Raw genomic sequence first — 72,089 nt, 5'->3', positions numbered from 1 at the left:
TCATTGGGTCAAGGATTGGTCTTAAAGTACAAGATTTTATCTTATGTAACAATCTTGTTTGGTTTTTACATGGCTTGGAATATTGGAGCCAATGATGTGGCAAATGCCATGGGAACTTCTGTTGGTTCGGGGGCACTGAGTCTCCGGCAAGCCGTAGTCACTGCGGGGATTCTTGAATTTTTAGGGGCACTGTTAATGGGAACACATGTTACCAGTACAATGCAGAAGGGTATTCTTGTGGCTAATGTTTTCCAAGGAAAAGATACTTTACTCTTTGCTGGTCTGCTTTCTTCTCTGGCTGCTGCAGGGACATGGTTGCAGGTGCATTTAGAACTATGACATTATCAGTGTTATTTACCCTCTATTATAGATTACCAATGAAGTTTTTATGTAAACTTACTTAAAATTGCCTTTTATAGGTGACATGATTGCTTATATTGTTCACATACCGTAAGTACATAGAACTTAAACTAGTAAGTGACATAAGTGTGGGAAGGTTAGTGAAGTCCGAAAGTCCCTGCAGATCAAAGCACTAGGTGATTTCTTTCCATTTGCCTAAGCTTTGATGAACTAATTTACCTGAAACCTGCGCCGGTGGGAGGCAACTGAAGTGCTGGATTGAACACTACTGCTATTAAAAACTAAAAATATGAATTAGTGACATAAATTGGAAGGAATGGAGTAATAATTTAATAAATTTAGCTTGTGAGAAATTCTAGTAGTTTTGGATGTTCCTGATTTCTACAAGGTAGTCCTGTACTAGGTTCTGTTTCTGAATATTTCAATGAGACAAGGAGTTAAGAACTAGGATTCTGTAAGCAAACATTGGAAACCACTGAAATACCTGACCTTTAGAAAAGTCTTGAGTTTCTTGTTACTGGATAAAGCTAACAACTTAGGCCACCATTCGTTTAGCCGTTACCTCAATAGTAACACTAGGAAACCTTGTCAAGGAAATCACTCCCTTGGACTGGATGTGCTTAGATTATCCAAAAAGAAACTAGGGACAAACTTAATACACGTGACATAAGTTAATTTTATATTCTTACGGGAACGGCATAAGTAATTACTTAACAAAGTCTTGTGTTTTGACTATCAATATAGGTCATTAGCTTAGACTGGCAAATAATAAACAACATTTCAAGCCATGCCAATCATTTCGTAGATTACTGAACTTAAAAAAGTCATGTAAGCTGTCTTGGTTGTTTTGACCTGTTTCTTTCTTGATTGATAAATTGCACATGGAGGAAGTCGCTCTGAGAAGCTATTGAATTGATAAATTCTTGAAGGTACACAAATGGAACTTCAGTTCAAACTGCATGGAATACACAGACTACCCTAACATAAACTACCTGACGGAATAACTTTTCCGACTGTAAGTCGTTTGGTAGGATGTATAAAAATAGTTGCGAATAGGGTGTAATAGTAATGATGGGATTAATTACGCTGGTATTATTTTTTTTATCGACTTTTTGGTTTGTTGTATTAAATAACATGAATTCCATAACTTTTAAATAATACTGAATAGGGTGTATTAGAATAGGAATAGTACTGGTATTGTTAATGTCATGATTTACTATGTATAAGAATAGTACTGAATAGAGTGTATAACTAATACAAGTATTAGTTATACATAAGTTGAAAACACTACCATACAAGGGATTAAACAATACAAAAGCTAATACCAGTATTATTTTCTCTAATACCTCCTACCAAACGACCCCTAATTGCTAAAAACGGCTAATAAGTCTTAGCTAGCACCTCTGCCTTTGCCTCATATTTGTTAGAATATTTGCTTTTGCACTGCAGTAACTTTGTTTTACTATTTTTGAATAAACTTTGTTTTCCTGTTAGAAATATATTCTGCAGAGATATTCTAGTCTAGCTTGGTTAGTTAAAGATATACTCTGTAGAGATATTTTAGGCTAGTTTATGATTATCTTTTTATTATTTTTTCCTATAAATGAAGAGCTAAACATAGCTAAATAATAATTCACTTTGACTGCATTGCAGTATATTTTTCTCTCATTATTTTTTCTCTGTTATTTCCTACGTTTCTTTGTTAAAAACCCAACAATTGGTATCTAGAGCCATTTTCTTGAGGGACCTGTGAGTGAGATGGATGCTGAAAATAGCTTTTCTCAAATAGCTCCTCCCGTTTTTTATAGTGAAAATTATCATCTATGGGCAATAAGAATGGAGACTTATATTGATGCTTTAGATCTTTGGGAGGCTGTGGAAGAGGATTATGATGTTCTTCTGCTGCCAAATAATTCCACCCTGGCCCAGGTCAAAAGCCAAAAAGAAAAAAAAATCAGAAAATCAAAGGCGAAAGCAACTTTGTTTGCTGGTGTGTCTGCAACAATTTTCACAAGAGTTATGGCTCTCAAAACAGCTAAAGAAATTTGGGATTATCTGAAGGAAGAATACACAGGAGATGAAAGAATACGAGGCATGAAAGTGTTAAGTTTAATAAGGGAATTCGAATTGCAAAAGATGAAGGAATCTGAGACAGTCAGACCGACTTCTTGGCATTGTTAACAAGGTAAGGTTGCTTGGTACTAAATTTAAAGATTCAAGAATCGTTGAAAAAATTCTTGTTACGGTGCCTGAAAGATACGAAGTATCCATAACTACCTTGGAAAACACAAAAGATCTGTCCAAGATTACTTTGGCAGAATTGCTAAATAAATTGCAAGCACAAGAGCAAATGAGGCTTATGAGGCAAGATGGTATGGCTGAAGGAGCTTTGATAGCCAACCACAAGACTCAAAGCAAGGGTGATAATTCAAAGAAAAATTACCCACCTTGCCAGCATTGGGGCAAAAAAGGTCATCCTCCATTTAAATGTTGGAAAAGGCCAGATGCACAGTGCAAGATCTGCAACCAACTTGGTCATGAAGCAGTGATTTGCAAAAACAAATCTCCAAAATATGAAACAGATGCACAAGTCGCCAATGAAAAAGAAGAAGACCACTTGTTTGTGGCAACATATTTTTCAACCAAGAAATCTGATTTTTGGATGATTGACAGTGGTTGTACAAACCACATGACATATGACAGAAATATTTTTAAAGAGTTTATGTCAATGGAAAATAAGAAAGTCAGAATCAGGAATGGTGATTGTATTCCTGCAAAAGGAAAAGGAACTATTGCAATCAAAACAGGCTCAGGTACAAAAATAATTTCAGATGTTCTTTACGTGCCTGATATTGATCAACATTCGTTAAGTGTTGGCCAGCTAGTGGAAAAAGGATTTAAATTATTATTCGCTGACAAGTACTGTCGAATCTCTGATGCCACTAAGCAGGAGATTTTACGAGTTAAAATGAGGGGTAAAAACTTCTCATTTAATCCAGCAAAAGATGAACACATGCCAGAAAACTGCAAGACCAAAGATGAATTGGCAGATTTGTTCATGATTTCAATTCCTGCCAAGTCTAGAGTTTGCAGTTCCAAAACCAAGGAGTGTTAGAATATTTGCTTTTGGACTGCAGTAACTATGTTTTACTGTTTTTGAATAAACTTTGTTTTACTGTTAGTAATTAGTTAGTTAGAATATATTCTGCAGAGATATTCTAGTCTAGCTTGGTTAGTTAAAGATATATTCTGCAGAGATATTTTAAGCTAGTTTATGATTATATTTTTATTGTTTTTTCCTATAAATGAAGAGCTAAACATAGCTAAATAATATAATTCCCTTTGACTGCATTGCAGTATATTTTTCTCTCATTATTTTTTCTCTGTTATTTCCTACGTTTCTTTGTTAAAAAACCAACAATATTTCATTCAGATGAATCTCCACTATTGACAGCTGAAACAGTGCTGTACATTTAGCAATTCGCCAAGTACTCTCGTATGAAGTTTCTGGTAAACCCCTTGCTTTTCTTGCTCAGGTTGCATCATATTATGGTTGGCCAGTATCCACTACGCATTGTATAGTAGGATCCATGGTTGGTTTTGGTCTTGTTTATGGAGGAACTGGTGCAGTCTTTTGGAGTTCACTAGCAAGGGTAACTTCCTCATGGGTGATCTCACCTTTACTGGGAGCAGTGGTGTCCTTTCTCGTCTACAAATGCATCCGGAGGGTATGTGTGCATACTCTTCCTCGGGCTCTACTTTCTTAATGCAACTCACAATTCCTAATGCTGGTGTTTTTTCCTATTTTTAGTTTGTGTACAGTGCTCGGAACCCAGGACAAGCCGCTGCAGCAGCTGCACCAATTGCTGTCTTTCTTGGTGTCACCGGAATTTCTTTCGTTGCTCTCCCTCTAAGCAAGACTTTAACTATAGCTCTTGGCCAGGCTATAACCTGTGGTGCTATTGGTGCTTTTGTAGTTGACAGGATCATCCGGGGTCAACTTGGTCACCTCCTTGCTAAAGCCAGTTCAAAAGAACCAGAACCAGAAACGACCGACGCTAAAAACATTGGTTTCCTTTCAGATATTGCAGGTCCTAAAGGAACACAACTGAAAATAGTTTATGGTGTTTTTGGGTACATGCAAGTGTTATCAGCCTGCTTCATGTCATTTGCTCATGGTGGAAACGATGTCTCCAATGCAATAGGACCATTGGCTGCAGCGTTAGCCATTCTTCAAGGTGGGCTAAGCGGAGCCGATATTGTTATTCCAAATGATGTTCTAGCATGGGGAGGGTTTGGAATTGTGGCAGGGCTAACAATGTGGGGATACAGAGTGATTGCAACTATTGGAAAGAAGATAACAGAATTAACACCTACCAGAGGATTTGCAGCTGAGTTTGCAGCCGCATCTGTCGTTTTGTGCGCGTCAAAGCTAGGCCTACCAATCTCAGGAACACATACCCTTGTGGGAGCAGTCATGGGTGTTGGTTTTGCTCGAGGACTGAACAGTGTAAGAGCAGAGACAGTGAAAGAGATTGTCACTTCCTGGCTAGTGACAATTCCAGCTGGTGCCATCTTTGCTGTTGTTTACACATGGATATTCACTAAGCTTTTGGCATACATACTCTGAGTGTAAATTAACAGACAACACAGCACAAACTTCCCCGTGTATGTGATTAATTAGAAAATCAGATAGATGAACTTTCTGTCGTGATTTGGGAACTGCAATTTTTGATCCATGAGCGAGAGTAACAGTCCATTCAGTTTGGACGAAGAACAAGAGATCTGTTTTGTTGTCCATTTTGCAATTTGCTTCCCTATTAAATTTGCTTCTTAAACTATTGTTTCGGTTGGCCTTGGCTCAAAATGTGGATTTCTACAACATAGAATTACTGCCAAAAACTCTGAAACCACACTAAAAGTTTCAATCAAGCTGTATCAGCAACCAACCAAAACTTGGCACATGGGCGTAGCAGCAAAAATATACAGAATTATAAGGTTCCTCTAAACTATGAATATAAAAAGACATTAAAGACTAGAAATTGACTTATTATTCCATGTCAGGTTGCTGATCTTAGACATTAAAGTTTGAAACTATTATTCACCTGCCGGGACCAGTGGGTCAACACCCCAGTGGCCAATTAACAAGAGATTAAAAGTTAAGATTTTGCAGATACTGGAAGGCACAAGTAATATGGTCTGAGATAAAGGATAAAGGGAGGCAGATGACAGGGAGCACAAGAAAATGAGGAGACAAAGTAATGTCTGAAAGTGTGTCTGCGTTCTTTATGCAGGCAAAGAGATTAGTCTAACTTTGACCAAATGGTTAAAATCTAACTCTCCAAAGTTGATCACACTGCAAGCATAATGTAAACAGGAAAAAATATGCCACAACTATAGACGACAAAGATACTTTTGTTTCTTGGAAAGTCAGACCTATGTCTGTTTATGTGGTGTACAAGTACATAACAGTATATTACATTATACAGTATTTCTCCTTCCTTGTCTTTCCAGCTTCTTTTCAGCACGTAACATTTGTAACCAACACAAATAATGACTAAGTCTAGCAAAATTGAGAGATAGCAACTGAAAAGAGCAGGCAATCAAAACTGATATGAAAAAACAATTATCTCCTTAGATGAAGATAGAACTTTGCAGTTAAACAACATGAAAAAATTGACATACCAGATTCTTTGGTACTAGTTAAAGTGGTTTGGGAATCAGATGAGAGGATACTCATGGCGAAATCTCCTCTATTGAATTTAGATTAGGTTCCCATCTCGAAGCCCTCCATGGTTTTGGTGTGGGGATAGGAGGTACAAATGGCTTGTTCTCCTGCTGCCTTTTCTTCCATAACCAACCGGACCATCTCTCTTTGGAGGCATAAAAGTCCTTTGCAAAAGATACAGAGTTCTCTAAGCAATCTCCGTTTACATCCACAACTTCTTCGCGGTCCAACTTAGGCTCCTCGGTTTCAGTGGGATGTTTTGCTTTGCGCTTCAGTTTCTCTACCGTACTAGATGGGATTACAAAGTACTTTTGCCCTGGCAATAGAATATCATCTGCAGCGAGAAGAGATTCATGGGGACGATTGAAAAAATCCGGCAGAGCTACGTGCCTTCCTGGATAATTCTTTAATAACTGAGCTGCAGAAATGGCACATTCGTACATATCTACCTTCCCACCAGGATGAACTATCCGCACAGTGATATCCTTAAGTTGTAAACTCAGGCTAAAAGAATCAGTTTCCTTCAACTTTTTCCTTTTCCCAGATTCTCTGTCGGTGTTCCGGCCTCGTCCTGACTTGTTACCACAAAGCTTCAGCATTTCCAGCAAATAGAAAGCCACAAAAATTACGAGCATCATGGATCAGAAACAGAAAAAATAGGAGCGTTGTTGTAGTCAGATATCTCTATATAAACAAGGTCTCCAGCATAATAAACATATTTTGTTTCTCTAGGCCAGCCATGATGAACTTAACATTATCTCAAATGAATCAAGTGATAACTCCAAAGGCCAAATAGAAAATTATATCCTCCAACAATAAAATCTCTTTGTATTCTCCTCAACCGGCAAAACCAAAGCTTTCCATGACACAAGAAGCAGCAAAAGCATCCAAGTTTTTGTTGTTTCAAAAATATACAAATTTTGTTTTGTGCCACGCCTGCAAACACATGCTTGTGCTCATATCGTATTCCCAGAGCCCTGATGGCACTTGACGTTCTAGCTTTTTCCTTCTCCCACTAATCCAGTTGTTATGAATAATAAAACAACCCTTCACCAAGCAGGCTTCCTTCACATTTCTTTCTTGCCAAAGATCTTTATATGCGCCATTCGGAAAGAGGTCTCTGTCAAGGAATTGAACGGTCAGGTTCGTTTGAGGTTCTAAGCATCTGCTGTCATCTATGCGATTGTATCCACCTTCCCCGCACAATGTATCATAGAAGCTTGGTTGCTCAGAAAGATTTGAGTTTGCTGCATGCTTCACAACCTTCTCAAGAGCAGCAATAGTCATAGCATCCGAATAAGCATAATAGAACCCAGAATTCAGACGTCGAGGTAAGTTTATAGGTCCTGTAGTTGAGCCGTGCATATTTGTGCACAAAATAATGAGACAATTAGCTTAAATCAAGGCTGTTAACAGTTTATCATCTAACAGCACGAGCATGTGATTAGAAGATATCTTCCTCCTGAAGATGAATCCCACCAATTAACTACCCCCTCCGTCCCAATTTATGTAGCACTTTTCGCTTCCTGAGAATCAATTTGACTAATCTTTGAAGCTAAATAGGACTAGATCAACTCAATATTTTAAAATTAAAATTTAGATTTTCAGAAACTATACTAAAAGTACTATAAGTTGCAATTCTTCTCATGTCAATATGTTGAAAAATACATTTTAAACTGTTGGTCAAAGTTCGTACAGTTTAAATCTCGAAAAGTAATAAGTGTCACATAAAGCAGGACAAAGGGAGTAGTTTTTTGCACTCCCAATTTTGTCTTTCAATAATGTCCTTCAAAGGGAAATACATAAATACCTGTCAACTTGTATTCATCTGATTGTGCCACAAGAACTGCAGGGCCAAACGAGCTAAGCAAGGGGAGTGGATTCTTGAACCAATAAATGTCAACATCGCTCATTAATACATTGTAACCTAGCTTCAGTATCTGCAGAACCAGTCTGGACTTAACTTTGGTTACTTTCTGAAAGCACTCAGTTCCAAAATGACAGTTGTCAAAGCTGATATTGGTTTCAAGATTGGCATACTTGTAGACGGCTAGGCCCTAGAAAATACATGTTCATCTTAGTTATTTAGTAAGTGGTAACAGAAGGGAGGGAGGTGAAATATTAACACTCTCTGTATGGTGTCGGACATATAATTTCCAACAGAAATTTAGTTATTCATAATAAATGGCGGCAGTCGGAAAGATAAATGAGCGAGCTACTACTGAGCTGCAGTAATGGTTCAACCTATTAGCGTGGAGAATATTAGCTAATAAACAAAAAAATTACCTGCAAGATGGAGAAATCATATATATCATCGTCAAGAGCACAGACCAAAAAATTAGAGATTTGGAGATGGTTCAGCCTGCAGACCCAACTCATTAGCATGTCCTTGTAATTATACCCAACAACTGCTAGCACAACTGTCTTATTTTTGTCTGCACGAAGGGACAGTAGTGTTTCTAAAGATAATGGAAGCGAAATCGGGATCAACACATTCAAGTGGTCCTTCACAGAGCAATCTTTAGCTCGCTCAGTTGATCTGATAGTATCAATGCATTCCAAAATATTTTTCTCTCTTGTTGACTTGAACAATACTTCGTTTCTTAAACTCAATGATCCTTTGTATCTCAAAGGGTAAACAACCAATTGTGCGGAATTTATGAAGAGATAGTGTCCTCCACACTGGAGAAGTCTAAATATGTTAGAGAAGTTCTGTTCATGGAAATATAATGATCCATAAAGCATTGCCAGATTGGAGTTCCCTGCAACTTCCCAAAACCTTTTTCCAGTAGCCAGGTCAAGAAAATCTTCACTTGCACGATCGAAATCCTGGTCAAGGTCATTAAGGTAGAAATTTGAAATGGCCCAACTAGCATCAAAGACAAATCTGAAATCAGATAGCAGAGCTTCATTTATAAGCCAGCGGTTATGAAGCCCCTTCCCATATATAAAAGCGGGGAGGACTCCTTTATGCAAAGGAAGATCTCCATTGTTCCACGCTATTAGCATTTTTCCTTCACAAAAGTTCCATTTCCATTCTTGTGAAAGGACATCCTGCAATTACAGGAACAGCATACTCAAATTAAGAAGTTTCCTCAGGACTGATCCTGTCCAAATCATTTGTAAGACCATACCTTTAGGTTCTTCACTCGGCTTCCATCATCTCGGAGCCAATGTTTTCCATCTGCATCCAAGTGAAATGGGAAGTGGGGAACACTTTTCAATGAAGAAAAAAGGAGCCAATCATGATCAAGTCTATGAGCATGTCTGATAGTTTTAATGAAGTCTGGTAAGATTATGGTGTTTGGATCAATCACAACAGAAACATCTGAAGATGATGCTTTTGACCTTGCAACCATGGAATGAAAAAATGGTGTGCCAAGGAACCTAAAAATAAAAATTATAGTAACAACTCAAAATTTCCATATCAATTTAAAGCCTAAAACTGACAAAAATAATGTAAGTTTACATACAACCCAAAAATCAGCTTTTCAGGTAAGTGATCATCATATTGATCCTCTTCTCAAACTCTTTCATTAGGGTATTAAGCTCTTAAGTTACTGTTAGATGCAAGATACATTCTTTTATATATATACTAAGAGCTTACATACCAACTTGGACCATTTGTTATAAAAGTAACTTAACTAACTACTGGTGACTATTTTACATTTCTCTGTAAATGCCCAATGTTTGTATTATCTATAAACGTATCCAACCATTAGAGATATAATTATCAGTTCAAATCCAAGCTTTATATAGAAGTCCAACTTTTGGCAGCAAGAAATTCCAGTATCAGCATAGTACCAGAGATTATATGCAGCCTCTTAGCAGAAAAATGCAAATACTGCAAACAGTAACACCCGCTTTCCTCTTACTACCTCACTAACCGGAAGCACTTCGCTTCCCTTTTTATGCAGGATTGACTGTTCAAAGATTAAAAGTTAAAACTGTGAAGTTCGTTGACAACCAAAAAAAAAACAATTAATTTCAGGTAAACAAAAACTTTTGTCTCATTAAACTAACTAAACTTTACGGACAATAATAGTAAAGACAACTATTTTTTCTCCTATTAAAGTAACTGAACTTTATCTGTTATAACAGTCAAGTCACTGAACGTCCCACTATAGCAACGAAGCATATCCATCAAGGTGATTTAACTATTATGATTAATGCAGTTTTGTGACTTCATAGTACTAAAAAATAATAGGACAGTGAAAATACCAAAATTACTTGCAAAGAAGAGATTAACTAAGAAACAAAAGTAAAATTCGTACGTGAAATCGATGTTTGGCTCAACTGATACCCGGGGACTTAATAATCCAGCAAAGGAGAAAACTGAAGGATCATGACTGAAAAGAACAACACTAATATCTGGTGATAAGCCAAGCCAAGATTGAATAGCAACAGCCTGCCTTTCCCCAACAGTACCCATAAAAGGCCTTGGTGCTGTAAATATAGTAATAGTGGGACCATTCAATTCACCATTGAAAAGTATGGTCTTTTTTATCTGACCTTTAAAAGAAGATGTCAATGGCATAATTTGAGTAGCATAAAAGGAGACACCAATTAAGATAAACCCCCATAGCCAAATCAACCACAACCCAGGTTTCTTTGCCTGTGAATCCACCAAATGAGAGGAAAAAAATCAATAGTGATTTGAGAATTAAAGAACACAATTGCATAGTAAATGCATAAAGTTAAAAGCTTTATTGAAGTGGAAAAAACAATCAATAATGATTGATGCTAAAGAACGTACTCCCTCCGTCCCAATTTATATGCCACCTTTCGGATTTTGAGATTCAAAACAAAGTCTTTCTTTGACAAATATTTTAAATTGTCAATTATTGTGACATATATAATTTTATTTCAAAAACTAAAGATTTCACGCCTGAATTCAAGGTCAAAATTAAATTGTTTGACTCTCGAAATTCAAACTGTACTATAGTAAAATGCAGAATGCTGAGAGCTTTGTTGCAAATGGAGAAAAAGAATTCAATCTTGAAAAAGTTGAAAACTTTGTTGAAGTGGGAAAAAAAATCCATCTAGAATGACAATAAACAAGACAGTAATAATACAGTAAAAGCAGAGAGCTGAGAATTTTGCTGAAATGGAGAAAGAAATCAATCTTGATTGATAACAAAGAACAAAGTAGCATAGCAAATACATAAAGCTGAAAGCTTTGTTGAAGAGGAAAAAATTCCATCTTGATTGACAATAAACAGCATAGTAGCATAGTAAAAGCAGAGAGCTGAAAATTTTGCTAAAATGGATAAAGAAATAAATAGTGATTGATAACAAAAGAACATAATGAATGCATAAAGATGAAAGGTTTGATGAAATGGACCTTGTTGTTGTAGAGAAATGGGAAGAGAATAGTAGACTGAAAGAAGTTCATTGTTGTTAGTGAAAAGAATGAGGGGTTGGAGATTTCATGATCTTGTTTTTATGCAGCTTTAACTGATAAAAGAAGTGAAAAAGTGAGGAGTTGGGACAGTGGCAGCAGTAGCAACGCCGTGAGAAAAGCATTTTAGTGGAGAAGAAGCTAAAAACATGTGAGGTATTTGCGTTAGGCAGGCAACCGTAGGTTTTAAGGGTCAACGAATGTCACCATTTTCTTCACTATTTTAATGCTGAGTGCAATTGGAACTGCCAATCCGCCATTATGGAACATTTGTATTATACTCACTCCCTTCACTTTACTTGTCTAATGCACTAAAAATAAGTTCATATTGTAAAATGAAGCTAAAAGAGTCACAATATTAATGGATGAAAATCATAGAAATAGAATGACAAAAGAGGAAAATTTTTTATTATTCTTCCAAAATGTTTTTACAAGTATATCTCATATGAAAATTTATGTCTCTATTTATAGTGATACATATGTATTTAATATATGAAATGGTGGAAGAAAATGGGAGAGTCATTAACATGGTGGAAGAAAAAGGAAGAACCATTAACATGGTGGAAGGAGCATTATATTTGAGAAATGGACATTCATAATTTCATAACACTCCCCCTTGGATGTCCATAGATGATGTGCATCGTTAAAAACCTTATTGGGAAAAACCCTGTGGGAAAAAGCCTCAATTAAGGAAATAGAGTACACATATCTAGTAATACGCTTTGAGAGTTGCCTCATTAAAAACCTTACCAAGAAAACCCAATGGGACAAAACTTGATTAAGGGAAAAAGAGTACAACGCGTATTTTCACTCCCCTGACGAAGATCAAGATTCAGATGTCGGAGTCTTCGCATTCCAATCTTAAATATCATCTTCTCAAGAGTTGAAGTTGGCAAAGATTTGGTGAACAAATCTGCGAGATTGTCACTTGAACGAATCTGTTGTACATCAATATCACCATTCTTCTGGAGATCATGTGTGAAAAATAACTTTGGTGAAATGTGTTTCGTTCTATCTCCTTTTATAAATCCTCCCTTTAATTGAGCTATGCATGCAGCATTATCTTCATATAATACTGTGGGTATTTTTGTATCACACTTCAAGCCACATCTTTCTCTGATGAAATGTATCACTGATCTCAACCACACACATTCTCTACTTGCTTCATGAATAGCTATTATCTCAGCATGATTCGAAGAAGTAGCAACAATGGACTGCTTTGTGGATCGCCATGATATAGCAGTACCTCCGCATGTAAACAAATAGCCTGTTTGAGATCGAGCTTTATGTGGATCAGATAAATAACCTGCATCTGCATAACCAACAAGATCTGTACTACCTTTGTTAGTATAAAACAGACTCATATCGCTAGTTCCCTTCAGATATCGCAATATATGCTTAACTCCGTTCCAATGTCTTCGTGTAGGAGAAGAGCTATATCTTGCTAGCAAATTAACAGAGAACGCTATGTCAGGTCTTGTAGCGTTAGCAAGATACATAAGTGCACCAATTGCACTAAGATATGGTACTTCAGGACCAAGAAGCTCTTCATTTTCTTCTTGAGGTCGGAACGGATCTTTGCTCACTTCAAGTGATCGAACAACCATTGGAGTACTTAAAGGATGCGCATTGTCCATGTAAAATCGTTTTAAAACCTTTTCGGTATAAGCAGATTGATGGATAAGGATCCCATCTGTCAAATGTTCAATCTGCAAACCAAGACAAAGTTTTGCTTTTCCCAGATCTTTCATCTCAAATTCTTTCTTTAAATATTCAATCGCCTTTTGGAGCTCTTCTGGAGTTCCAATTAGGTTTATGTCATCAACATAAACAGCGATTATAACGAACTCTGATTTTGCTTTCTTAATAAAAACACATGGACAAATGACATCATTTATATAACCTTCTTTTACCAAGTACTCACTGAGGCGATTGTACCACATGCGCCCTGATTGTTTTAGACCATACAATGATCTTTGTAATCTGATTGAATACATCTCCCGAGACTTTGAGTTAATTGCTTCAGGCATTTTAAATCCTTCAGGAATTTTCATATAGACTTCATTATCAAGTGATCCATAAAGGTAAGTTGTAACCACATCCATCAGATGTATTTCAAGGTTTTCATGTACAGCTAAACTGATGAGATATCGAAATGTTATGCCATCCATAACGGGTGAATATGTTTCTTCATAGTCGATACCGGGTCGTTGAGAGAATCCTTGTGCAACAAGGCGTGCCTTGTATCTCACAATTTCATTTCTCTCATTCCTTTTTCGCACAAAAACCCATTTATGGCCAATTGGTTTTACACCATTAGGCGTTTGGACTACAGGTCCAAAAACCTCACGTTTGGCAAGTGAATTCAATTCTGATTGAACTGCCTCTTGCCATTTTGGCCAATCATATCTTCGTCGACATTCTTCGACAGATTGAGGTTCCTGATCGTCAATGTCTTTCATAATATTTAGTGCAACATTATATGCAAAAACATTATCCACCATAATCTTCGATCGATTCAAATTTATCCCATCACTAGAAGAACTCAATGATAGTTCTTTATTTACTTGAGTCTCGGGTTCCCTAATATCTTCAGGAGTATCGGGATTAGTCAGATCTTGAATATCTTCATGATATTCTTTCGTAGTGTCATTTTGATCATTTTTCGTGTTTCTTTTTCTAGGATTTTTATCCTTAGAGCCCAATGGCCTACCACGCTTCAGGCGTGTATGAGATTCAGAGGCTATGACACTAGTAGATTGTCCCTTTGGGACATCAATTCGGATAGGCACATTCTCTGCAGGGATATGTGACTTAGTTATCTTTTTCAAATCAGTAAATGCGTCTGGCATTTGATTTGCTATTTTTTGCAAGTGAATGATCTTCTGGATCTCCTGTTCACATATGGGGGCACGTGGATCAAAATGAGATAGTGATGGAACTTTCCACGCAATTTCTCTTTTAATTTCTTTTTTCTCTCCCCCTAATTGTGGGAAATTTGTTTCATCAAATCGACAATCTGCAAATCGGGCAGTAAATAAATCTCCCGTCAATGGCTCAAGATAGCGAATAATAGAGGGTGATTCAAACCCAACATATATACCTAACCTTCTTTGGGGGCCCATCTTAGTACGATGTGGTGGTGCTACAGGCACATATACAGCACAACCAAAGATTCGGAGATGAGCAATATTTGGTTCATGACCAAATACTAATTGTGATGGGGAGTATTTATTATAATGAGTCGGTCTGAGACGAATAAGAGATGCTGCATGTAAGATAGCATGTCCCCAGACGGTAGTGGGCAACCGTGTTTTCATAAGCAGTGGTCTTGCTATCAATTGTAGTCTTTTAATAAATGACTCAGCAAGGCCATTTTGGGTATGAACATGTGCTACAGGATGTTCAACTTTTATCCCAACTGATAAACAATAATCATCAAAAGATTGAGACGTAAATTCTCCGGCATTATCGAGGCGTATAGACTTAATGGGATGATCTGGACACTGTGCCCTTAAGCATATTATCTGTGCTAATAATTTCGCAAACGCCAAGTTGCGAAAAGATAGGAGGCACACATGAGACCATCTTGAAGATGCGTCTATTAGGACCATAAAATATCTAAATGACCCACAAGGTGGATGAATAGGTCCACATATATCCCCATGTATACGTTCTAGAAAAGCAAGAGATTCAATGTCAACTTTCATTTGTGATGGCTTAGCTATCAATTTACCCTGATAACAAGCAGCACATGAAAATTGACCACTTTCAAGAATCTTCAGGTTCTTAAGTGGATGCCCATTTGAATTTTCAATAATTCGTCTCATCATTATTGATCCAGGGTGACCTATTCGGTCATGCCAAAGCAAAAAAGTACTTGAATCATTAAACTTCTGGTTTACGATCGAGTGTGCTTCAATTGTACTATTTTTTGCATAATACAGTCCAGAAGACAAAGTTGGCAATTTCTCCAAAACATATTTCTGGCCGGAGACATTCTTTGTAATAGCAATATATTCATCATTTATTTCGTTTAATGTCTCAGCGTGATACCCATTACGGCGGATATCTTTGAAACTTAACAAGTTTCTTGGGAATTTAGAAGAGAATAATGCATCTTCTATAACAAGTTTCGTCCCCTTAGGCAGAAATATAGTAGCTCTTCCGGAGCCTTCAATCAATTTCGAATTGCCAGAAATTGTATTAATATTTCCCCTTTTTCTACGCAAGTTAGAAAAATATTTCTCATCTTTGAATATGGCATGCGTTGTTCCACTATCAATCACACAAATATCTTCATGATTGGTCATTGATCCAAATAAAATTTGAGGAATTTCCATAGATTCTTCAAAAATGAAATAATAAATAAAGTGAACATCGAAGTAGATATTATGATTAGACAAAGTATTACACACATTTTATTATATAAATATGAAAACATAACCACATACAAATGACACTTATAAAATATCTAAGTTTTCACAGATCCATCACCGATCAAATGATCTATTTTCCCTTCAGGGAGTTTAAAGAAATCTGCCACATCTAGATGCATGGGCTCAACATTATCTTCAGAAATAAAATTTGCTTCAGCATCTTTTTCTGCCTTTTTGAGAGAGGCTTGATACAGATCAACTAGGTGCTTTGGCGTACGACAGGTACGTGACCAGTGCCCCTTTCCTCCACATCGGTAGCATTTATTTTCTGAGTTTTTCTTTTGCACAGCTTTATGCTTTTCATCTTTCTTTTTACACTGCTGGTGGTGAAAGATACTATTTGGTGCAAAACGAGAATCATGATTAAAATTTCTTCCTCGACCACGACCATGACCACGACTGGGGCCACAATCTCTTCCACGCCTAGAATGGCGAAAATTTGCCTCATTCACTTCAGGGAATGGGGCAGTACCAGTGGGTCGGCTTTCATGATTTTTCATTAATAATTCATTATGTTGTTCAGCCACTAGAAGATGTGCGATTAGATCAGAATATTTCTTGAACTTCATTTTTCGGTATTGCTGCTGCAGGAGCATACTCGAGGCAGGAAAAGTGAAGAATGTTTTCTCCAGCATATCATGATCAGTGATATTTTCACCACATAATTTCAACTGAGAAATAATTTTAAACATGGCAGAATTATATGCTTTAATAGATTTAAAATCTTGTAGCCTTAAATGGAGCCAATCAAAACGTGCTTGTGGAAGTATGACCATCTTCAGGTGGTCATATCTATTTTTTAAATTATTCCACAGAGTAAGAGGATCTTTAACAGTGAGATATTCCATTTTCAAGTCCTCATCAAGGTGATGGCGAAGGAATATCATTGCCTTGGCACGGTCTTGGTTTGATGCCTCATTTTTATCTTTGATGGTGTCTGCCAGACCCATCGCATTAAGGTGAATTTCGGCGTCAAGAATCCAAGACATATAGGTATTGCCGGATATATCTAAAGCTACAAATTCACGTTTGGTAAGATTTGCCATTAGTAAAGAAAAATAGAAAATCAATACCTTCGAGGCTTTCAAGTATTTTCTCGGAACGGCAGAGTCTCGTGCTGATAACGTATTGTAAAATGAAGCTAAAAGAGTCACAATATTAATGGATGAAAACCATACAAATAGAATGACAAAAGAGGAGAGATTTTTACTATTCTTCCAAAATGTTTTTACAAGTGTATCTCATATGAAAATTTATGCCTTTATTTATAGTGATACATATGTATTTAATATATGAAATGGTGGAAGAAAATGAGAGAGCCATTAACATGGTGGAAGAAAAAGGAAGAACCATTAACATGGTGGAAGGAGCATTATATTTGAGAAATGAACATTCATAATTTCATAACAGTTCACTTTTACTTGTATTAGTTGATCACTTATTAGTTTAATGCTGACACAAAATAAATATAGATATTTCCCTTATATATGGCATACAAACATCATATGAGAGAAGATTGCCTGGTTGACATGCAATTGATCAAACTCTACATACCAACTGAAAAAATAGTCGGTTTTTTCAACAAGAATCCTAAACACATTCAACTATATCCTAGACCTTTTCATCCGAATGCAAGTAAATAATTATCCTTAAAGCAAATTATAGAACATGCGATAATATAATTAGCTTTATAAAATTGAAGGGAAAAAAATGCTAATGCATAGTACACTAGAAAAAATAACATATTAACCAAAAATGCTTTTTTCCCCCTTTCTCTAACTTGAGATGACCAAAATAAAATACAAATTCTAAAATTATTAATATTGTTCCTTAGTTGATCCACACTTGACCAAGTTTTTCTTTGCGTTTCCTTCTTGACAGGCATTTACACTTTACAAGGTGATTTATCAGCCATCCTTACATAAAATAGCAACCCTAGGAAACAATCCAACTAAATAGCTGACACTTCTACATTATAAGCATGTCCACAAGTTAGCATAGATCCCTTCTCACTTTCACTTTCCCAGACACAATGCTCTTCTTCAGTACATAATGCCTAATATTCCATTTTTTTAACTCAATGAAACAATATAGTAATATAAGCTTGCATAATAATGGGGATCCAGGACTCCCCAACTTCCAAAGAATATTAATACCAAATGGAAAAAGGTCACATGGATGTTCAAGTGTTGGTTCACCTCCTCTTCAGACACCTCAACCTCCAAATACAATTTACAGCTAACAAAATTATCAACCTCAACAATATAATTAATAAGCTGTCGCAAATGTCAACAACGGACGAGCTGATAACAGATACAGACACTATAAACCTCTCATATCATTAATCCTCTGCATAAGGGTATCACAGCTTTGCTCCTGGCAGCCACAATCTGGAACCAAGGATTTTAATACGTCAACTTGCATATCTATTGTCATACTTAACAGCCCAAGGCAGTAAAGAGGATTTCAAACAGGTCAACTGGTGCAGCATCCACACTCTACTTAACAGCCAAAGGCCATGGACAATAAGAGTATCCGAGGTTATTGGCCTTCATTACTCTGTCTTGACTCCACGTACTCGTTTGCTCATCTTTTCCTACGAACAGGAGACCTTGATCTTGATCTTGACCTTGACCTCCTTCCCCTGCCATTACATGGACCAGCTTATAAACAAGATAAAATTCCTGAAGTGCTTTTATTAGATTAATTCACCTGTATGTTATTAGCTATGCTGATGGATGATTAAGTAGAAAATATCAAGAGAAATTTAAGAACACCCAACAAGATACCTGATACTTTCACTAGCAGCGTAAGGAGAATGCCTGCGCTGAGAGTGCTTGCTATGAGGAGACCGCGAAATATGTCTAAAAATCAAAAGATTACATGCTAAACCAGTAAGTGGTGACAAAAAGATACAATATTTTGGACACATATTCTCAGCCTTGTATACAGTCAGACTCAGACTACAGAAGACTTTGACCTCTGTATGGCTGCATTGTTATTAATAAGTTATAATATATAGCTAATGATGATTGTCAAAGGATTCTGAGGTGGAATTGCCTCAATCTTGAAAAGGGCTCAGAATACATAAATTCCACATATTCAAACAGTGGTGTCAGTTTGTAGTTTTTTCCTCTTGATGGGAGTACTACTTCCTGGTTCAAAATCCCGTAATAATACTGCTTAAGAAGAATTTATCAAACATGTTACCAGTCTAAAAAAAAAGAATTTATCAAACAATAAAGTAGTCACATCATTAAGCTACTTCTTATCATTAAAAAATTGAATCAAAAAGTCATTAATCAATAGCAGCTTTAAGTAAGCATCTTTACCAATCCCTTTATAAGTAATGGTACTTGGGGTGTGCTTCGTTTAGAGGAAAACATTCTAGAAAATGTTTTTCAATTTTCCCATGTTTGGTTTGGCTTAAGTGGTTAGAAAAATATTTTTCTTATACACTCATTTTCCTCCAATTTCAGGAAAATGACTTCTCTACCAAGATGGAAAACATTATCTGGAACTCTCTAATTGACGGGTCTGACCCTCCCCATCCTACCCCCAACCCAACCCCACTTCGCCCATCCCCAGCCCCCTTGTACCAAAACCACTTATTTTCTAGGAAAATATTTCCCAAAAAAAAAAAACCAAAGACACCCTTAAAATAAAGTTTGTCACGGATATGAAACTATAATAAAACTATAAGAGAAGCCACTTATCCACAAAGTGGCCTTAGATGGTTGAGTATTACAAGATTCAAGACTAATAGATTTCAGGAATTTCATTACACATTTTCTTTTGACAAGGCAAATAATTTTATTGATGTTTGACAAACCCCGTGACAGGGAATTTCATTTACACTTAAAATCGACTTACTGAAGCGACGACTCTACTCTTTCAGCAAACAATTTTAAAACAACTATAATTGCAGAATTTGGACCGGTTTGAAAATAGAATTGCATAATCCTTTTTAAGCATGTGAGAAAGAAAACTGGCTTAGTAACCTTGTGAGGGAATACGTTATGGAAACATTAAAGCTTTACCTAAATATTCCATGTGAAAAGGAAAACCTCTAAATTCAACAGAAAGTCATCCCATCTCAAAGATTTGGGTAATTCATTCAACAACAACATACTCAGTGTAATCCCATCCCACAACTGGGGTCAAGGGAGGGTGGTGTGTACGCAAACCTTACCCCTACCTTGTGAAGGTAGAGAGGTCGTTTCCTGATTTGGGTAATTCATTCAAAGGGCTAAAATCAGCATGAAGGGTATTCAACAAAGAAATTTGTCCAACTCCTATAATTTTTCTTGAGATGACACATCACCCCTTCAAAAACCACCTTAAAGAAAAGATATCACAGAAGACATGAGCACAACAATTTGGAATCACAAGCGATTACCCTAATTATGGATTTTCTTTTGAAGTACAATAAATAGGAGTTCCCTATCAAGCATTTTGGTTTTTATACGGCATATGCATCGAAACTATAAGACTAATAATCATGTCCACAGGGACCACTCACTACGGCATAAGCAATGACACTAGCAAAAAGCAGGTGACAACAGAGTACACAATTTAAGCCTGAGTAATTAATTTATTGATCACTAGAATACATGGTATTAGTACTTCTTTTATAAGTTAAATAATATGAAAAACATCAAGGGAGTACTCATCCAACAAGGGCACGCATCTTTAAGTGGGAGAATAACCTATCGAGCCTCCAACTCCACAGAACGCTCGGATGTTAAATCAGATAGATGACACTTACAACACTTGCAAAGATATATGGAGATGCACTTACAAATTAGTGATGCTAAATTGATTGTACAAAGCTATCAAACCAGATAATAACACCATGATGAAACTAACAGGAATACATCTTAGGAGTCAGTGGCAGTGATACATTGTTCATTATTTTCTTCTAACATTATCTTTACTACAAGTCCAAGCTATCGGCTATTTCAATGCACTCAGAAGGGGAACCAGGACTAGTCTGTTGTATGCTTAGATGTTTAACCCACAAGTACCAGGATGTAACGAGTAAACTCTCATCATGCCTTTCGCTGCCAGCCTCCTAAACATATTTAATTACTATTGACTCAACTGCAGAGTCTTTTCCATCGAATGCGTTGTTTTCATTTGTCCACACATCCATGGATGTTATTCATCAAATAATTGATCGCATTAGTTTTATATTCACAAGCGATCTTTAAAGTAAAGTCTTTACTAGATTCAGTTAAGTTCTCATCTCGATCAAAAAATTCTAATCCGTCCATTTCATTTTTTAGGATGCTCCTCTTTTTTGTTCTGGAATCTTTTCGGGAAAGAAAGATATTTTACTATAACTGGAAACTCTAACTTTAGCATGTTTAAAACCACAAGTTCCAACGATACTTCTAGTATGTTCCAAAAGTCTTTCTTTCTTAAGATCCATGTCTAGTCAAATACTGCCATATAAAATAAAATGGAGGGAGTAATATGTTTAGAACCAAAGCAGTAACGCCTAAGGGAAATTGCTTTGACGTTCCCAAAATAATTACTCTCTTGTTGGAAATATAGTAATATTTTCACTCAGCAGCAAGTTGCCTGCTTGATCTTTTTCTGATGTTAGCTTGTTCCCACAATATCTCTAAAGACTCATATACCTTGTTGAACGGAAGATGAGACAGTCAGAAATGTTTGCATGTAGTAGGAACTACCCCATCCCCTCACATTACTAACCTGAATTAAGTAGTGAACAGTTAATTAAAAATAAATAAATTTTAAGAAAAAAGATGTCATTTCCCAGGGAAGCGGAAGACCGTGACCAACAAACAGTGAAATGATTAGTGAATAAAACATATGATCTTGATATTTGAGTTAATGGAAACAATCAGAATATCCAGGCTCTTCAAAAGATACCTTTTCCTTGACCTGAGTGGTGATGGTGATCTGTGTCTATTTGGTTGCACCTTCCTGCAATCCACAAGAAAAAAATGAGCAATTATGTGAGGGTCAAATTGTGCAGCGCAAATTGGAGAAAATAAAAATAAACCTTCTAGAATCATCTGAAGATTCATCACTGGGATTGTTGGCACGGCTTGAGTTGTCCTTGCTGTCTCTACCCCTGCTATCAATAGACGATGAACGATGTCTTTTACGTCTGCTGGAGCCCCTTTCATCTTTTCGTCTAGATTTTTCTCTTTTCTCATCCCTCGTTCTCTCTCTTTTTCTACCATTATCTGTGATAACACCAGTTCTGATGTCTCTCTCTGTCTCCTTTCTTTCTTCCTTGACATTAGAGGGCGAGAGCCTTTTCCTTGAGTCAGATTCCTTGGCTTTTTCCCCTGATTTACGGCTTTTCTCCTTCACAATATCTTTTGAACCATCTAGATCATCCACTTTTCCCTTTTTAGCATGTGTTTCCTCATGATTCCCACGGTTTCCTTCTTCTATCTCAGTTCTTCTGTCCTTTGAGCTTGTAATGTGCATACCATTATCATTTGTGCCAGAACCCTTTCTAACTTCATGTTTCCCGCTCTTATCCGACTTATCTCTTCTGTCTTCACTTCTGGAATTATCTATCTTAGTCTTTTTGGAGTCAAGAGTCTGGGATGACTTTTCAGTTTTCACAACATCCTTCGCACCTGGCATCTTATCCTCCGGAACATTGGATTCAGTCTTAGAGAAGCCTCCATCATCTCCATCATCTTCACGTTCAGAATATCTAGTTGACCTGTCATCAGTTCCAACATCAGGGCTCATTTTGTGAGGTTCTTTCCCCAGGTTTGCAGGAGATCTATCATGCTCCTCAGATTCTTCATGTGATTTTCCATTGTCATGCTCTTTGGGCTTTTGCTTATCAGAACTCGGGCTTTCATTGTCATCCTCATCATCTGATGCATAATTAGCAAGGCCTAATAGATCCCCAGGAGAAGTGGAAATAGACTTTTCACTGGCATTAGCAGAATCAGCATCCTTAAGTTTGACTGGTATCAGAACCTTGGCAGAGACCTTGGGAGTTGTAACAGCTTGAACAGATGCTAACACCTTCTGACTAGCACCACCAGTTTTTTGCTCAACTTAAGGGAGGAAAAAGACCAACTTAGTCAATGAAAGGGAAAAAGAAGAAATTTAAAGAGGAGAGGATTTGAAAAAGGAAGACACCAACCATCAACAGTGAGATCCTCTTCGCTAAGAACCCTTGTCGCAATCTCATTAAATAGCTCGTCAGTAACCTGTAAAAACAGCATCCAGTCAATACATCTGCAAAAACAAAATAAGGAAATCGATCACATATTAACCATCAATAACCTTTAAAAGAACTTCAGTTAGGACATGCTTTATTTCCTGATTCATCGCTGCAGTTCGTGCTGCTTCCACCTCAACCTGAATCGACAATAAAAAATAAGCCTAAACATTGTATGGCGTGAATAAGATAATAATCAAAGACAACCCAAGAAGAATAACTCAAGAAAATTAAAAAAGGGAAAGCTTCAACACTATATATTCATTGGAACAGTATAGTCCAAAAAAGGGTATATTAAACCAAGTAAACAGATTTCCTCCAAGAAACAAATTCAACAAAAAAACATCATCTTCTGTCAAATGAGTAATTAAGGAAAAGTAAAAAACCTCATCATCATCCTCTTCCTCGGTTGACCTTGAAGAATCTATGCTTTTGCTATCAGCCTGGTCACCTTTCCGATAAGATTTATCGACACCTTCATCTTCAATGGATTGCGAATCCTCCTTTGGAAGGTCTGGAGCTGAAGTTGTGATGACAGCTTTCTTCTTTATTATTTCCTCTCTAAGCCAGTTTGGAACAGCAGCCTAAAAAATACGACACAAATAATACAGATGAATCATGACTCTATAGTTTACAAACTGAAAGCCCGTAGAACAAGTATACAAACCTTCTTAGGGCGATCAGCAATCCCATATGCATCAGCAGGAAAAGCTGCTGAAGGATGCAGGGTGGCACCGGCACCAACACCAAAGTGGGCACCAACTGACGGAACAGTTGCATGGAAGCTTGAAGTCTGTGCCCTTCCAAAGAGTGGTGCAGTGTGTTCAGGGGCTGGAGAAGCTCCAACAACAGAAGGATCAACCTGAGATATAAAAATGACAATAGGGAAGCTCTATCATGGCTTCTAGATCATCGTGTTTAAGTTAACCTTGGAGTTAAAACTAAAACCTGGGACCCAACTGGAGGTACTGGAGGAAGAGGAGGATACGCAGCAGCACCAGGAGCAGAAGAAGAAGGCCATGTATAATTGGAAGGCATTGCTGAAACAGGATCTGCACCCCCCACAGAGCCCCCTGAATCAGCACGGACATAATAGGGCTGGGAATGCTGGTCATGCTCATGATTAAAACGAAGTGCAAAATCCAAAGGTCGATCACTAAGATCAGGACCCATCACGTAATGACACTCTTCCGTCTCTGCAGCTTTATTGGGTGCTGACATTAGGTGTGCGTAATGCTGCTGAGCAGAGCTGGCAGGCAAAGGTGAAGAACCATAGAAAGCCTCATTTTGATTCCCAGCCTCTTCTTTACCTGACAATAGAATGGGCATTCAGAAACTAAGACTTGCAAATCGACAAACAATTTTACTCTGTAAACTTCTACTATTGTATTTGCAACCACAAAGACTAAGGTAACATTTCCTGAACTTCAGAAATGTAGAGGATTCTCAACTCCGTGATATGTTAAGAAACATGACAAACAAACTGCTACAAGAACCGGCCTACTAACTCCTATGAAAATGGTGGTCCGATCGTGCAAGAGGTGTCAAACAGTTTTAAGACATTAAAAGAGAAGTCTCACCACTGTGAGGTAAAGTTCTATATCTCATGCATAAACTGTACATTAGAACTACATAATAATGTATTGTTTTCAACAGAACCTTAATCTTTCGACTAATTATTATTTTATGCTTGCACTATTTCCCTAGTATAGTTGATCAGGCAAAGGTCTTTAGCTACACATGCAACGAAAGTGTTGAAGGTGAAACAATCATATATAGGCAAAGAACACTTCAAAAAGAGCCTCTGTCAGCAGCATCAAACTTATACTGCTCGAGAATCTGGTCCTGGGTTTTTTGCTTATTCAATAACTTTATGGATACAACGCTGACATCTCCTACAGAACCTTTCTAGACATGAAGGCAGAACAAAACAAATAGTTTGAGGGAAAGAAGAATAATAAATGAATGATTTTTAATTACAATCTTTCACAATTTGAAATATTTGATATTTTAGTTTAAGAAAAAGGTGGGTAATTGGTATAGGTACCAACGCCGTGCTAACCAGGACAAAAGATAAAGAGTGCAAATGGACAAAAAGAATTGAATTTGTAAAACCCTCTAAAAAACTGTGTCTTCAAGGGCAAGAGCTGCTGGGTTTTTTTTTTTTTTTTTTTTTTTTTTTGCAAACAGAAATATACTTTGCCATTCTAATTTGCATTTTTCATGTGCCCCATAATATTTGTAGTCCTTCATAAGTTATATGTTTCCTACAACTTTCAATTCCTTTTAGACTTAATCTCAGCTTATCACTCAGATAATTGTCAGGCTACTTAGATAACACTAATGCAATATATGAGAACCAAATCTTCAAATAAATTGAATCCTCTCCACCAGCTTTTTTAAATAACTGAGAAATCCCAAGGACCAGTGGGGCACGGTTCAACACTAGGTGGATAATGGGCCCGCCTCTTCTTCTGCTATCATTCCTTATCTGTGGCACCGTAAGAAACCGTGAGGTGTGCCTAACCCACACATTACGCATTGTGGTCACTAGACCAAAAAGCCTTGCGGCCAAATCAACCCTCCTCTTCCAATTTAATCTCAATAGAGAAGATATGGAAGAGGAAACAATTACTGGACAAAAAAGTTCTGCCAATTCCATGTCACGATTCAAATCCATTGGTTCACTATTAGCAAGAAGGGCAGAAAACTAAACAGAGGCCCATTCAAGGAATGTACAATCAAGCAGGTCTAATTGACAAGTACAAGCATATCATTGAAATCCACTGCCTACTCTAGCTGAATAGAATAAAGGAAATTGCTTAAAAGTCTATTTGATCATTGAAATCCATTCTGCCTACTCTAGCTGAATAGAATAAAGGAAATTGCTTAAAAGTCACTTTATTTTTTGATAAGGTTATTGCCTAAATGTTTATCCAATAGCTTGATTAACATCAATCCAAGTGGACTTCAAAATAGTATCTAATTTTCAACTGTTCCTCTTTTTTTTTTTGTAATCCTTGGGAAAAAATTATCAGAAACTAGAGTATTCCTGAAAAACAAAACACAAAGTTAGCAGGACGGCCAACGGAAAGAATGTGCCAGCACGATGGAGCCATATTCCATGAAATCAAAATACAATAGCATCAATTATCTAAAGCGAATTCCGTCACACTGAGGCTTTATATAAGACAAGGAACCATCAAGGATGAAATTCTACTTTATGTTTTAAGGGGCTCGAGGTAATACAACTTGCCAAACAAGTAACTAGAAGCCACAAGCAGGACAAAGTTATATAGACGCTCCTGTACACGAACAATTTCAACAGCGCAGTAACTTCAGATGTAATATTGATATATTAATTAATTTTTTTACCTGCAATAGAAGAATAACTAGAAGGTACCTCCTGCTGATGGACCAATGGACTTATGGATGAATTTCCTTGCTGAGGGAATGAAGCAACTGAATCTCCAGTGAAATTTTCATCTCTAGCAGTGTAAGGTAGAACATAAGGAGATTGCCCAGAGCTGAAGAATGAGAGCTCCTGCGAATAGCCAAACGATGCCCTCTGAGAAGGTGCCACACGAGTAATGGCGTGTTGATTACTTGATGGCAGAACTGGTGGTTGTTGCATGTCTTGGAGATGTTGATCAGCAGATTGAGTGTATTGTTCATAGTAATGACTCTGCTGGTCCAGCCTGCTATCATGTGTAAATTGCGAGTGCTGGTGCTGATGGTCACTAGCAGCCTTGGAAGCAGCCCATGCTCGGGCTTTTGCAGCCCAATCTTCATTGCTATTTGCTACTAATTAATAGTAGATTTAATCTTTAGGGAACAGAAGTACCAGAGGGGAACAGAAAGGCAAAGAGCAAACCATCTTTCTATGTTATTAACCAAAGGCAGGAAGGAGTCCTCCATGATGAGAAAAGCTAGAAGGAAATATGCAAGTGTACATCACAAGAAACTAATTACTGCTGCTACAGAGTCAGAATTTGGCCAGAGCTAAAGAGAAATAAAAGCCTAAAGGTACAGGAAGGGCCCTACGGAGGGAGGCAATCCTAGAGTTCTAATGTAAAAGAGAGCCCCTAAATTCTACTGCAGTACATAAACCTCTTCCCATAAATAATGAACTAGGTTTTCATATTTAAGCTTCTAAGATCTAATGACAGTTTTTAACAAGAATCTGACCTTCTAAGACCTCTTTTTTTTTTTTTGATGACATGGGAACCCGCAGCCGCTACCCTTCGGGTGCACACAAGGTAAACCCAACTCCTGTGCAATAGCTCGCAAACCACACAGGAGAGATAACCCGCACTAGGCAAGCCCTGTGCGATGAGCTCGACCCAGAAGGCAAATCCCCTGCTGTTGTAGGCAGGGGGTTTCGAACCTGAGACCTTCATTATGAAAGCCCCATGCTCAGCCAACTGAGCCACCCTTGCAGATAGACCTTCTAAGACCTAACAACCTTGTTTTTTAATAAGGTAAGGTTATCACCTAATAACCTTGTTTTTCTAATAAGGTAAGGCTATTACCTAATAACCTTGTTAAGAGATTAATACCTTCTTCAGCAAACCTCCTCAATCAACAGCTAAGATTTTATCTTTTTGACTCAAGAAAAGACAGCATTGATCAGTTCCACATGACATGACAGACACTTGTAGAGACCATTGCAGAGAACTACATAAAACTTGGAGTATGCAAAATGAAACCCTTCTAAACATTCCAGAATTCTAACAAACAAAAGAAGTCCAATTATTTTCCGGTAACATTTAAGCATGTCTGAGTTGCCACAAAAGAACAACAAGCAGAAGCAGTAGAGAAAAGTTAAAGACCAACAAATTTTAGGAACTGGCCTCAACTCTGAGAACTAGTATAATTAAGAAAGAAGACACAGCTTGCATCAGATTCTAAACAATTTTCAACCCTAAATGGGTTTCAGTAAACTTGCAGATGCATCCCAGCATATTGAATTGCTAAACAAGCATAGACTCTAATCGTTACTATATTTCCAAACCTGAGTTTCCCCAACTTTGCTGTTGACCCCAGTTCATGTTGCCCCAGTCCTGTAAGGACATGAAAATCTTACACTCATTAGTCAAACATATCATAACAAATCCATCAGCAGAAAGGAAGCAGTATAATGCACCAACATCAATAATGACTACTACACCTCAATCCCAAATTTTTTGTGTTGCCTATATCAATCCTCGATATCCATATTGGACTCATTCCAATATGTGTAACAGGGGATACTCTATGTCTTCTATTATCACACAAATCTCCAAACAAAATAAAAAGATTCCTTACAAAAAAAATATGAAGTAGATTTGGGTCGTTGAATCGTCCAATAAGGCATTTTGATAGAATTGGGTGTTCTTGTACTCCGCTTAGTGACTAACTTTGATTCTATTAGAGGCAACCATAGCTCTGTGCACCGCTACCAGACCATTGAAGGATTCTCGCAGCTTATGCATAAGACTTAATTTGTTGATTAGAACAGTTAAATCTTGGATTGAAGAAATTTCCCAGTAAGGGCAGGATGGTATATCACTCCATCTCTTATTGTATCCATTCTCCGGAATAAATATATTTGATTTCCTACTTATATTTTCACAAATCTGTTTTAGTTGTTGGAATTTTAGAATACTTATGTTTGAATCATCCTTCCCATCTCCTACAAAGATTCCCATTCCAGTGATGAAAATGCTTGTTTCATATCCTCTTCTGCCGATGAATCTTCAACTACACTCGATAATCATGCACGACTTGTCGTAAGTCATAATCTTCACTAACATCAAGTAAATAAGAACATGAAAAAATACCTTGCCAGCCATGGCTAGATAGATGAGAAAAAGAACATCAAGAAATAGGCTTCATAGTTTAGGACGTTAGACTCGAGAGAAGAGATACTTTTCTCTCCACATATTCCATGACTTTTTTTTTAATGGTAATGAATTTTCCATGACATTTTTTTTTCTTTCGATAATCAAGGAACCCCACAGTCACAGGACACACTCTTCAAAACTCAATGGATAAAGGGCCCGTCCTTTACCCTTCTCCACTTAAAATAATAGGCTTTTGTCTGAGCCAAAGTTCGTACTAGTGACGTGCACCAAGACCTAATATAAGAGTACCAGCATCATAAAACCTTAATCTCAACTACTTAGTCTACTTCTAATGTGCTTTGCTCTTTGTTGAGACTACATGAATACTGAGAGCTTATAGGCAATAGTGAACACTTACTCCCATATAACATTACCATTCCTTATTCTTTTTCTCTCTCTCTCATACTAGTTACCAAGAATAGCTTAACTTTTCACTAGTTTAACAAACTATCAGCACTAGCACACAGTTTTTTTTACAATAGTTGCAGCAACTAGCATCATTGATCAAAGCTATTACTTAAATCCACAAACCAAAAGAATAAGAAAAATAATCCAAGGATGTAAAACAAATGGCCTTTGCATATGAGTTAATAGTTATGACATACATTATAACTCTTCTTAGACTAATAGAAAAATAAAACAGAACAATAAGGAAGCTTCATTGTAATCTGTAATGAATACTTTTATTAATCTAGCTTCAGAAACTGCATAACCAATGAACTTATCCCTCATTTTAGTTTTCATATCATCCAAACATTTGCAAAATGTACCATTTTCCACCTAGTACTACAATCAGATTTCAAGTTTCATGCCCTGACAGTAAATGTTTGCACAATCCCAATTGGATCTAAATATCTACATGAAGGAAGGGTTGGTAACCTGAAAAAAGAGGGTAATTATCATGTTGGAGACTTGGAGTAGGTCAAATTACAATAAGCTTGTAAAAAGAGAATTTACAACATCCGATGGCTAAAACTTGGAAGTCATACAAAACTGGACCATTTTAGAAGCAGAGTAAGCAAAATAAATGGTGAAAATAGTTGTTACCTGTTTTTGAAAAACAATGGTGAAAATGCTATCAACAAAAAAGGGGTTTAAAAGACGGAATTTTTGCAAAAATATACAACCCAGCGTAATATATTACACCTACATAGCCATATTTTCAGTTTACATTCGCATAACCAGCCTTTTTTTTTTTTGCAACAGTGCTTATACACATGGTATAAACATTATACAAACATTATACACTTACAGTAAACAATGTGTCCAGTCTGTGTAATAGTTTATAAGAGACGTTTAAGGAAAAACTGAGCTAAACCGGGTAATTAAGGAAAAACTAGGCTAAACCAGGTACATATTCTTTCCCGGTAGACATAGAGCATAATATTGCGGAAAGAAACACGAACAAACAGCAAGAAAAGAAGGGTACAGGGTAGAGCTACTATAAAAAGAAAAGGTAAAGGATAAAATAGGATTATTAGATAATAAGTAGAGATAAAATGGGAAAAAGAAACAAGGTCACAAAATGGGAGTTTCTAACGATCAACTACAATAAAATGAAAGTAGGAATGAAAACAAACATTGTATCTAAACTGACAACAGAATAAGTAACATCCATCCAAAGAAAGTGGTAGAAGCAAATAAAATGAAGAGAGTATATCATCACCTGATTTCCATGAGGGCGAGGGGGAAGAGGAGGAGGTGGATATTGGGGCTGGGGCTGGGCCTGTTGTTGAATATGATGATGAGGTGGTGGATAAGCCCCATTAGGAGGAGGTGGTCCAGGATATGGAGGAGGGGGCGGACCCCACTGCTGCTGCGGCTGAGGGTGAGGGGGTGGGTGGTATTGGAATTGGCTCGAGTAGGACCATGAAGCAGGTGATGGCACCGGAGGTCGTGGATAGTGGGGATCCCCCATCGACGGTGGCGGTGGTAACGGCGGTTGTTGAGGTGGTGGCGGTTGCCTATTGTACGGATGCGCTTGTTGTTGGAACTCCATACTCCTTTTCTTTTCTTTTTTTTAGGGTTTTGAGAGTTCGGTTGAGGGTTTAAGACGCTGATTGGTGTTCCGGTGGCCGGTCGAAAAAGAGAGATAAAATACAAGTATTTGGTGGAGAGGGGTGGTTTTAGGTGGAAGAACAAGCAGGGAGAGACTGCACCCTTGATGTTTTTCTTTTGCCAATATTATACTATCATCTATATGGGTAAAATAATAATAATATTACTACTTCCATCTCAATTTATAGCCTGTTTTGCCAAGTTTATTTTTTCCCCAAAAGTACTTATTTTTTCAATAAGTGCTTATTTAAAAAAAAAAGTGAAGTGTTTGACTAAGCTTTTAGGAGAAAATAAGTGTTTTTGGGAGTAGCAGAAGCAGTTTTTCAGAAGCTAAAAAAAATAGTTTTTGCCCAAAAGCACTTTTTTGAAAAGTACTTTTGAGAAAAATACACATAGAAGCACTTTTTAAAAGCTTGGTCAAACACTAGTTACTGCTCAAAAGTACTTTTTAAATTAATTGGTCAAACACAAACTGCTTTTAGTCAAAAGTACTTTTTTGAAAAGTACTTTTGGAAAAAGTACTTTTGAAAATAAGCTGTTTTAGAAGCTTGGCCAAACAGGCTATTAGTGTGTTAGTAAATATTTATAGTAATAATAATATTATTACTTTCATCCCAATTTAAGTGTCTTAGTTTGACTAGATATAAAGTTTTTAAGAAACAAAGAAACACTTTTGAATGTTATGATCCTAAATTAAAATTTTGTATAATGTATTAAAATATATTTTAAATCTGTAGTTATAACTTGTCATGTTGGAGGTTGGAATTGTCAACTTAATAATATAAAAAGAGACACTCTCTTGAGAAGGACTAAAAAGAAAAATAAGACACTTAAATTGAGATGAAATTTTAATATTGTACAAAATATATAAATAGACACTTCAAATTAACATTCATAATCTTATAGATACTTTAATTATCTTTGTCATCAAGAATGGAGAGGAGAGGTCTTAGAAAAAGTGGAAACCAAGAAAGTTGTTTACATGGTGTTAATGTGAAGCTTAGACGGGGAGGACAAAAGAAGGAATAGGGAGAGTATAGGACGACTAAGAAGGAAGCGAAGTTAGCGCAGCGACTAAAAACAACAGTAGTTGAGCATCTGTATAGAGAGCTCGAGTGCATACGGGGGATACAAAATTGTATAGGCTCGCCAAGGTAAGAGAGAGGAGGGCCCATGACCAGAACCAAGTGAAGCGCATCAAGCATGAGAATAAATAAGCTTGGTAGAAGAGGCACACATTACACGGAGATGATAGACGTATTTACATAAGTTCTCAAACGAAGAAGGGGATAGAGATCGTGTTAGGGGAGTTAGAACATTCCAAGAGTCGTAGATATTTTGGGTACTGTACATGCATAATGTCTACAGAGGTTAGGGGGGCTATTCGTAAGACAGAGAGGGAAGAGCGACCGGACTAGACGAGATGCCAGTGGAGTTTTGAAAAAATGCAGGTGAGACAAGTACGGAGTGGCTGATTGGGTTGTTTAATGTCATTTTTTAGACGGCTAAAATGTCAGTAGAATTGAGGTGGAGTTCAATGATTCTGTTGTACAAGATCAAGGGTTATATTTAGAATTGCAACAACTATAGAGATATCAAGCTACTAACCTATACTATAAAAGTTTGGGAGAGGGTGGTAGAGATGAGGATGAGAAGGTGTGTATCTATCTCCAAAAACAAGTCTGGATTTATGCCAAGGCAATCAAATACAGAAGTCATTCATCTCGTAAGGAAGCTGTTGGAGCAGTATAGAAACAGAAGAGAAATTTTCACATAGTGTTCATTGACTTAGAAAAGACATATGATAAAGTCCCTAGGAAGGTACTTGGAGATGTTTGGAGTCTAGAGGTGTACATATGGTTTACATTAAGGAAATTATTGACACGTATGATGGAGCTAAGATCCAGATTAGAACAGTGAGAGATGACTCAGAACACTTTTCGATCATGATGGGGTTGTACCAGGGATCAGCCCTTAGCCCGTTCCTATTTGCTTAATCGTTCATATTTGCTTGAGTGATGGACGGATTCACATCTCAAATTCAAGGGAAGGTGTTGTGGTGTATGTTATTCGTAGACGACATAGTTTTAGTTGACGATACGCGCGGTAGAGTTAACGATAGGACGGAAGTTTGGAGATAGGTCCTGGAGTCTAAAGATTTCAAGTTATGCAAAACTAAGACAAAGTACCTAGGAGCGCAAGCTCAGTGACGTAACACATGGTGGGGGGCGGGGGGAGAGAAAGTGAAGATCAATGCATGAGTCATATCCAAGAGAGGAAGTTTTAAGTATCTTGAGTCCATAATTCAAGAAAACGGAGAATTGATAATGATGTAGCACATCGTATTAGAGCGGGGTGGGTGAAATGGATGCTCGCATCCGGTGTACTGTGCAATTAAGAATGTGTCACCGACAAGCGCCTAGTGCATAGATAATTTCAACTCGTACTCTTCAAATTCTAGTATAGTTTGTGACATCGTCCCACAGATGATGATCTTGTGAGGTGTCGGATTATGACGGTAATAAAAAATGAAAATAATGAACTCATACCTACTAGAACAATTACTGGATGGAGAGTTTGTATTGATTATAGACGCCTGAATGATGCCACCAGGAGAGACCATTTTCCTTTACCATTTATTGATCAAATGTTGAATGGGTAGCAGGATATGGTTTTTACTGTTTTCTTGATGGATATTCAGGTTATAACTAGATACCAATAGCACCAGAAGACCAAGATAGACAACTTTCACATGTCCCAATGGAACATATGCCTATAGAAGAATGCCATTTGATTTGTGTAATGCACCTGCCACATTTCAACGTTGTATGTCAGCAATTTTCTCAAACATGACCGAATTTTTTTTAGAGATTTTTATGGATGATTTCACTCTTTTTGAAAAATCATTTGAAGATTATCTATACCATTTGACCTTAGTTTTAAGAGATGTGAAGAGGCAAACTTGATTTTTAATTGGGAGAAATATCATTTTATGGTTACAGAAGGAATTGTCCTAGGACATAAAATCACTACTAAAGGGATAGAAGTTGATAAAGCTAAAATTTGATGTTATAGCAAGATTACCCCCTCCCACAACAGTTAAAAGCATTAGAAGTTTTTTAGGACATGCATGTTTTACAGACAGTTCATAAAAGACTTTTCAAAGATTTCAAAACCGCTGACTAACTTTTTAAGACGTTAAGTTTGAAATTTCAGGTGATTGTTTGGAGGCATTTGAAACCCTTAAGGAAAGATTGTCAACAGCCCCTATAGTTGTGTCCCCTTATTGGAACCAACCGTTTGAGATCATGTGTGATGCTAGTGATCGATATAGCTATAGGAGCTGTTTTAGGCCTGAAAAAATATTAGATTTTTCATCCCATTTACTATGCTAGTAGAACATTAAATGAGGCTCGGTTGAATTATGCAACTACAGAAAGAGAATTACTGGCAGTAGTATTTGCATTTAACAAGTTTCGTTCCTATTTAATAGGGAGCAAGGTTACTGTTTTTACTGACCATGCATCTTTAAAATACCTCTTAGCAAAGAAAGATGCTCGATGTTGATTGTTAAGATGAATTTTACTTCCGCAAGAATTTGACCTTAAAATAAAAGACAAGAAAAGAACTGAAAATCAAGTAGCTGACCATTTGTTTAGATTAGAGAACCCTCCTCTTGAGTTTATTGAGATAAAGGAAGAATTTCCCGATGAGCATATTTTTTTCTGTTGTAACACAACCACCCTGGTTTGCAAATATCGCAAATTACTTGGTTGGAAAGTGGACACCTCAAGATCTCACTTATCAGCAAAGAAGAAAGCTTATGTCTGATGCTAAATATTACCTATGGGATGAACCTTACCTACTTAAAAATTGTGCAGATAATATCATTAGATGCTACGTATCTGAGGAAGATATGAAGAACATACTTTACCACTGTCATGGGGAGCAATTGGTGGACATTATGCAGCCAACCGAATGCCTTTAAAGTTTTGGAAGCTGGATTCTTCTGATTTAAAGATGCTTGGGCATATGTTGCACATTGTGATAAATGTTAGAGAACAGGCAATATCACTAAGAGAGATGAGATGCCACTACAATCAATACAGGTGTGTGAAATATTTGATGTTTGGGGAATAGATTTTATGGGTCCTTTTCCTTCTTCTCACTCTTATACATATATCCTTGTGGCTATGGATTATGTATCAAGGAGGGTTGGAGCAATTCCTATCATAAAAAATGATGCTCGTACCGTGTGTGATTTTCTTAGAAAAAAATATTTTTACTAGATTCGGCACACCATGAGTCATCATTAGTGATAAAGGGACTCATTTCATCAATAAGCAATTTTCTTTGTTACTGTCAAAATAGGGTGTGACTCATAAAACAGGAACACCATATCATGCTCAAACTAGAGGGAAAGTTGAGTTATCCAACCTCAAATTAAAAAGAATACTTGAAAAGATGGTTGGAATCTCAAGAAAAGACTGGGCTTTAAAATTAGATGATGCTCTATGGGCATACCAAACGGTTTTTAAAATGTCAATCGGAACATCTCCATATTGATTAGTCTTTGAAAAAGCTTGTCATTTGCCTGTTCAATTAGAACACAAAGCTTTTTGGGCATTAAGAGCAGCAAATTATGAATTAAACTCTGCTGGAAAAAATAGATTTCTCCAAATTAATGGATGAATAAATGAGGTTGGGAGCCTATGAAAAAACAAGAATTTTTAAAGAAAAAATTAAAGAAGGCATGACAATTTGATTCAACCAAAGAGTTTTAAAATTGGAGACTTGGTACTTCTTTATAATAGCAGGCTTAGGCTATTTCTAGGAAAACAAAAATCCAGGTGGACAGGTCCCTACAATGTTACAAATGTCACTTCATATGGAGCTATTAAAATTCAACAGATCAGTGGCCGAAACAAGTTTAAGGTAAATGGTCACATGTTGAAATTATTTTTTGGAGGACAATTCGAGGAACAACCATCGGTGACTCTGATTAAATAATGAATCAAGAAGTCAATAAGTCAAGCTTATGACATTAAATTAAACTCCTATTTTCAACCTTAGCCATTGAGGGTAAAGCAATGGAACCTCATAAGTCCAATATAAATTTGCATTAATAAATTACTTAACCAATTAATCTGGTTAATATCCAGGTTAGTGTACAACCGGAACATCTCATGAAGGCCTCTACAAAACAGAGTTACCTACAAAGGAGTAATTCCATTGTGATCGGTATGCCTAAGTAACTGGTTGGTTAACCAATTCACTATACAAGTTAATTATTGGCTCATGTAATTTTTTGATTTATATTAAACCAAGATCAAATAACTAATAACGTTTTGAATTTGTCAGTCTAAAATAGACATTTGTGTTCAGAGTTACTTTTAAGCTTATAATATAGATGTATTTCAAACAATTTTAGTGTGTGTGTATGTGTGTATAGTTAGAACATAAGTTTTTTTTTCTTAAAAAAAAAAAAACCTTAGTGATCACAATAGTAAATGTCATGTAGTGTGTGTGTATTAATTTTTTTTTTATTTATAATAACAAATTAAGTTACGACACACATAAGGTGTGGGACTGCAGTTTCTTTCAAGCTTTCTTCTGCGGTTGTAAATTTGAAAGCCAAAAATATTTTTACTTTATTTATAAATATTATATATGTATTTGTTTAAGCATGATCTTGTTGTAGGTCTTTAATTAAAAAAAAAGTTCTTTATATTATGTTCAAGATTATTTTCAGGATAGCTGATGATTGTTGGAATGTCTCAAAGGAGGAATTTCAGGATGTTCCAAAGAGGAGAAAGAGGAATAGAAACAGAAGAAGAAAAACCTAAGATGGGACTGGCTTGCTAAATAACAAGAAGGACCCAATGATGCTTCTATAGAAGAAGTACCCCCTCTTACAAACCAACCTGAGGAACCTGCCCATATACAAGGGAACTCTACTCTAAGGCAGATGACTGATCAAGGGAACCTAGTACTTTCTTTCAGGTTGATGGCCAATAGGGGAGACAGTAAGGCCTGTGGTGACTTCTACTAAATTTGATGGTCTACAGTAAGGGAGATCACCTACGTGCACTCATACAGTTGACCCGAGGGGGATCTTTCACCCTCTATGAACATTCTCACATAGAACATAAGAGGGCTGAATCAACCCTGGAAGCAGAAGGAAGTCAAGCTCCTTCTGCAGAGACATAATGTAGAAGTATTTAGTTGTCTAGAGACTAGAGTAAAGCAACATAAGTCACATAATATTTTGAATAAGATAGCACAAGGATGAAATTATTGTTGTAACTATCCACTGGACTATAATGCCAAAATATGGCTAATGTGGAGGGCCCATGTGCAAGTTCAAGTTATAACTATCACAGAGTAATGTATACACTGCAAGGTGGAGAACCCAACTGATTTTTCTACCTTTTGTACTGTGGTGTATGCTAAAAATGAAGTGGATGAGAGGATAAGTTTATGGAGGGATCTTGTGCAATTTGGCAGTTCAGTCCAAGGACCCTGGATTTTGAGTAGGGACTTTAACACTCTATTGTCATCTGAAGATACGCTAGGGTTAGGCTAGGGTCCCCAGTAACCCCATCTGAGACTCAAGACTCTCAAGACTGTATTGATATGCTATAACTAACCCCTCTAAAATCAGCTAATTGGTATTATACCTTTTATAATAAACAGCAGGATAACAGTAGAGTATACTTCTAAATTGATTGGGTACTTAGAAACTTAAATTGGCAACAAGTTTATGGCCAGGTGGAGGCTGTGTTCCTGAACCTTGGTGTTTCTGATCATTCCCCTGCTCTCATATAATATAAAGCTCCAATGCACAACCATCAAAAGCCTTTTAAACTATTTATGACTGTCATGAAATACCCTGAATTCAAGGATATAATTCAAGGATATCTTATCTAATGTGTGGGATTATGAGGGTACAAATATGTTTAAGCTATGGAGGAAGCTGCAGTGTTTGAAGGGAAGTGTAAGAAGGCTAAATACTTATATGGCCGCCTATGGACAGAGACTACAGAATGCAAGACAAAATCTGGACATTGTTCAAGCAGGGCTACTTACTCATCCTCAAAACCAACAATTGATCACTCAGGAAAAGGAGTAAGTGGCAGAAATTACAAAGTGGAGTGCAGTGGAAGAGCAAGCACTGAGACAAAATTCTAGGGCATATTGGATCACAAGTGGAGATGCAAACACCAGCTACTTTCATGCTCAGTGTAGAATCAGGGCTAATAGAAATGTTATTATGTCTATCCATTATGTGAATGGCACAAAGCTTACAGGTCCAGACTAAATAAAAACTGAGTTCCTGTCCTTCTTCACAAGCCTAATGGGGAATGCTGCATAAGAGTTACATTACCCAAACTCAGTGACCATCAGGAAAGATCTATGCCTGTCATATGATCAGAAGTGTGATTTGATTCAGCTTGTGTAACGACCCTCCCGAGCGTTATGAAAAATATAGGATCACCCGACCAAATAGAACATTCTCAAGGGTAGAACGAGCTAATAGAAACTCAATTGTTTAAGTCTAAGAACTGAAAACTTGACTTGTTTGTGATTATTGTTTGATTGTGTTGAGTCCATCGGGGGGTGACGTAAGAAATTAGAACTTCGTTGGGAATTCCGAGGCCACGGTGGATTCATATGGTGTTTTTATGTCTATGTGCATGTTTGTTTGTGTTTGTGAGGCCTCGGATGAAATGTTGGGTGGTAGAGTGAAAAACTGGGAAAAATTACGAGCTTACTTCCTCAGTGCTACCGCTGCAGCGGGGTAGGTACCGCTATGGTGGCACTGCTATAGCGGTGAGCTCCTCGCCGCAAGCGGTCAGTCGATATTCGTTGTGTCCGCTTTGGCAGGCAATGGCCCGCTATGGCGATGTCGCTATCGCGGGATATAGCCTGCCATAGCGAAGGTTAGATTCCATATGGTCCGGTATAGCGGGCACTTGGCCGCTATAGCGAGACCGCTGCAGCGGCGATTTGACCACCGCAGCTTTCAACGGGGGCAGAATCTCGGATTTTAAACACTTAATTTTGAATTCTTTATTCATAAAACTCAAAACAGTTCCTCACAAGCACCTAGGGCGAATTTCCAAGCTAGGGCAAGAATATTCTTGAGTGGTAAGTCTCAACCATCCCTTTCAATCATTGCATTATCATCTTCATGATCATCTTCCCTTTTATAGGTCTCCAATGGTGAATTAGTAATAGTAACCCTAGAACCTAATAAACCTTTTATAATTGATGGGTTATGATTGTTGTCATATGTTTATCATTTAATGGCATAGGTTAACTCCTTTTTAATCAAGAATTGAACTATTAGAGCCATGAACCAAGTGAATTGAGACTTAGGTTTTCATAAAATAGTAGCTTGACCATGGAAACTAATTATAATTGATGTTTTGATTAAATAGCTTTATAAACTGATGATTGGTGGTTACTAAGGCCATTGTTAGGTTGTTTTACACCTAGAAATCATTCACCCATAGGAATAGGGCTAAAGGGAAGGGTGTTCTTGAATTGATTATGTGACTAGAGTAATTAGGACTCATTGAGCATTCTAATTTCTAGACTTTGAGCGTTCCGAGGCTTTACGGAAGGAAAAAGCTGTAGCAAAGTGATTTGCATTGTTCCAGCTTTACATTTGAGGTAGGTTACGGTCTACTTGAGTTAGACTTTGATTAGTTGATTGTATGTGTTGTGACATCGATAGGAGAAAGCATGTTTAGTCTTCGAACATGATGTGTGTGTGGTTGAACTACTATATGCAATTGATTGAGTGACTATGTGGGCTTCGTGCCACTATTCATTATGTTGAACCTACAGTTTGGTGTTGTTGTGATGAGAAGTTAATATGATCTTCTCGGTGAAATTGTGATACAAAATGATGATTCGAGCATTGAAAACAAGAGGGCAAGAAATACTAATGTGTGTGTGTGTGTTACACCTTGAAAATTTCCCCGCGAACGTACAGTGGATAGGCTAACAAAGGGCATAGCGTGTACGATGTTTTAATAAGAAGGGAACGACGTTTGACGACCCTAAGTAAGATTCCAAATGCAATTGCCCTACGAGATAGGTTATGCTCCATAATGACTAACTATAGGTTCTGAAAATGTGGAAAGTTGCAGATTTGCACTTTGGCCAGTTGATCGTAAAATGAAATACGGACCATAAAGTAGTTTACGGGCCGTAAACTGCCATGTCGTATTTCAACTTCCAAAACTTCAACTTTCTGTCAAATGCTTGAATGGTTAAAGACGACTTGAAATACGGACCGTAAACTGAAATACGGCCCGTAAATTGTGTTCGTAAATCACCATGTCTCAGCCTGACTTTCTGGTTCTGTTATGATTAAATACGTCCACGAAATACGGCCCGTAAACTGGAATACGGACCGTAAACTGAGTTTACGACCACTGTTGTACTTTCGACGACTGTTCATTCCAGATCAGATTTTGAGTTATTAAAAAGGGGACCAAATTTATTATTTCATTTCCACACTTCACCCCTTCTCTCTAAAACATCTCTCTACATTTATTCCACAAGAATTCAAGGATTATTAGTGATTAACAACATAAACCAAGTGAATCAAGTGTAAGAAAACCCATTAAAGATCATACAAGTCGAGAAATCTCATTGGAGATGAACTAGGGTTTTGCTCAAGTAGAGTATTATCAACCAAGGCTTGTTCCTACGACATCTAAGGTAAGGTTTATGATATTTCTATGTTGTTTAAAGTATTTGAGAGTTGAAATACTTGGATTGTAGAAGGGTATAGAAAAATGGGTCATGAATGTGGAATAGTGCCATTTTGAGAAATGGCTTGAATTGAGTTACGATTCTTGATGTGTTGTGATGTAAATGTGTTATAAATGATGTTGAGAACATGAGATGAGCAATGTATGAGAATGGACGTCGTCGTACATTGTGTCCATGGATATGGATGATTGAAAGTAAGTCTAGAATATGGATAATGTGGATGAATAATGACTATCGCTATAGTATTGTGAATGTATTATTGACGTTTGAGAGTTGATATACGCTATAGAGGAATGTCGTATAAATAGAGGAGACGTTGCCCGATTTTCTCTAGTTTTTGTCATGTATGCTAGCTATCGATTCTAATGATAGTATGACTTTAATGAAGGTAGAGACGTGAGCTACGGAGGAGAACGTGCAAATGTAGAATAGTTCAACAGAAAGGTATGTAAGGCTAACCCTTCTTTCATAAGGTATGGTTCTTTGGCCAAATGTCCAAATCTTCTATAAGACTATGATATATTTCAAATGATTTGATCTTCTGAGCTTGTAAGCTCACGATTCATGATACGCCACGATTGTGCTAAGTTCCTCGTATGACGAGTAAGCCTATAAAGATAGATGTGATGAATGACGATAATAGCGACAATGATATGGAAGACGGCTATGGTGGTAATAGCGATGACGATAACGATACCGACGATGATAGTAACTATAATAGTAAAGACGCTTATGAGCTATTATGTATATGTATCTATGTATGACTATTATGGAACCCCGAGCTTATGAGGACGGGTAGGATATGTAAATAAATAAGTATATGGTTATGTAATGCGCGCACACCTCTGCAGATGGTACGGATAACCCTGACGCCTTGGTAGGGCCAGGTAGATATAACCCTGACGCCTTGGTAGGGCCAGGTAGATATAACCCTGACGCCTTGGTAGGGCCAGGTAGATGTAACCTTGACGCCTTGGTAGGGCCAGGTATGTGTAACCTTGAGCCTTGGTTGGCCAAGTATGTATGAAACACTGATCCGGCATGGTCGGGTATGTTATGTAAGTGCTATGTATATGATATGAATATGTATATGATATAGATACGAGTATGTATGCGAATATAAGTATAAATATGGAATGGATACGATTATGGCAAAAAAGCGGGCTGAAAGAGCACCGCCACCGGTAGTAGAGGAAAGTGAGTCCCAGAGTGCGGCTCAATCTCAGTCCTCCCGTTCAGTACCTATATTAGAGGAGCGTGAGGGAGCCTCAGCTCTAGCACCTCCGGCTCCTCCACCGGATGCTTCAGGCCAAGATGTAAAAGAAGCCATACATTTGCTTACTCAGTTGGTTGCTGCCCAGACTAAGCGGCAAAGTACAGGGCAGGGTGATAGGGCTGTTAGTGCAAGGGCCTGTGACTTCATTACCTTAAGCCCTCCGAAATTCTTTGGATCCAAGCCGGAGGAGGACCCTCAGGACTTTATTGATGGCATGTTGAGGACGCTTCGATTGATACATGCTTCGGACACCGAATCGGTGGAGTTAGCGTCATATAGATTGAGAGATATCTCGATCCAATGGTACATGGTTTGGATGGCTTCACAGGGAGCCAATGCACCTCCCCCGGTATGGCAAGAGTTTGTTGATGCTTTCCTCCGACACTATATGCCTCCAGAAGTTCGGCGAGCTAGAGCCGATAAGTTCTTAAATTTGAGGCAAGGTAGCATGAGTGCTCTAGAGTATAGTCTCTGCTTCAATTTCTTGGCTAGGTATGCTTCGACCATGGTAGTGGATATGGGTGACCGAGTGCACCGATTTGTGAAAGGCCTAGGGCCGCATTTGATGGATAGGTGCTTGACTGCGTCCCTTCAGGACAATATGGATATTGCACGCATTCAGGCTCATGCTCAGAACTTAGAAGAAAGTTTACAACAGCAGAGAAGTAAACGCGAGCAGGATAGGGGTCATAGCAAGAGGTCCAGATCCTCAGGTCCGATGAGTGAGTTTAGAGGTGGGCACAGACAGCAAATTTCTAGGCATTCAGGCTATTCTATGACTAGTGTACGTCCACGGTTTTCCGGCCAGAGATTTGATAGATCTATTCATTCCGGGCCGAGTCAGAGTTATTCGGGGTCTCAGTTCAGAGATGATTCGGGTCAGGCGAGTCCACCCGCACTACGATGTTCCCAGTGTGGGAAGTTGCATTGGGGTCAATGCCGATTGGGTTCAGATGTTTGCTATTCATGTGGTCGACCAGGCCATATCATGCGTGATTGCCCCTTAGTTCATGGCAGAGGTAGGACCTAGCCTTCAGGGTCGGCAGCCAAGTCTTCAGCATCTGTACGCCCTATGGGGCCAGGTTCACATGCGCCAGTCGGCCATGGCAGAGGCAGAGTGAGAGTCCCTAGTTCTAACTGTCCCCAACACTGTGTTTATGCTTTGGCTGGACGCCAAGATCTTGAGTCTTCTCCTGACGTGGTCACAGGTATATTATCGGTATTTTCTCATGATGTATATGCTTTGATTGAACCGGGTTCCACATTGTCATATGTTACTCCATTTATTGCGGGTTGATTTAGGGTCGAACCGGAGTCGATCAAACCTTTTGAGGTGTCTACACCCGTTGGTGAATCGGTAATAGCTAGCCGAGTATATAGAAATTGTGTAGTTGTGATTTGTGATCGTCGTACCATAATTGATTTGCATGAGTTAGAAATGGTGGATTTTGATGTTATTATGGGCATGGATTGGTTGGCTTCTTGCTACGCCAACGTTGATTGTAGAATGAAAATGGTTCGTTTCCAATTTCCGGGAGAACCAGTTTTAGAATGGAAAGGAAATACGGCGTCACCAAAAGGTAGGTTTATTTCCTATCTATGGGCAAGGAAAATGATCACGAAAGGTTGCATTTACCATCTAGTTCGGGTTTAAGATGTAGAAGCTGAATCACCGGCTCTTCAGTCAGTTCCTGTAGTAAATGAATTTCCGGATGTGTTCCCGGAAGAGCTTCCAGGCCTTCCTCCCGAGCGGGAGATTGATTTTGCTATCGATGTGTTGCCAGGCACTAAACCTATATCTATTCCCCCTATAGAATGACACCCGCAGAATTGAAAGAGTTGAAGGAGCAATTGAAAGACTTGCTTGAGAAAGGCTTTATTAGGCCTAGTTCATCCCCGTGGGGAGCACCCCTATTGTTTGTCCGAAAGAAAGATGGCTCCTTGAGAATGTGCATTGATTATCGAGAATTGAATAAGGTGACGATTAAGAATAAATATCCTCTCCCGAGGATTGATGACTTATTTGATCAATTGCAAGGTGCCAAATGGTTTTCGAAGATAAATTTGAGATTCGAATATCACCAAGTAAGAGTTAGGGAGAAAGATATCCCTAAGACAACTTTCAGAACAAGATATGGTCATTTTGAGTTCCAGGTAATGTCATTTGGGATAACTAATGCACCGACAGTGTTTATGGATTTGATAAACAATGTGTTCATGCCCTTTCTGGATTTATTTGTGATTGTATTCATCGATGATACCTTGGTGTATTCTAGATCCAAGGCAGAACATGTGGATCATTTGCGTACTGTCCTTGGAGTTCTTCGAACTCGAGAGTTGTTTGCAAAATTCTCCAAGTGTGAGTTTTGGTTGAACTCAGTGGCATTCCTGGGGCACATTGTTGCCGCAGATGGTATTCGAGTGGATAGTCAAAAGATTGAGGCCGTGAAGACTTGGCCAAGGCCCACAACTCCTACGGAGGTTCGTAGCTTTCTGGGCTTAGCAGGTTATTACAGGAGATTTGTTGAAGGTTTTTCTTTTATTTCTGCCCCGCTCACAAAGTTGACCCAGAAATCAGCAAAGTTTCAATGGACAGATGTTTGTGAACGTAGCGTCCAAGAGTTGAAAGATAGATTGACTTTCGCTCTAGTCTTGACACTTCCAGAGGGATTGGAAGGATATGTTTTTTATTGCGATGCTTCAGGCGTTGGTCTAGGCTGTGTATTGATGCAACATGGTAAAGTAATCGCATATGCTTCAAGGCAATTACGAAAACATGAGCAGAATTATCAGACCCATGATCTAGAATTGGCTGCACTGGTTCATGCATTAAAGATATGGAGACATTATTTATATGGTGTCCATGTGGATATTTATACAGATCATTAGAGTCTTCAGTATATCTTCAAGCAGAAAGAGTTGAATTTGCGGCAACGACGATGGTTGGAATTGCTAAAAGACTACGATGTCAATATCATGTATCACTCCGGAAAGGCAAATGTTGTGGCTGATGCCCTTAGCCGCAGATCTATGGGAAGTTTATGTGATGTACGACCAGAGAAAAGAGAAATGGCTCGTGAGCTCCAGCAACTAGCTAGTCTAGGAGTTCGAGTTGTGGACTCAGGTAACAAGGGAACTACTATTCAGAATTCAGTAGTCTCGTCGCTAGTGGCAGAAGTGAAGAAGCGACAATACGAGGATTCCATGCTAATGCATTACAGGGATACAATCCCTCAGAAAGAGGAGTCATCATTTGAGCTTTCAGGAGACGGAGTTCTCCGATGTCGAGGCAGATTATGCGTTCCCAATGTGGCAGATTTATGCCACCAAATATTGAGAGCAGCTCATTGTTCCCGTTATTATGTTCACCCCGGTGCGACGAAAATGTATCATGATCTTAAGTCTATATATTGGTGGAATGGAATGAAGAAAGATATAGCGGGATTCGTAGCTCAATGTCCCAACTGTCAGCAAGTGAAAATCGAGCACCAAAAGCCGGTTGGATTGTTGCAAGCCATAGAAATTCCAACTTGGAAGTGGGAAGTGATTAATATGGATTTCATTACAGGTTTACCCCGTTCTCGACGCAAGTATGATTCTATATGGGTGATTGTAGATAGGCTCACAAAGTCAGCTCATTTCTTGCCAGTCAGAACGACCTATGTGGCAGAAGTGTGACGAAAATGTATCATGATCTTAAGTCTATATATTGGTGGAATGGAATGAAGAAAGATATAGCGGGATTCGTAGCTCAATGTCCCAACTGTCAGCAAGTGAAAATCGAGCACCAAAAGCCGGTTGGATTGTTGCAAGCCATAGAAATTCCAACTTGGAAGTGGGAAGTGATTAACATGGATTTCATTACAGGTTTACCCCGTTCTCGACGCAAGTATGATTCTATATGGGTGATTGTAGATAGGCTCACAAAGTCAGCTCATTTCTTGCCAGTCAGAACGACCTATGTGGCAGAAGATTATGCAAGGATTTATGTTAAGGAGATAGTGAGACTCCATGGTGTTCCAGTATCTATTATCTCTGATAGAGGGACTCAGTTTACAGCCAATTTTTGGAAGTCTTTCCAAGAGGGTTTAGGGACCCAAGTGAGCCTTAGCACGGCATTTCACCCGCAGACCGATGGGCAAGCTGAACGCACCATTCAGACTCTTGAAGATATGTTACGGGCATGTATGCTAGATTTTGGAGGTAATTGGGATGACCATTTGCCACTCATTGAATTTTGCTTACAATAATAGCTATCACTCTAGCATTCAAATGGCACCGTATGAAGCTCTATATGGGCGAAAGTGTAGATCCCCAATTGGGTGGTTTGAAACAGGAGAGGCTAGATTGATAGGGCCAAACTTGGTTCAGCAAGCTGTAGAGAAAGTCAAGCTCATACAAGATCGGTTGTTAGCAGCCCAAAGTTGTCAAAAGTCCTATGTGGATAATCGTCGAAGAGACTTGGAGTTCCAGGTTAAAGATTGGGTATTCTTGAAAGTGTCGCCAATGAAGGGCGTCATGAGATTTGGCAAAAAGGGGAAGCTTAGTCCCCGATACATTGGGCCCTATGAGATTGTATGAAAGATAGGTAAAGTGGCCTATGAGCTAGAGTTACCTCCGGATTTGGAGTCAGTCCATCCAGTTTTTCATGTCTCTATGCTTCGGAAATGTGTTGGAGACCTTACTAAGATCGTGCCAATAAGTGATGTGCAAGTGACAAAAAAGTTGACTTATGAAGAAGTACCCATTGCCATACTAGATAGGCAAGTACGGAGGCTTAGAAACAAAGAGGTGACCTCAGTTAAGGTTCTATGAAGAAGCAGTAAATGAGAAGAAATGACATGGGAAGCGGAAGAAAGTATGCGATCCAGATACCCGCATTTATTTCAGCCCTTGGGAGAGATCCCAGACGAGATATCAAGATCATAAAGTATGTATGATTTCCTTTTCATGCTTTTGGTCGTGTATGGCCATAGATATGTTGATATTGTGATGTAGCCCTCTGAGGAGATGATATTATGGGTCGTTGTGGCAGGTTGGTAGTGCAAAATTACAGGGGAAACTCTGGCGAAATTTTCGTAGGATCCCGAGTGTTTAACATTCGAGGACGAATGTTCCAAAGGGGGGGGGGGGGGGGGGGGGGGAGAATGTTACACCTTGAAAATTTCCCCGCGAACGTACAGTGGATAGGCTAACAAAGGGCATAGCGTGTATGATGTTTTAATAAGAAGGGAACGACGGTTGACGACCCTAAGTAAGATTCCAAAGGCAATTGCACTAAGAGATAGGTTATGCTCCATAATGACTAACTATAGGTTATGAAAATGTGAAAAGTTGCAAATTTGCACTTTGGCCAGTTGATCGTAAAATGAAATACGGACCGTAAAGTATTTTACGGGCCGTAAACTGCCATGTCATATTTCAACTTCCAAAACTTCAACTTTCTGTCAAATGCTTGAATGGTTAAAGACGACTTGAAATACGGACCGTAAACTGAAATACGGCCCGTAAACTGTGTTCGTAAATCACCATGTCTCAGCTTGACTTTCTGGTTCTGTTATGATTAAATACGTCCACGAAATATGGACCGTAAACTGAAATACGGACCGTAAACTGAGTTTATGACCACTGTTGTACTTTCGACGACTGTTCCTTCCAGATCAGATTTTGGGTTATTAAAAAGGGGACCAAGTTTATTATTTCATTTCCACACTTCACCCCTTCTCTCTAAAACATCTCTCTACATTTAGTCCACAAGAATTCAAGTATTATTAGTGATCAACAACATAAACCAAGTGAATCAAGTGTAAGAAAACCCATTAAAGATCATACAAGTCAAGAAATCTCATTGGAGATGAACTAGGGTTTTGCTCAAGTGGGGTATTATCAACCAAGGCTTGTTCCTACGACATCTAAGGTAAGGTTTATGATATTTTCATGTTGTTTAAAGTATTTGAGAGTTGAAATACTTGGATTGTAGAAGGGTATAGAAAAATGGGTCATGAATGTGGAATAGTGCCATTTTGAGAAATGGCTTGAATTGAGTTACGATTCTTGATGTGTTGTGATGTAAATGTGTTATAAATGATGTTGAGAACATGAGATGAGTAATGTATGAGAATGGACGTCGTCGTACGTTGTGGCCATAGATATGGATGATTGAAAGTAAGTCTAGAATATGGATAATATGGATGAATAATGACTATCGTTATAGTATTGTGAATGTATTATTGACGTTTGAGAGTTGATATACGCTATAGAGGAATGTCGTATAAATAGAGGAGATGTTGCCCGATTTTCTCTAGTTTTTTCATGTATGCTAGCTATCGATTCTAATGATAGTATGACTTTAATGAAGGTAGAGACGTAAGCTTCGGAGGAGAACGTGCAAGTGTAGAATAGTTCAACAGAAAGGTATGTAAGGATAACCCTTCTTTCATAAGGCATGGTTCTTTGGCCAAACGTCCAAATCTTCTATAAGACTACGATATCTTTCAAATGATTTGATCTTCCTAGCTTGTAAGCTCACGATTCTTGATACGCCACGATTGTGCTAAGTTCCTCGTATGAGGAGTAAGCCTATAAAGATAGATGTGATGAATGACGATAATAACGACAATGATATGGAAGACGGTTATGGTGGTAATAGCGATGACGATAACGATACCGACGATGATAGTAACTATAATAGTAAAAACGCTTATGAGCTATTATGTATATGTATCTATGTATGACTATTTTGGAACCCTGAGCTTATGAGGCCGGGTAGGATATGTAAATAAATAAGTATATGATTATGTAATGCGCGCACACCTCTGCAGATGGTACGGATAACCCTGACGCCTTGGTAGGGCCAGGTAGATATAAACCTGACGCCTTGGTAGGGCTAGGTAGATATAACCCTGACGCCTTGGTAGGGCCAGGTAGATGTAACCCTGATGCCTTAGTAGGGCCAGGTATGTGTAACTTTGAGCCTTGGTTGGCCAAGTATGTATGAAACACCGATCGGCATGGTCTGGTATGTTATGTAAGTGCTATGTATATGATATGAATATGTATATGATATAGATACGAGTATGTATGCGAATATGAGTATAAATATGGAATGGATATGATTATGGATACGGATATGGATATATGTACACAAATACGCATTAGAATGGAAAGTTTCTATGAAAGGCAAATAAGTGCTTATGACGATGATATTACCATCTCCCATCGTGTGCTATTTTCATGTTGCTTATTATGCTTCTACATTGATATTGATCATGCCTTACATACTCAGTACATTCTTCGTACTGACGTCCTTTTGTTTGTGGACGCTGCGTCATGCCCGCAGGTGCATAGGGAGACAGACTTGATCCATAGCTACATTCTCAGGGACTACATAGCAGAGCTCCATTTCATTCGGAGCTATAGCTTTTGGGTACTTATTCTTTTGTATACATAATTATGGGCATAGCGGGGTCCTGTCTCGCTTATGTGATATGTTATACTCTCCTCAGAGGCTCGTAGACATGTGTACGTAGTTAGATGTGTTTGGCCTTGTCGGCCTATATTTTGTATATCATTTTGTTAGCCTTGTCGGCTCATGTACGTTGACGTGGTATAGATGCCAATGATGATATAAAGGCATTGTGTTCCAATAGGACTAGTATGATTGATAAATAGAAATGTATGTTTAATTATGTGGCTCACCTAGATGTAAGTGTAAGTGCAAGCCAAGGGGTGCCCGGGTGGGCTAGTACCGGGTGCTCATCGCGGCCCTCTAGACGGGTCGTGACAGTGTGTGTGTATATATATATATACATACACGAAAAGGCACATTTGACCGGGATGTGGATGTGACCTAGACTATGGGCTCGTGGTCCGAGGTTCGTTTCGAAAACGAGTGGTACATAATGTGGACCGCGTCCGATGTTCTTTCCGGAGCGGAGGATTTATGGCTCGGGTCCTATGAGTATCCGGAACGAGTGGTACATGGACATCATGGGTCCCCTACAGGTCATGACTACTGAGCAATGACATCAGTTAGCAAGTGTGTTCAACGAGTATATGGTTATTGTTAGTAGACTTGTTCCCATTTGTTATTTTTGTTGATTGATTCTTGATATGTTTGGATGACTTGATTCGTAATATCCTCGGTTGACTTGTTATTGGATTATTGATTTCGTGTTGTTGGCTGGCTTGTCTATTTTATTGATTTTTTTATGTATGCATGATACTAATCTTAGTCGGCCTATGATATTTACCGGTACATAGTGTTTTTACTGATACTACCTTGCTGCATTCTTTTGAGTGCAGATTGTGATCCAGAGACTGCTACCCGACCTTATATCTAGCGTTGAGGCCACTTGTTGTTAGATTTAGGGTGAGCTTCTATCCATGTCAGGTCGCCCGAAGATCTTCTTTTATGATGTCTATTTGTATTTCGGACGTTGTTGGCTATTTATTTAGACAAATTTCATTCCTTAAACATGTTTTAGATTAGAGTCCCTATATGGTGACTTTTGGATTTTGGAGTTAAGACGTCCGCATTTACTTCATTATTTTATGGCATGACTTAATTTGATTATCCTGCGCTTAATTTGATTATGTTGTGCTTGAATGGCTAATAACTGATTGAATTGGTTAATATAAAAATGGACTTGAATGAATAGATAACTTATGTGTTGTTTCTCCCACTAGGAGTTAGTGTGGGTCCCAGTCATGGCGGGTTGGCTCGTGACAGAGTTGGTATCAGAGCTTTAGGTTCATCGATCTCGTCGTACAAGGACATATCTAGTAGTCTTGCGGATCGGTACGGAGACTTATGTACTTATCTTCGAGGGGCTACTGGACACAAGGAAAATTTCCTTTTCTTTCTTCTTTCATTCTGCTTGATTCCAATTGGTATCTGGATGATTCAAATTGGTATTTGACTATTCTTTATTCTCTCATAGATGGCGAGAACATGCGCGGCAGCAGCAAGAGGCAGAGGTGGAGGTAGAGGAGCTGGTAGAGGGGCAGCACCGGCTAGGGGCAGAGTCCCATCAGTTGATCCCGTGCCTCCAGTGGCTCCTAATGAGGCCGCGGGAGATGCAACCGCACCACCACAGCCAGTGGCAGTACCAGTTCCGCTAGGAGCTGCAGTTGTTCCTAGTATACTAGATGCTATGTTAAAACTACTGAATTGGTTGCATGGGTTAGAACAGGCCGGGGCTATACCAGCCGTTCCAACAGGTAGGGGCGCAGGGATAATAGCCCCAGGTTCGGATAGAGTTCAGGCTCCGGGAGTTCAATATGCCACAACAGTAGCACCTCGCTTGGATGAAGTTCCGCGTTTTGAGGCTTGTCCAAGGCCAGTTGCAAGGCCGGTGATGACCAGTGATGAGCATGATTTGTTTTGAAGGTTCACTAAAATGAAACGTCCCACTTTCTATTATACTGAGTCAGAGGATGCGTATGAGTTCATCATAGATTGTCATGAGAGCCTCCATAAGATGGGGGTTGTGGACAAGTACGGTGTGGAGTTTGTGACCTTCCAGTTCTTGGGTGATTCCAAGTTATGGTAGAGGGCATATGTGGAGTGCAGGCCAGCTGGGTCACCTCCCTTGACTTAGATTCAGTTCTATTCAGTGTTCTTAGATAAGTATGTCCCGTGTACTCTGAGTAATCGAAGAAAGGATGAGTTTGCTAGTATTGATCAGGAAAACTCATCTGTTATTGTGTACGAGTCCCATTTCCATTTCTTATCCCGATATGTTCTTCAGTCGCTGTCTACTGAGGGGCAGAGGATCAGGCGCTTTGTAAAAGGGTTGAACACTGGACTTCAGCTATCAGTTCTTCAGCTTGTAGCCACTGGGGATTCATTCCAGGAGGTAGTGGAGCACGTCCGTGTTGTTGAAGGGATTAGACAGGAGAGTCATGCAAAGTAGATAGAAAAAAAAAACCCTAAGGGGTGGGAATTTCAGTAACTCCTTCTCAAGGGGTCAGAGTTCATAGGTGTATTCAGGACGTCCGGTTCAGTCCGCTACGCAGGTGTCCGCTTGGATCCCATCAGGGGCAATAATCAGGCTTCCGATTAGCATGGGGGTTATACTGCTTCATCAACTTCTGTTCAGCGACCTATGCTGGACTGTGCATGTCATGAGTGTGGTGAGGTAGGGCATATTAAGAGGTATTTACCCAGACTCAGATAGGGTGGACAAGGGACTCAGTATCAGGATCTCCGAGCTCTATTTGCACCAGATAGAGGAGGTAAGGATCGAGCACCGGCAGGGCGGGGCGGCCAGACCAAGGGTAGGGGTGGCGCCCAGCCTAATCGAGGCGGTCCTCAGGGAGGCAGAGGGGGACAACAGCCCGGCAAGGGCGAGGCTTAGATTGGACAGGGTAATCACGGTAGTTCACAGGCTACAGGAGGGCGCGGTCATTTGTACGCTTTCCCGGGTAGACCTGAGGCTGAGGCTTCCGATGTTGTCATCATAGGTATTATCTCAGTTTATGACCGGTGGCTTCTATTTTATTTGATCCGGGTTATACTTTTTCATACGTGTCTTCATATTTTGCTGTGGGTTTGGATATGATATGTGATACTCTTGATGCCCCTATTTATGTATCTACTCCGGTTGGGGATTCGGTGGTGGTAGATATAGTCTACCCTTCTTGCGCGATTACATTTATGGGATGTAGTAGTTGGGTGGATTTGATGATCCTAGATATGGTAGATTTTGATGTCATTTTGGGCATGAGTTGGTTGTCCCCGCATTATGCCATTCTTGATTGTCACTCTAAGACCGTACCTTAGCTATGCTCGGGGCACCTAGACTTGAGTGGAAGGGTAACATTAGTTCCTTTCTTAAAAAAGTCATATCCTTCGTTCGTGCTAGGAAACTAGTGGAGAAGGGTTGTCTAGCTTATTTGGCACATATCCGTGACACCAGTGCAGATACTCCATCTATTGATTCGGTTCCGTACGCGAGTTTGCGGATGTGTTCCCCGTAGACTTTCTAGGTATGCCACCTGACCGTGACATTGATTTTCAAATTGATTTAGACCCAGGGACTCATCCTATGTCTATTCCACCTTATAGGATGGAACCAGCAAAACTCAGGGAATTGAAAGAACAGTTACAAGATCTTTTGAGTAAGGGGTTTATTCATCGAGTGCCTCTTCTTGGGGTGCTCCTGTGTTGTTTGTTAAGAAGAAGGATGGTTCGATGCATATATGTATTGATTACTATCAGCTGAACAAGGTGACTATCCGAAACAAGTATCCCATCCCCCGTATTGATGACTTGTTTGATCAGTTACAGGGAGCTTCTGTGTTCTCTAAAATTGACTTAAGGTTAGGTTATTACCAGTTGAAGATTCGGCCAGAAAATGTTCCTAAGACAGCTTTCAGGACTAGGTATGGACACTATGAGTTCTTGGTCATGTCTTTCGGGCTTACTAATGCCCCAACTGCGTTCATGGATTTGATGAACAGTGTGTTTAAGCCCTTTCTATACTATTTTGTGATAGTGTTCATTGATGATATCCTAGTGTATTCTAGAAGTAAGGAGGAGCATGAGAGACATTTGAGGATTGCTCTTGGGGTATTACAGGAGAAGAGTTGTATGCTAAATTCTCCAAGTGTGAATTTTGGTTGTCTTCTGTGTCCTTTTGGGTCATGTAATTTTGAAGTAGGGTATTATGGTGGATCCGCCAAAAATTCAGGCAGTCAGGGAATGGGCTAGGCCCACCTCAGTGACCGAGATCTATAATTTCGTGGGTCTGGCTAGCTATTATCATCGGTTTATGAAAGGGTTCGCCTTTATTGCTTTTCATTTGACTTGCTTGACTCAGAAAGAGGTACCGTTTCAGTGGTCCGACAAGTGTAAGGAGCACTTCCAAAAGCTCAAGACATTATTGACTACAGTGCCTATTCTAGCATTGCCCTTGGAGGGAAAGGATTTTGTTGTTTATTGTGATGCTTTACGTTCTGGTTTGGGTGTTATTTTGATGCAGGAAAAAAAGGTGATTGCTTATGGTTCTCATCAGTTGAAAGTGCATAAGAGGAACTATCCTACTCATGACTTAGAATTGGTAGCAGTGGTGTTCGCGTTGAAATTCTTGAGGCACTACTTGTATGGTTTCTATTGTGAGGTGTACACTGACCACTGCAGTTTGCAGCATGTATTCACTCAGAGGGATCCAAACTCCAGGTAGCGGAGATGGATGGAACTGCTGAAATATTATGACATCACCATTCTGTGTCATCCTGGTAAAGCAAATGTGGTGGCTGACACGTTGAGCAAGATGTCGGCTAGTATGGGAAGTCTGGGTCGGTTGATTTCTTCGGAGCGTCCGTTAGCTAGAGAGCTTTAGGCTCTAGCTAACAGTTTTATGAGGCTGGATATTTCTAACACGGGCAGGGTGTTGGCATGTGTTGAGGCTCGATCATCATTTCTGGAGCAGATTAAGGCTAAGCAGTTCGAGGATGCTAAGTTGTGTAAAATTCGTGACAAGGTATTGCGTGGTGTGGCCAAAGAGGGGGTGCTGCGAATTAAAGGGCGAGTTTGCGTGCCACGTGTGGGTGATTTGATTAAGACCATTCTGACAGAGGTTTACAGTTCGAGGTACTCTATCCATCCTGGGGCTACTAAGATGTACCGCGATTTGAGACAACACTACTGACGGACTAGGATGAAGCATGATATAATGGAGTTTATTGCTCAGTGTCTGAACTGCCAACAGGTAAAGTATGAGCATCAGGAGCCTGGGGGTATAGTTCAGAAAATGCCCATTCTCGAGTGGAAGTGAGAAAGAATAGCAATGGATTTTGTGGTTGGTCTTCTGAAGACGTTGGGGAAGTTTGATTCTATTTGGATTATTGTTGACAGGTTGACGAAGTTTGCCCACTTTATTCGAGTATTGATAACTTATAACGCGGAGAAATTAGCTAAGATCTACATTCGTGAAGTGGTTAGGCTACATGGGGTTCCCATCTCCATTGTGTCCGACAGGGGCACAACGTTCACATCTAGATTTTTTGGAGCATTTGCATGAGGAATTGGGTACTAGGTTGGACCTTAGTACAACTTTCCACCCTCAGATTGACGGGCAGTCCGAGCGGACTATTCAGGTTCTTGAAGATATGCTTCGAGCATGTGTGATAGACTTTGATGGTCATTGGGAAGAGTTCTTTCCATTGGCTGAGTTTGTATATAATAATAGCTACCACTCAAGCATTGACATGGCTCCGTTTGAGGCGTTGTATGGGAGGAGGTGTAAGTCTTCTATTGGGTGGTTTGATGCATTTGAGGTGAGACCTTGGAGTACGTATCTTCTGAGAGAGTCCTTAGAGAAGGTGCAGGTGATTCAAGCTAAGCTTCTGGCAGCACAGAGTAGGCAAAAGGAGTATGTGGACCGTAAGGTCTGAGATCTTGAGTTTTGAGAGGGAGAGCAAGTATTATTGAAGGTCTCGCCCATGAAGGGTGTGATGATAAGACCAAGCTTAGCCTGAGGTATATTGGGCCGTTTGGGATTCTCAAACATGTGGGGGAGGTAGCTTATGAGTTGGTTTTACCTTCGGATCTATCAGGCGTTCATCCGGTATTTCACGTTTTGATGTTGAAGAGGTACCACGACGATGGTTCGTACATAATCCGTTGGGATTCGGTTTTGTTAGATGAGAACTTGACATATGAGGAAGATCCTGTTGCTACCTTAGATAGGGATGTTCGCAAGTTGAGGTCCAAGGAAATAGCCTCCGTGAAAGTTCAGTGGAAGAATCGCCCGGTGGAGGAAGCTACTTGGGAAACAGAATCTGATATGCGTAGCAAGTATCCAAGCTTTTCGCCGAGTCAGGTAACTTTTCCTAGATTGCTCATCCTTGTCCGTTCGAGTTCTAACAGTGTTTTAATTGTTATCTGGTGTAACGACTCTGCCGATCGTTATGGAAAATATAGGATCATCCTGCCAAATAGAACCTTCCCAAGGGTAGAACGAGCTAATAGAAACTCGATTGTATAAGTCTAAGAACTAAAAACTTGAGTTGTTTGTGATTATTGTTTGATTGTGTTGAGTCCATCGGGGGGTGATATAGGAAATTAGAACTCCGTTTGGAATTCTGAGGCCACGGGTGGATTTGCATGGTGTTTTTATGTCTATGTGCACGTTTGTTTGTGTTTGTGAGGCCTCGGATGAAATTTTTGGTGGTAGAGTAAAAAACTGGGAAATATTATGAGCTTACTGCCTCAGTGGTATCGCTGCGGCGGGGCAGGTACCGCTACGGCGGCACCGCTATAGCAGTGAGCTCCTCGCCCAAGCGGTCAGTTGATATTCGATGTGTCCGCTGTGGCGGGCAATGGCCCCCTATGGCGATGTCGCTATATCGGGATATGGCCCACTATTGCGGAGGTCAGATTCCTTGTGGTCCGCTATAACGGGCACTTGGCCGCTATAGCGAGACCGCCGCAGCGGTGGTTTGACCGCCGCAATGGTCGACGGGGGCAGAATTTCGATTTCTAAACACTTAGTTCCAAATTCTTTATTCATAAAACTCCAAAACAATTCCCCACAAGCACCTAGAGCGAATTTCCAAGCTAGGGCAAGAATATTCTTGAGAGGTAAGTTTCAAACATCCCTTTCAATCATTGCGTTATCATCTTCATAATTATCTTCCCTTTTATGGGTCTCCAATGGTGAATTAGTAATAGTAACCCTAGAACCTAATGGACCTTTTATAATTGATGGGTTATGATTGTTGTTATGTGTTTATCATCTACTGGCTTGGTTTAACTCCCTTTTAATCAAGAATTGAATCATTAGAGCCATGAACCAAGTGAATTGAGATTTAGGTTTTCATAAAAATGGTAGCTTGACCATGGAAACTACTTGTAATTGATGTTTTGATTAAATAGCTTTATAAACTGATGATTGGTGGTTACTAAGGCTATTGTTAGGTTGTTTTATACCTAGAAATCATTCACCCATGGGAATGGGGCTAAAGGGAAGGCAGTTCTTGAATTGATTTTGTGAATAGAGTAATTATGACTCATGACTCATTGAGCATTCTAATTTCTAAACTTTGAGCGTTCCAAGGCTTTATGGAAGGGAAAAGCTGTAGCGGAGTGATTTGCTTTGTTCCAGCTCTACGTTTGAGATAGGTTACGGTCTACTTGAGTTAGACTTTGATTAGTTGATTGTATGTGTTATGAAATCGATAGGAGAAATCATGTTTAGTCTTCGAACATGATGTGTGTGTGGTTGAACTCCTATATGCAATTGATTGAGTGACTGTGTGGGCTTCGTGCCACTATTCATTGTGTTGAACCTACAGTTTGATGTTGTTGTGCTGAGAAGTTAATATGATCTTCTCGGTGAAATTGTGATACAAAACAATGATTCGAGCATTGAAGACAAGAAGGCAAGAAATACTAATGTGTATGTATATATATATATATATGAAAAGGCACATTTGACCGGCATGAGGATGTGACCTAGATTATGGGCTTGTGGTTCGAGGTTCGTTCCGAAAACGAGTAGTACATGATGTGGACCGCGTCCGAGGTTCTTTCCAGAGCGGAGGATTTATGGCTCGAGTCCGATGAGTATCCGAAACGAGTAGTACATGGACACCATGGGTCCCCTAGAGGTCATGACTACTGTGCAATGACATCAGTTAACATGTGTGTTCAATGAGTATATGGTTATTGTTTGTAAACTTGTTCTCGTTTGTTGTTTCTATTGATATGATTCTTGATATCTTTGGATGACTTGATTCGTAATATCCTCGGTTGACTTGTTGTTGGATTATTGATTTCGTGTTGTTGGCTGGCATGCCTATTTTATTAATTTTATGATGTATGCATGACACTAATCTTATTCGTCCTATGATATCTACCGGTACATAGTGTTTGTACTGATGCTACCTTGCTGCATTCTTTTGAGTGCAGATTGTGATTAGAGACTGCTACCCGACCTCATATCTAGCGTTGAGGCCACTTGATGTTAGATTTAGGGTGAGCTTCTATCGATGCCAGGCCGCCCGAAGATTTTCTTTTATGATGTCTATTTCTATTCCGGACATTATTGGCAATTTATTTAGACAGATTTCATTCCTTAGACATGTTTTAGATTAGAGTCCTTGTACGGTGACTTTCGGCTTTTGGGGTTTTGTAATAGTTAGGACTTCCATATTTACTTCATTGTTTTATGGCATGACTTAATTTGATTATCTTGTGCTTGAATGTTTAATAATTGATTGAATTGGTTAATATAAAAATGGACTTGAATGAATAGATGACTTATGTGTTGGTTCACCCACTAGGAGTTAGTATGGGTGCCAGTCATGGTAGGTTGGGTCGTGACAACTTTTAACTAACCAAGAGATCCTTGATACTGTCAAGGACATGCCCCATGACAAAGCACTTGGGGTGGATGGATTTCCTATTGAGTTTTTTTCCAAAAACTGGGGAATAGTACAACATGATATTACTCAAGCTGTTAAAGAGTTCTTTCATTCTGGGAAACTGCTGCAGGCCTTTAGTGGTACAACCATTACACTGGTGCCTAAGGTCCCTAATCCTACTCTGGTGAAGGACTATAGGCCTATAGCAGGTTGTACTACATTCTACAAAATTGTCACTAAGGTATTAACTAACAGAATCAAGAGGGTCATAAGCACCATTATTAGCCCCTCTCAATCAACATTCATTAAAGGCAGAAGAATTGTTGATAACATCCTAATCAACCATGAGCTATTCAAATGGTATATTAGGAAAGGTTTGTCCCCAAGATATGTCATGAAGGTTGATCTAATGAAAGTATATGACTCCATAGAGTGGAGTTTCCTTCAACACATGATGGCAGAACTAGGTTTTCCACACAAGTTTATTATATGGATGTCACGACCCAGCTAGGGGCCGCGACGGGTACCCGGGGCTAGCCACCGGGCACCACTCGTTCTACTACTCATCTTACTTATTTAATGCTCTTTTATCAATTTATACTCAAGACATAAGAAAATCATCTTTTCATTTGAGAACGTAAAAATACTTTTATATACACAAGCCTTTAGGCTATCAAAATAACACACACACACACACACACATATATATATATATATATATATATATATATACAGTAGTAATCTCGTGAGACCATCTAACCCACACTGCTCATCTACGAGCCTCTACTGGAGTGCTAAACATGAAGACGGGACAAGACCCCGTCATGCCCAAAAATACATATACATGAATATACACAAAAGAATAATCAAGCACCTCCGAAACAAAGGAGTGCTTTCAATCGGCTGACAGCTACTACGAATCTGGGTCAAGCTCTCCTCACTGTCTACCTGTGGGCATGAACACATCGTCCAAAGAAAACGGACGTCAGTACGAACATTGTACTGAGTATGAGAGGCATAAACAATGAAATAAGACAATGGTATAAAGGAATATCAATATGAAACATCTGTATCTGACTGTCAAATATAAAAGAAGTAATGCATAATGTCTTACTCATACTCATCGTCATATCATATATGCATAAATGTATAAGCTGCTCGCCCTTATAGGTACGGTGTGATATGTATAAACTGCCCGTCCATATTGGATCGGTGTGATAGTCATAACATTAACCTGCGTCCAGGCCTCTCGCCTCCGGGGTATCTTCTCATGTCGCCCACTAGTGGTGTCTGCCATTTGGCCATGGTGTATCGTATAGCTGCCCGCCTTAGCGGTGACTGCCCGGCTAAATAGGCGCGGTGTTATATCATCATCATGCATGCTCATCATAAAATACTTATCATAATACATGCATAAGGCTCAAGAACAACTTTGCTTTATCGGGGTGACGTAAGGTTGTGATCCCCCGATTTCATTATGGAGCAATTATCGACATCCTGCCTCACCTTGAAGGAACTAACGAATAAGGTGAGTGTGAGCAATAAATAACATCATGCCATTTTAGGATCATCATATCATCTCTCTTATCTTATATTACCATTCATAGATATAGACTTTTAGCTTTCTGGAATATATGAACTCATGAGAAGGAAAGAAAACCATGCTATAGGATTCATGCCATTAGAAAGAAAGGACTATCCTCACATACCTTTGACGTTTAACTAAGCTATCGCTTGCTTGTTCTCCTTCGATATCGCGTTCCTACTTTCAAGAGAGATTTCGCACTAACGTTAGTTAATTCGACTATAAGAATGCGCTACTAATTCTAGGGAAAATTGGGCAGCGCTTCCTTTGTTTATACTACTTTTCCCATATTCTATATCAACTTCCACACACTCACAAAAATATTCACAATATCGCAATCAACAATCATCATTTATATACATTGACCACAATCCACCATTTCTCTTCAATTTCTCCACATTTATAGTTAGAGCTTACTATCGCGTTTCCTCATATATAATACTTATTTCATGGCCTAAACAACATGGTTTAGTCATGAAACTTACCTTAGATGATGGTTGAACAAGCCTTGAATAGAATTACTCCTCTTGCATCAAAACCCTACTTCACTTCTTTTGGGTTTCCTTGAGAGAGATGAGCTTTAGCTAGGTTTCATACACTTTGTCTCATGGATTTAGTATTATTGATCATGGATTTCCCTTGATTTTCTTGTAATGAAGAGTGGAGAGTATTCTAGAGGTTTCTATAGAGAAATATCGTGAAGATGAAATGAATTTAATGAGCTTGGGTCTCTTTTTAATGACTTAAAATCTGATCCGGAATGAATAGTAGCTGAAGTGCATAGTGGTCGTAAACCCATTTTACGGTCCGTATTCCAGTTTACAGGCTGTATTTCGTGGTCGTATTTAAGCATATCAAAACTAGAAAGGTATGCTGGGAATCGTGGTGATTTATGATCGCAGTTTATGGGCCGCATTTCAATTTACGGTCCGTATTCCAAATCGTATTTAACCATTTGATCATTTGGCTGAAAGTTGAAGTTTTGTAAGTTGGAATACGGCATGGTGGTTTACGGGCCGTATACTACTTTACGGTCCGTATTTCATTTTACGACCGACTGGGCCAAAGTGCAAATCTGCAACTTTCACGTCTTCAGAACCTATAATTAGTCATTGTGGAGCATAACCTTATCCCTTATTCCCATTACCTTTGAAATCTTACTTAGGGTCGTCAAACGTCATTCCCTTCTGATTAAAACATCGTATACTCGTATTCTTCGTTAGTCTATTCGTTTTACATTCACGGGGAAATTTACGAGGTGTAACACTCTCTCCCCCTTTTGGAACATTCATTCTCGAATGTTAAACACTCGGGATTCTACGAAAATTTCGCCAGAGCTTCCCCTGTAATATGACACTACCAATCTATCACAACAACCCATAATATCACTGCCTCACATGGCTTCAACATAATAGCAACATATCTAGGGCCACACGCGACCAAAAGCATGAAATGTAAGCATACATACCTTATGTCGTTGGCGTTTCATCTTGAATCTCCCCTGGGGGTTGAAATAAATGCGGGTACTTGGACTTCATACTCTCTTCTGCTTCCCAAGTTATTTCTTCTCGGTTATTGTTTGTTACACCTTGAAAATTTCCCCGCGAACGTACAGTGGGTAGGATAACAAAGGGCATAGCGTATACGATGTTTTAATAAGAAGGGAACGACGTTTGACGACCCTAAGTAAAATTCCAAAGGCAATTGCAATAAGAGATAGATTATGCTCCATAATGACTAATTATAAGTTCTGAAGATGTGGAAAGTTGCAGGTTTGCATTTTGGCCAGTTGAACGTAAAGTGAAATATGGACCGTAAAGTGGTATACGGCCCGTAAACTGCCATGTCGTATTTCAACTTCCAAAACTTCAAATTTCTTTCAAATGTCCAAATGGTTAAAAACGACTTGGAATACGGACCGTAAATTGAAATACGGCCCGTAAACTGCGATCGTAAATCACCATGCTCCCCAACAAACTTTCTGGTTCTGTTATGCTTAAATATGCCCACATAATACGGACCGTAAATTGAAATACGGCCCGTAAACGGGGTTTACGACCACTGTGCACTTTCGACGACTGTTCATTTCAGATCAGATTTTGGGTTATTAAAAAGGGGACCAAGTTTATTATTTCATTTCATTTCACTTCTACATGACACCCCTTCTCTCTAAAACATCTCTCTACATAAATTCCACAAGAATTCAGGGATATTTGGTGATCAACAACATAAACTAAGTGAATCAAGAGTAAGGAAACCTATCAAGGATCATTCAAGTAAAGAAATCCCAATGGAGATAAACTAGGGTTTTTGCTCAAGTGGGGTATTATGAACCAAGGATTGTTCCTACGATATTTAAGGTAAGTTTTATGATATTTCTATGTTGTTTAAGGTATTTAAGAGTTGAAATACTTGGATGTAGAAAAGTATAGAAGAATGGGTCATGAATGTGGAATAGTGTCATTTTGGGAAATAGTTTGGATTGAGTTATGCTTCTTGATGTGTTGTGGTGTAAATATGTTATAAATGATGTTGAGAACATGAGATGAGTAATGTATGAGAATAGACGTCGTCGTGCGTTATGGCCATGGATATGAGTAATTGAAAGCAAATTGAGAAATGTGGATAATGTGGATGAATAATGACTATTGTTATGACATTGTGGATGTATTATTGACGTTTAGGAGTTGATATACGTTAGGGAGGAATGTCGTATAAATAAAGGAGATGCTGTCCGATTTTCTCTAGCTTTAGTAATATATGCTAGCTATCAATTCTAATATGAGTATGCACTTCAATGAAAGTAGAAACGCTAGCATTGGAGGAGAACGCGCAAGTGTAGAATAGTTGAACGGATAAGGTATGTAAAGCTAACCTTTATTTCATAAGGCATGTTTCTTTGGCCAACGTCAAAATCTTCTATGAGACTATGATATCCTTCAAATGAGTTGACCTTCCGAGCTAGTCGGCTCACGATTCTTGATACGTTACGATTGTACTAAGTTCCTCGTATGACGAGTAGGCCTATTGAGGTAGATGAGATGAAGGACTATGATAGTGATAATGATATTGATGACGGCTATAATGGTAATAGTGATGACGATAACGATGACGATTATGATAATGATGCTAATAGTAAAGATGCTTATGAGCTATTATGTGTATGTATCTATGTATGACTATTATGGAACCCCAAGCTTATGAGGCCGGTAAGATATGTAAATAAGTATGTATATGATTACGTAACGCGCGCACACCTCTGCAGATGGTACGGATAACCCTGACGCCTTGGTAGGGCTAGGTAGATGTAACCCTGAAGCCTTGGTAGGGCCAAGAATGAGTAACCTTGAGCCTTGGTTGGCCAAGTATATATGAAACACCGATTCTGCATGGTTGGGTATGCTATGTAAGTGCTATGTATATGATATGGATACGAGTATGAATACGAATATGATACGATATGAATGTGAATAAAGGTATGTATATGAATACGAGTACTAGTATGGATACAGATATTGATGTACGAACACAAATACACATTAGAATGGAATGTTATACGAAAGGCAAGTAAGTGCCTATGACGATGATATTACCATCTCCCATCTTGTGCTATTTCTCATGTTGCTTATTATGCTTCTATATTGATATTGATCATGCTTTACATACTCAGTACATTCTTCGTACTGACGTCCTTTTGTTTGTGGATGCTGCGTCATGCCCGCAGGTGCACAGGGAGACAGAGTCGCATTCTCAGAGACTACATAGCAGAGCTCCATTTCATTCGGAGCCATAGCTTTTGGGTACTTATTCTTTTGTGTACATAATTATGGGCATAGCAGGGTCCTATCCCGCTTATGTGATATGTTATACTCTCCTTAGAGGCTCATAGACACGTGTATATGGTTAGATATGTTTGGTCTTGTCGGCCTATATTTTGTATATCATTTTGATAGCCTTGTCGGCTCATGTACATTGACGTGGTATAGATGCCAACGATGATATAAAAGTGTTGCTGTCCTATGGGACTAGTATGAATGATGAATAGAAATGTATGTTTAATTATGTGGCTCACCTAGAGGTAAGTATAAGTGTAAGCCAAGGGGTGTCTAGGTGGGCTAGTACCGGGTGCTCGTCGCGGCCTCTAGACGGGTCGTGACAAAAGTGATATCAGAGCAGTTCAGTCCTAGGGTGTGTCTACGAGCCGTGTCTAGTAGAGTCTTGGTTATGGGTGTGTTGCGCGCCACACTTATAAACAAGAAGCTGCAGACATTTTAGGAATATATGACCTTCTTTCTTCATAAGAATCGTGCGGTAGAGCTTTGAGATAAGAAATTCTTGTCCCTTAATCGTGTGTTGTGTATTTCAGAAATGCCTGTAAAGAGAAAGGCTACAAGCAGCCCAAAAGGGCAAGACGGTGGCAGAAAAGCGGGCTGAAAGAGCACCGCCACCGGTAGTAGAGGAAAGTGAGTCCCAGAGTGCGGCTCAATCTCAGTCCTCCCGTTCAGTACCTATATTAGAGGAGCGCGAGGGAGCCTCAGCCCCAACTCCAGCACCTCCAGCTCCTCCACCGGATGCTTCAGGCCAAGATGTGAAAGAGGCCATACATTTGCTTACTCAGTTGGTTGCTGCTCAAACTCAGCGGCAAGTGCGGGGCAAGGTGATAGGGTTGTTAGTGCAAGGGCCCGTGACTTCATTACTTTGAACCCTCCGGAATTCTTTGGGTCAAAGCCAGAGGAGGACCCTCAGGACTTCATTGATGGTATGTTGAAGGTGCTTCGACTGATACATGCTTCGGATACCGAATCGGTGGAGTTAGCGTCGTATAGATTGAGGGATGTCTTGATCCAATGGTACACGGTTTGGATGGCTTCACGGGGGCCAATGCACCTCCCCCGGTATGGCAAGAGTTTGTTGATGCTTTCCTCCGACAGTATATTCCTCCAGAAGTTCGGCGAGCTAGAGCCGATAGGTTCTTAAATTTGAGGCAAGGTAGCATGAGTGCTCTAAAGTATAGTCTCCGCTTCAATTCCCTGGATAGGTATGCTTCGGCCATGGTAGTGGATATGGGTGACAGAGTACACCGATTTGTGAAGGGCCTAGGGCCACATTTGATAGATAGGTGCTTGACTGCGTCCCTTCAGGACAATATGGATATTGCACGCATTCAGGCTCATGCTCAGAACTTAGAAGAAAGTTTACAACAACAGAGGAGTGAACGCGAGCAAGATAGGGGTCATAGTAAGAGGGCCAGATCTTCAGTCCCCAATGAGTGAGTTCAGAGGTGGGCACAGATCACATATTTCTAGGCACTCAGGATATTCTATGACTAGTGCACCTCCACGGTTTTCAGGCCAGAGATTCGATAGACCTCATCGTTCCGGGCCGAGTCAAAGCTATTCGTGGTCTCAGTTTAGAGATGATTCAGGTTAGGCAAGGCCACCCGTACCACGATGTTCCCAGTGTGGGAAGTTGCATTGGGGTCGATGCCGAATGGGTTAAGATGTTTGCTATTCATGTGGTCGACCAGGCCATATTATGCGTGATTGCCCCTCAGTTCATGGTAGAGGTAGGACCCATCCTTCAAGGTCGATAGCCGGATCTTCAGCATCTGTACGCCCTATGGGGCCAGGTTCACATGCGCCAGTCGGCCATGGTAGAGGCAGAGGGAGAGTCCCCAGTTCTAGCGGTCCTCAGCACCGTGTTTATGCTTTGGCTGGACGCCAAGATCTTGAGTCTTCTCCTGATGTGGTTACATGTATATTATCGATATTTTCTCATGATGTATATGCTTTGATTGATCCGGGTTCCACATTGTCATATGTTACTCCATATATTGCGGGTCGATTTAGAGTCAAACCGGAGTCGATCAAGCCTTTTGAGATGTCTACACCCGTGGGTGAATCGGTAATAGCTAGCCGAGTATATAGAAATTGTGTAATTGTGATTTGTGATCGTCGTACCATGATTGACTTGCATGAGCTAGAAATGGTGGATTTTGATGTTATTATGGGCATGGATTGGTTGGCTTCTTGTTATGCTAATGTTGATTGTAGAATGAAAATGGTTCGTTTCCAATTTCCGGGAGAACCAGTCCTAGAATGGAAAGGGAATACGGCGTCACCAAAAGGTAGGTTTATTTCCTATCTAAAGGCAAGGAAAATGATCACAAAGGGATGCATTTACCATCTAGTTCAGGTTCAAGATGTAGAAGCTGAGTCGCCGACTCTTCAGTCAGTTCCCGTAGTAAATGAATTTCCGGATGTGTTCCCGTAAGAGCTTCCAGGCTTTCCTCCCGAGCGGGAGATTGATTTTGCCATTGATGTGTTGCCAGGCACTAAGCCCATATCTATTCCTCCTTATAGAATGACTCCCGCAGAATTGAAAGAGTTGAAGGGGCAATTGAAGGACTTGCTTGAGAAAGGCTTTATTAGGCCTAGTTCATCCCCGTGGGGAGCACCCGTATTGTTTGTCCATAAGAAAGATGGCTCATTGAGAATGTGCATTGATTATCGGCAATTGAACAAGGTGACGATTAAGAATAAATATCCTCTTCCAAGGATTGATGAATTATTTGATCAATTGCAAGGTGCCAAATGGTTTTCAAAGATTGATTTGAGGTCCGGGTATCACCAGGTGAGAGTGAGGGACAAAGATATCCCTAAGACAGCCTTCAGAACAAGATATGGCCATTTTGAGTTCCGGGTAATGTCATTTGGGCTGACTAATGCATCGGCGGCATTTATGGATTTGATGAACAATGTGTTCAGGCCTTTCCTAGATCTGTTTGTGATTGTATTCATCGACGACATCTTGGTGTATTCTAGATCCGAGGCAGAACATGCGGATCATTTGCGTGCTATCCTTGGAGTTCTTCGAACTCGAAAGTTGTTTTCAAAGTTTTCCAAATGTGAGTTTTGGTTGAACTCAGTGACATTTCTGGGACATATTGTGGCAATCGATGGTATTCGAGTGGATAGTCAAAAGATTGAGGCCGTGAAAACTTGGCCAAGGCCCACAACTCCTACGGAGGTTCGTAGCTTTCTGGGCTTAGCAGGTTATTACAGGAGATTTGTTGAAGGTTTTTCTTCTATTTCTGCCCCGCTCACAAAGTTGACCCAGAAATCAGCAAAGTTTCAATAGACAGATGCTTGTGAGCGTAGCTTCCAAGAGTTGAAAAGTAGATTGACTTCCGCCCCAGTCTTGACACTTCCAGAGGGATTGGAAGGATATGTTGTTTATTGTGATGCTTCAGGCATTGGGATAGGCTGTGTACTGATGCAACATGGTAAAGTGATTGCGTATGCTTCAAGGCAATTACAGAAACATGAGCAGAATTATCCAACCCATGATCTAGAATTGGCCGCAGTAGTCCATGCATTAAAGATATGGAGACATTATTTGTATGGTGTCCATGTGGGCATTTATACGGATCACAAGAGCCTTCAGTATATCTTCAAGCAGAAAGAGTTGAATTTATTGCAACGACGATGGTTAGAATTGCTAAAGGATTATGATGTTGATATCTTATATCACCCCAGAAAGGCAAATATTGTGGCTGATGCTCTTAGCCGCAGATCTATGGGAAGTTTGTGTGATGTGCGACCAGAAAAGAGAGAAATGGCTCGTGAGCTCCAGCAGCTAGTTAGCCTAGGAGTTCGAGTAGTAGACTCAGGTGGCAGGGGAGCTACTATCCAGAATTCAGCAGTCTCGTCGCTAGTAGCAGAAGTGAAGGAACGACAATACGAAGATTCCATGCTAATGCAGTATAGAGATACACTTCCTCAGAAGGAGGAGTCGTCATTTGATATTTTAGGAGACGGAGTTCTCTGATGCCGAGGCAGATTATGCGTTCCTGATGTGGCAGGTTTACGCCACCAGATATTGAGAGAAACTCATTGTTCCCGATATTCTGTTCATCCCGGAGCGACAAAAATGTATAATGACCTTAAGTCTATATATTGGTTGAATGGAATGAAGAAAGATGTAGCGGAATTCGTAGCTCAATGTCCCAATTGTCAACAAGTGAAAATCGAACATCAAAAGCCGGGTGGATTGTTGTAAGCCATAGAAATTCCAACTTGGAAGTGGGAAGTGATTAACATGGACTTCATTACAGGCTTACCCCGTTCTCGACGTAAGTATGATTCCGTATAGGTGATTGTGGATAGAATCACCAAGTCAGCTCATTTCTTACCAGTCAGAACGACGTACGTGGCAGAAGATTATGCAAAGCTTTATCTTAAAGAGATAGTGAGACTTTATGGTGTTCCAGTATCTATTATCTCAGATAGAGGGACTCAGTTTACAGCCAACTTTTGGAAGTCTTTCCAAGAGGGTCTAGGGACCCAAGTGAGCCTTAGTACGACATTTCACCCGCAGACCGATGGACAGGCCGAGTGTACCATTCAAACTCTTGAAGATATGTTGCGGGCATGTATGATAGATTTTTGAGGAAATTAGGATGACCATTTGCCACTCATTGAATTAGCTTACAATAACAATTATCATTCTAGCATTCAGATGGCACCGTACGAAGCTTTATATGGGCGAAAGTGTAGATCCCCGATTGGGTGGTTTGAAATAGGAGAGACTAAATTGATAGGGCCGGACTTGGTCCAGCAAGCCATAGAGAAAGTCAAGCTCATACAAGATCGATTGTTAGCAGCTCAAAGTCGTCAAAAGTCCTATGCGGATAATCGTCGAAGAGACTTAGAGTTTCAAGTTAGAGATTGGGTATTTTTTAAAGTGTCGCCAATGAAGGGCGTTATGAGATTTGGCAAAAAGGGGAAGCTTGTTCCCCGATACATTGGACCTTATGAAATTGTACGAAAGATAGGCAAAGTTGCTTATGAGTTAGATTTACCTTCGGATTTGGAGTCAGTCCATCCAGTTTTCCATGTCTCGATGCTTCGAAAGTGTGTTGGAGACCCTACTAAGATCGTGCCAAGAAGTGATGTGCGAGTGACAGAAAAGTTGACTTATGAAGAAGTGCCCATTGCCATATTAGATAGGCAAGTACGGAGGCTTAGAAACAAAGAGGTGACCTCAGTTAAGGTTCTATGGAGAAGCCGTAAACGAGAGGAAATGACATGGGAAGCGGAAGAAAGTATGCGATCCAGATACCCGCATTTATTTCAGCCCTTGGAAGAGATTCAAGATGAAACGCTAACGATATAAGATATATATACTTACTTTTCATGCTTTTGGTCGTGTGTGGCCATAGATATGTTGATATTGTAATGTAGCCCTGTGAGGCGATGATATTATGGGTTGTTGTGACAGGTTGGTAGTGCCAAATTGCAAGGGAAACTCTGGCGAAATTTTCGCAGGATCCCGAGTGTTTAACATTCGAGGACGAATGTTCCAAAAGGAGGGAAGAATGTTACACCTAGAAAATTTCTCTGTGAACGTACAGTGGGTAGGATAACAAAGGGCATAGCGTATACGATGTTTTAATAAGAAGGGAACGACGTTTGACGACCCTAAGTAAAATTACAAAGGCAATTGCAATAAGAGATAGATTATGCTCCATAATGACTAATTATAGTTCTGAAGATGTGGAAAGTTGCAGGTTTGCATTTTGGCCAGTTGAACGTAAAGTGAAATACGGACCGTAAAGTGGTATACGGCCCGTAAACTGCCATGTCGTATTTCAACTTCCAAAACTTCAACTTTTGTCAAATGTCCAAATGGCTAAAAACTACTTGGAATACGGACCAAAAATTGAAATACGGCCCGTAAACTGCGATCGTAAATCACCATGCTCCCCAGCAAACTTTCTGGTTCTGTTATGTTAAATACGCCCACAAAATATGGACCGTAAATTGAAATACGGCCCGTAAACTGGGTTTACGACCACTGTGCACTTTCGACGACTGTTCATTTCAGATAAGATTTTGGGTTATTAAAAAGGGGACCAAGTTTATTATTTCATTTCATTTCACTTCTACATGACACCCCTTCTCTCTAAAACATCTCTCTACATAAATTCCACAAGAATTCAAGGATATTTGGTGATCAACAACATAAACTAAGTGAATCAAGAGTAAGGAAACCCATCAAGGATCATTCAAGTCAAGAAATCCCATTGGAGATAAACTAGGGTTTTTGCTCAAGTGGGGTATTATGAACCAAGGCTTGTTCCTACGACATCTAAGGTAAGATATATGATATTTCTATGTTGTTTAAGGTATTTAAGAGTTGAAATACTTGGATTGTAGAAAAGTATAGAAGAATGGGTCATGAATGTGGAATAGTGTCATTTTGAGAAATAGTTTGGATTGAGTTATGCTTCTTGATGTGTTGTGGTGTAAATATGTTATAAATGATGTTGAGAACATGAGATGAGTAATGTATGAGAATAGACATCGTCGTGCGTTATGGCCATGGATATGAGTAATTGAAAGCAAATTGAGAAATGTGGATAATGTGGATGAATAATGACTATTGTTATGATATTGTGGATGTATTATTGACGTTTAGGAGTTGATATATGTTAGGGAGGAATGTCGTATAAATAAAGGAGATGCTGTCCGATTTTCTCTAGCTTTAGTAATATATGCTAGCTATCGATTCTAATATGAGTATGCACTTCAATGAAGGTAGAAACGCTAGCATTGGAATGAGGGAGACGTCCGCAGTCCTCCTCTATCTAATCTAACCCTACCTCGTTCGCCCAGGCCTGCCGGCACAATAAGAGAATGAGGGAGCTAATCTGCTTGCTTGTGCAGGCGAGGACCGCTCGGCTAGGGCGCGCCAGAGGAGCGGAAAGCCACTTGCCTCGTTGGAGAGGAGCTTCGAGTGCCTTTTTTCTTTGCTCTTCGACAGCCCTAACAAGTCACTTGAAGCTCTGCCCTTTGCTTTGCCCCGTGTTGTCTTCCTCCAGTTGCCCCCACCCAATAGCCAATAGGCCGAAAAAGGTTGTAGTCAATTGCCCTTCCCGTTATCATCAAACAAAAGACTACCATACACGCTGCCGGCAAGCTACCCTCGCCTACCTCATCTATAGGCATGGCTAACCTTTATTTCATAAGGCATGTTTCTTTGGCCAACGTCTAAATCTTCTATGAGACTATGATATCCTTCAAATGAGTTGACCTTCCGAGCTAGTCGGCTCACGATTCTTGATACGCTACGATTGTACTAAGTTCCTCGTATGACGAGTAGGCCTATTGAGGTAGATGAGATGAAGGACGATGATAGTGATAATGATATTGATGACAGCTATAATGGTAATAGTGATGACGATAACGATGACGATTATGATAATGATGCTAATAGTAAAGATGCTTATGAGCTATTATGTATATGTATCTATGTATGACTATTATGGGACCCCGAGCTTATGAGGCCGGGTAAGAAATGTAAATAAGTATGTATATGATTACGTAACGCGCGCACACCTCTGCAGATGGTACGGATAACCCTGACGCCTTGGTAGGGCCAGGTAGATGTAACCCTGAAGCCTTGGTAGGGCCAGGAATGAGTAACCTTGAGCCTTGGTTGGCCAAGTATGTATGAAACACCGATTCTGCATGGTCGGGTATGCTATGTAAGTGCTATGTCTATGATATGATTATGTATATGATATGGATACGAGTATGAATACGAATATGATACGATATGAATGTGAATAAAGGTATGTATACGAATACGAGTACTAGTATGGATACATATATTGATGTACGAACACAAATACGCATTAGAATGGAAAGTTCTACGAAAGGCAAGTAAGTGCCTATGACGATGATATTACCATCTCCCATCTTGTGCTATTTCTCATGTTGCTTATTATGCTTCTATATTGATATTGATCATGCTTTACATACTCAGTACATTCTTCGTACTGACGTCCTTTTGTTTGTGGACGCTGCGTCATGCCCGCAGGTGCACAGGGAGACAGGCTTGATCCATAGTCGCATTCTCAGAGACTACATAACAGAGCTCCATTTCATTCGGAGCCA

The 72,089-nt window shown here is 39.3% G+C and overlaps 3 protein-coding genes across 6 annotated transcripts in view; 1 reads left to right on the top strand and 2 right to left on the bottom strand.

The window, feature by feature from the left end:
• The window catches only part of LOC132641138 (inorganic phosphate transporter 2-1, chloroplastic), a 5,934-nt gene extending 736 nt beyond the window's left edge, over positions 1 to 5,198 (top strand). The window contains exons 1-3 of the mRNA XM_060358033.1: positions 1 to 321; positions 3,897 to 4,088; positions 4,172 to 5,198. The exon at positions 1 to 321 is cut by the window's left edge and continues 736 nt beyond it. Of these exons, the coding sequence (XP_060214016.1) occupies positions 1 to 321; positions 3,897 to 4,088; positions 4,172 to 4,990 (1,332 nt within the window). The 3' untranslated portion in view covers positions 4,991 to 5,198. The remainder of the gene's footprint in view (positions 322 to 3,896; positions 4,089 to 4,171) is intronic.
• A 561-nt stretch (positions 5,199 to 5,759) lies between these two features.
• Positions 5,760 to 11,736, bottom strand: LOC132641137 (beta-arabinofuranosyltransferase RAY1). The gene is made up of 6 exons (XM_060358032.1): positions 11,433 to 11,736; positions 10,363 to 10,703; positions 9,223 to 9,475; positions 8,375 to 9,142; positions 7,899 to 8,145; positions 5,760 to 7,434 (listed from the first exon to the last, which is right to left on the bottom strand). Exons 1-6 carry the CDS (start codon positions 11,481 to 11,483, stop codon positions 6,992 to 6,994), a joined length of 2,103 nt encoding a protein of 700 aa, XP_060214015.1. The 5' UTR covers positions 11,484 to 11,736; the 3' UTR covers positions 5,760 to 6,991.
• Positions 11,737 to 18,032: 6,296 nt separating this feature from the next.
• LOC132641136 (uncharacterized) lies at positions 18,033 to 31,235 on the bottom strand. Of its 4 annotated transcripts, none has more exons than XM_060358028.1 (12): positions 30,708 to 31,235; positions 28,171 to 28,219; positions 26,532 to 26,960; positions 24,105 to 24,466; positions 23,824 to 24,018; positions 23,543 to 23,740; positions 23,222 to 23,296; positions 23,079 to 23,145; positions 21,963 to 22,989; positions 21,830 to 21,883; positions 18,718 to 18,792; positions 18,033 to 18,572 (listed from the first exon to the last, which is right to left on the bottom strand). In XM_060358028.1, exons 1-12 carry the CDS (start codon positions 31,038 to 31,040, stop codon positions 18,515 to 18,517), a joined length of 2,922 nt encoding a protein of 973 aa, XP_060214011.1. In that variant the 5' UTR covers positions 31,041 to 31,235; the 3' UTR covers positions 18,033 to 18,514. The 4 variants fall into 4 exon arrangements, with proteins under 4 accessions (XP_060214011.1, XP_060214013.1, XP_060214012.1 ...); XM_060358030.1 differs by having other exon boundaries at positions 24,117 to 24,466; XM_060358029.1 differs by having other exon boundaries at positions 26,532 to 26,957.
• Between the last annotated feature and the right edge of the window lie 40,854 nt (positions 31,236 to 72,089).

This window comes from Lycium barbarum, chromosome 5, assembly GCF_019175385.1.
Source record: "Lycium barbarum isolate Lr01 chromosome 5, ASM1917538v2, whole genome shotgun sequence".
In the NCBI taxonomy this organism is placed as follows: domain Eukaryota; kingdom Viridiplantae; phylum Streptophyta; class Magnoliopsida; order Solanales; family Solanaceae; genus Lycium; species Lycium barbarum.
The sequence above is the reverse complement of the archived record's forward strand: the minus strand, read 5'-3'. Positions and strand labels throughout refer to the sequence as shown.

Coding starts and splice junctions, on each gene's coding strand:
- LOC132641137 (XM_060358032.1), bottom strand. CDS start 11,483: ATGAACTTCTTTCAGTCTACTATTCTCTTCCCATTTCTCTACAACAAC. Junction 9,476..10,362: donor GAGCCAAACATCGATTTCAC/GTACGAATTTTA, acceptor TTTTATTTTTAG/GTTCCTTGGCACACCATTTT. Junction 8,146..8,374: donor ATGATTTCTCCATCTTGCAG/GTAATTTTTTTG, acceptor TGTATTTTCTAG/GGCCTAGCCGTCTACAAGTA.
- LOC132641136 (XM_060358028.1), bottom strand. CDS start 31,040: ATGGAGTTCCAACAACAAGCGCATCCGTACAATAGGCAACCGCCACCA. Junction 28,220..30,707: donor CTCGCCCTCATGGAAATCAG/GTGATGATATAC, acceptor ATGTCCTTACAG/GACTGGGGCAACATGAACTG. Junction 18,793..21,829: donor CCACTCAGGTCAAGGAAAAG/GTATCTTTTGAA, acceptor TTTGATTTTTAG/ACATATTTCGCGGTCTCCTC.